Here is a 71,305-nt window from a genome sequence, read left to right on the forward strand (position 1 = left end):
TTTTGAAAAATAATTAAAATAAAAATGTCTTTAAAAAGAAAATTATTTAGTCAAGTTTAGTTGTCAATAATAGAGGAGAGAGAATAAGGAAGCTCATCGAGTCATCAGTCATCACCCCTCCAGAAAACTCAAGAAATCAGAGATGTTGGTGCATTTGATTACAAAATGAACAGTTATATGATCAACAACTAGTTTTATTATTACAATAAACCAGTCAATTAATTGAGGAAATATGAGAATTCCATAGATTAATGAGGTGTTGTTGAGAAATCGTTAAAGTCTTACAGATCCAACCATTGATCCAAAAGTTTTACGACTATTAGATACTAATTTGATTAAGTTTTTAACCCTCGGAACATAAAAGTCTTTTAATGATAGGTTGTTTACAATATGGTAATTTATAATATCATCAACCCTTTCAAATGATACTTCTAAGGAAATACCATTTCAAAGAGAATGCTTAGAGCAAATTTCATTTAATTATTGGGATAGAAAACTTTGACCAAAAAGGTTTTCAACCCGTTGTAACATTGTTAATGCAGCTGTTGGTTTAGATCAGAAAGCATGTACTATTCACATGAACCAGAACAACAAAAAAAAGAAAGAAAACATGTACAAACACAAGCACTGAATGTGCCACTCTATGTAGGCAAATCAAGGCAAACAGCATGCTCATTTACTGTGTCTTGCTTTGGTAATAGTCTTAATGAAACCCTTGGCGATCTTCCAAAACCAATACACGTTCATCACTGCCAACACAGGAGGCACCACAAGCAAGCTGTAGAAGCCCAAAGGAAAAACTTTCTTGACCTGAAACAAAGAAGAAAATAACAATTCAACAGAAACACTATTTATGGTGATTATGTCAGGCTTAGCTTGAAGTCAGATATCAGAAACAGACTTCTTATTATACAGCTCACTCTTTCGCTTTCGGAAGGATGATTGGTTATGAGCCAATGGAAACAAAACAAGTAATATATATAGTCGTCTTTTTTTTTTTTTTTGTTTCTGCATGTGAGTGGAGGGGAGCAGTGATATAGAGAGGAAGCCGATAGTCCACCACCCTTGAGCCTAATGACAAGACCAGTTTGCAGTTTCATTTTTGGTGACTACCAATCAGGAAAGAGAGAAATGCTTGAAATCACCTGGATATTGCTTGCTATGATCAAGAAATAGGGAGAAACCCTAGTTTAGGCTGTTTAGGTGTATTTTGATTCATACCAAAGAAAGTCTTAACTCTGCAGTATAGTTTTCAACACATTGAAAAGAATAAATGCACCGAGCAGCTAGATCTGTACAATTTCTGAAAAGGGGCAAGAAAGACCCTGCTGTTGCAGTAAAATTTTTAATGTTTCTCAAGCAAGTTCTTTAAAAATAAGAGCAAGCAAGATGAGTCTTTCAGCCATATTGCACGGTACCTCTCAAGCACCTTATCTTACAAATAATAAGAAAGGGAGACAAAAACTGCAAAGAAAGTTGAGCTACTCTAATTGAGCTGTGAAATTGGTGTGACGAGATATTTGCAAGCAAGCTACAAAGACCCCTAGTTCACAAATAAAAAAAAATATAATGTATATGAAAGGTTTTGTAATTAAGGCTCATTTATGGGGAAAACCAAAACCCGTCCACTAACCTGATCAAAATGGATGAACATGTGTGCAAAAAAGTAGATGAACAAAAGAATCCTTGCAACCTGAAGGAAGAAAGAATTACAATGAACATTAAAAGAATTACTAATTTTCAAATTACCATTGTAAATTATAAAATCCAATTTTCCCCTTCACCCTTCTCTCTCTTTCTCAACATACAGGTGTCTTGACCTGTGTGCACGCTCAGGCATATTCTAGCACTAAATATACCAAAGGTATAAAAGATCATTGCTCTTGCACTTAAGTAGCTTATAATGTTCTATCTGGATTACATAGTGTGTTCTATGGTGGCACTGTGAGAAACCACCCCCAGATCCTTAGGACATTTGTCAAAAGATGAGTACTTCTTAATAAGCCTATTCAAAGAAGAAAAGCGAATAGCTGAAGTACACGTAAAATTCGATCTTGTCCAACAAGATCAGCCATCTCCATTATCATGAAGCCTCCCACAGAAGCCTTAAAAACAGATAAAAGCTTCTGTACTAATTCATGTCAATGAAACTAAGAATGAAAAATGAGGTTTCCATAAAGTTTATATTCTGCATGTCCCTTTTTTATTTTTTTTTTTAATTTTACCAAATTATTTGACAAAGAACTCCCTTCAAGTATGCAGTTTTGCCTGCATTACACCCATCAAGAGCATTCATCATTGAAAATGAGCACTCTTTTTATCTACACAAATGCCAATAGGCCCATTCATAAACCTAGTATACACAAAACTTTGGTTAACAACTGAAAATAACCAAGATCATGACTATCCAAGACCATACCAACCACCCAAGGAACAATGCAACACCATTAAAGATGTAAAGATTGGAGTTCTTCAGACCAGCAACATCCAAGTACCTGAAAGTATGTATCAGCAGAGATAAGACAAAGTTGAAAACAGACATCCTGAAAATTAAGGAGATTCCAATTGCTAACTTTACCATCTTAGATTTACAAAAGGAGTTGTGCTCTCGGAGAAGAGTACCATTAGTATGTAAAATTGCGCTTGACCATTTATGAGGGAGAAAAAGATTGAAAACATGGATAGCCCATGGTGCAGAACCTGTTAGAAATAAATGAAATCAATGCAATTGGTGAACTAGTAGTACACATGAATATTTGAAATCAGAAGTCCGAGATTATATAATTCAACTTGACCTGAAAAAGAGTACCCAATTTAACCAACTTATTGAATTGACCATAACTAGATCCCGTTGATGCATGAATCACACTTTTCATTTTATCAATCTCGAATGGTCAAATAAAACTTGGATGCCAAGTAATCTTAGTCAAAGTTGAAAAGCCCATTCTGGAAATTGATAAACCCATACAATATGATACTATTATTTAAAAATATCAAGCAAGTGTTTTCAGCACTTACATACTCCAGACCACCTAGAGCTGGAAAGAGCCATAGAATCATTGCCAAGTCTGATATAAAATAACCAATGGAGAACTGTATAAAGTGCAAAACAAAAGGGACAAGAATAAGTGAACTGCATTAAAAGAAAATGCAAAAGAATATTACAATTATGTTGCAGTATCACACTGCCCAACAACAATGTCAAGTTAGCTAGGATCCTCTCATGCCTGTGCCCATATGTTGTGTGCTAATAAATATGCATGGGGGAGAGAGGTTATACTCAAACCAAGTGGGAACTCCTAATTTATATAGTATATAATGTAAAAGTACATCACATCTAAAACAAGATAGAATAACATTTACAGGTGACCATAATGATAGACATTAATAGGATATAAAGATTCAATTATGTTTGCGTGAGGTCATGTATTGGAGGTTTACTGCCCATGGCTGGGTCTGAGGGTAAGGTTCCACATATCCAAACAAAAAAAAAAAAAAATAGTCATTATTCCTTCACCAACTGGATACATCTGAGATCCTCAACAGATACCACTAGAGCCACACGGAATTTTTTAATTTAAGTCTCGAGCTCTGCAAATATGCACTCCCCAAGCAAAGAACAGTCTCTTCCACCTAAGGCCTAAGAAATAAAATTTAAAATGGCATTCCACTATCAATTCACCTTACAAAACAACAATTTAGAAGCAGCTAAAACACGCAAATCTAAAATGGCCTTCCCTAAAATTTCAAATCTTCCATTTTGTCAAGATTATGAAGCACAGACTCTTTCACATCTCTCTGAGTTATTATTCATCCTCCTGTTCTTCCTCCCCTTTTTTTCTAGCTAAAGAACTGAAAATCTATCCTAGGAATGGACACCTAAAACACACAAAATCTTTTATCCATTTCTTGATAATGTGCTCTCTTCATATAATTCGGTTTCAATGGTCAGAGAATATCACTGTCTACTGCAACTCTTTTAGCCCTTTTTTTCAGTGACAGTTTTGTGTTTTTGGCTTAGCATGCAGACAAAATTTGAACATAGGCCACCAGTTTCATATACTTTTCTTGAACATATACTATGAAACCACAGACTCTATTTTGCTATGATATTTCGAATTTTCTTATGTTAACAATGTAATAAAAATAGAAAAGTGAAGCTAAAATACAAAGTGTTTGGCATCCCATCCAATTTGAATGAGCTAGATGTATCTAGAATTAGCTAGATGTATCAGTAAAAATATATCGGCTTAGAGGGTCATGTTTATTTATATAGCACAAATAAGTTGAATTGATTACTTAGAGGGTGAAAAATCATGCCAAGAAAGTCAAATAATGCTTCTTTCAGAGTCAACTTACCCCCAATAACGTATCTGATAAAGCCGATGTCCTCCTAACTAGTAAGTCACCATCAGAGTTCTCATCAAAAGTATCTGATAATAATAAGAGGTAAAGAGAAGCAAATGCTACTATAAGAGCATGGAATGTCGAGAATCCCCTGCATGACAGAAACTGTAACCTTTATGCCCATGAAGAAACCAAAAATCTAATATGGACAAAAATTGTGAATGCAGAAACAGGAATTAACATGCAGAAGAGTTTCACCGGTTGTTCCATTCAACTTTTTGTGCAGTGCTAAGTTTGCCATATCCCTTGAAGCATAGGAGGCTAATACGACCTGTTAATCTGTAAACCTTCAACAAGAAAAAGGAACCAAAATTAAAAAATAAAATAAAAATAAAAAATAAAATTCATTAAAAATATAACATAAGAACAAGAAATGTATAAAAAAAACCTTGTCAAAATTTCAACCCATTTCTTTTTAAGTGATAAGATACTTGACCTATATATTTCAAGCTTTGAAGGTACCAAGACATAAAAGTTGAAGTCATATTATTCCTAAACTAACAACAGCAAATAGACTCATTTCTAAACCTGGATCCACAGGCTGCAAGCAAACATCGGTCACTTATTCTTTGGTGGGGGCAGGAGCCAGAATTATTTCGTCTACAACTGTAATCAGTTCTCGATTATGTATATTAGTTTTGTACAAAAATAATTCCTGGTGATGTTATAGAATGCCCTACGTTGCATTCTTTCTTCTTTTAGTAAATAAGAAAAATAATAAGGCACCAAGAAGCTCCAAGAATTTAAATTTCCCATGACTTATCTGAAAAGGAATTTCACCAAAACAAAAAGAAGGCACCAAGAAGCTCAACGGCATGTATTCTCGTATACTATATGCATCAAGATGTAATTTTGTAGTAGTAACGTTTACAAGCATGCTTACAATTATGCAGACTAGTATGCCAGAAAAGACGGACGCCAGCCAGTGATATACTTTGATCGGACTGACGTAGCCAATGTCGGAGAGAAGATCATGGGGAAGAGGAAAAGGAAATTCGACCATATTGCTTTGTTGGAACGGCTATCTTAGATGAAACTGCGCCAAACCCAAAGAGAACCATAAGTGTCCCATTGTAACACAATATTCTTGGGATTCAATGCCAATCCAACAAATTAATCCGAGAGGAACAAAAAAGGAAGAACACAAATAAGGGCGCGGGGTAGGGGCAGAGCAGACGTTCAGAAGAATCAGTACCTCAAGAAAACAGCCCAACTATTAGAAGGGTGAAAGCCGGTTTAATTTGACTCAAGCCGGCGTGAATATCGCTACACGGTACAGTAGGGGACGGAGCAGCCGGAAGGGTCTTCTTCTTCTTCTTTCTTTCGGTTCTCTTTCTCCTTGAAACTTGGGAGTCTTTAAGGAGGCAGGAAATCAAACAAAGAGCATAAACACGAAAGAAACTGAAATAAGACTAAGGAAGAATGATTAGCATAATCATAGCAGCAAGTTAAGCGAACCCAAGAAATAAACCGGATTCTTTACCTGTAATAGTCGCCGGGATAAGGGAGGAGAGAGATGGAGTAAAGTTATAGAATAATGTCTTGTGCACGCAAGATGTTTATATACATGTAATTTTTGTCAATTGTTTTTGTTTATTGTTTTTTTTTTTCTTTAATTATATTTTCTCTCTACTTTTTTTAGTTTATTATCTCCAATTATATCATTGCCTACTGACTTATTATTTTTATATTAAGATTTAAAAAAGTTGAATTATTTATCCTATCAATCCAAACAACTTCAAAAATAGGCATAGGAACAACTGCGCCGCACATGACAACATCATCAACATTCCAAGCATAACAAGCCAAGTAATAAGCAGCCTCATTGCCTAATCTATGAACATGTTGAATCTTGTAAACACTAAACATTTGAGTAGGAATTTGTTGTTGCTTCTTGAAGTTCTTTTATCTTCATCAAGCAATCACTCTTGAGAATGATGTGAGATATTCCCCTTGTATACAGAATTGGAGACTTATGAACATTGCTAAAAATTCAACTTCTTCCGATCACGTAACTTCATGCTCAGTTTTACTGAGAGCAAGATCATTTCTCAGTTTTACTCATTTGAAATGCTAAAATTGTTTATGTTATTTTTTTTTTTTTTTTTTTTGTCTATAAATAGATCTCATTCTCAACAAAGCATAAGTTATAATTTTTGTTTTAAACTAATTAAAGTTTAAAAGATAAAGTGCTGTTTTTAAGAAGAGAGAGAAAATTGGTGGAAAATGCTGTGAAAAAAAAAATTGCAAGAGGAAAAAAATAAACAATTTAGTAATCGTTACGATTAGAAGTGTATTAAGATCATAAAACTCTTGCGTCTCAACCCATCTCATATATTTTCCAAACAACACTCAAATATAAATATTTCTAAATTTTAAATTTTCAACTTTTTTACCTGATGAATACCTAATTATTACAACTTTTTTAAATTTTCAAACAAAATACAAAATATTACAATTTTATAAGATTTTTATTCAACATTTTTTTCTCTCCTTTCTCAAAACCCAATATAACATTTTATCTTAAACTATTTACAAACTATTTTACTATTATTCACAAATTACTCGTCTCATTCATTCCTCAAACGAGACGTTAGTCATTTATTTTGGCCTTTTTGAAGCCTTCCTATCAAAACAAAAAGAATAATAACTTTTTTACAATTTTTTTTTATAACTATGTTTTAAATTGAGAGTATTTTTTAAATAGAACGATGTTACATGAAAATGATTATTTGCGTATCATTTTCCAAACTAAAATGCTACAAAATTATGCATACATCATTCCACCGAAAAAAAAAAAAAAAAAGATGATGATGATGCTAGAAATATATAAAATAATTTTGTATTATTTTTGTTAAAAAAGATTTTAAATAACGCCAAAATCAAGTCTTAAATGCCTACAATTAGAAATCTACATCTTCTACTGCAGAATCGAATCCAAGATGGGTTAAAATTGATTACTCGTTGAAAGTAAAAATATGTAGAGATAAAAATATTATATATGTATATGCCTGTGTGTGTTTGTGTTTGTCTAAGTCAATCGATAGAAGGGTCTCATCATACTTATGGGGCCTTACTTCCTGTTTCAATTGAGAATAATGAGACAGGGAATTAAAGATGTGGTTTCTGAAATTTGATAAACATGTATAGTTTTCAACAAACATGGAGATGAATTTTCAGGCATAAAGTAAAACGATTGATAAAGTCAAAAGCATCTGCCGTGTCACTTGCAACACGCACTAAGCTATGAATTGAAAACAGAGTTTCAAGAAAAATTCCAGTGCTTATTATTAGCTTGTCGTCCACTCGACCTTATGCAGGTAGTTCGTACCATTCATACATCCACATCTGAAACACAGAGACCCATAAAACAGATATTTACAAGCAATTAACGCTTATTACTGCTCATGGAGCGGGCAATGCTTCCAAGTAAGTGCATCAACACCATAGTCATTTGTCATCTAGTATCCTCCTTGTATATAAGCATTCAAGCGGTCTAGCTCCTCCCGATGCTCACTCACCACAGCACGGACCACATCTCCAATGGACACCATGCCCATCATCCCATTTTTATCTATGACTGGAATGTGCCTGATTCGGTTATCTGCACACCCAAACATTAGATCCAAGCCTTAATTGTCTTGATTTGTGTATGTGTGGGTCCGTGCATGCATGAGAGAGAGAGAGAGAGAGAGAGAGTAACCGTCAATAACAATAAGCGGCGTATGGTACCTGTCATCAGTTGCATTGCGCGCAGAACTTTTGTATCAGGTGTTACTGTGATAAGCTTGTTCTGTGGACATCACGTTGCAGTATTATAACGCCACAGATTGTTCAATGCAAGTAAGAGGAAAATGTGAAAAGTTTTTGTTAGAAACTGGAGGAAAAAACCAAGAACCATGGCTTTCCTGCAAAAGGGGAGAAAACTTTATACCTCTTCAGTCATAATATCCCCAACCTTGGTTGATTTGGATGATCTTCCCTGCACTATAATTTTCCTTAAATAATCTGCAAATATATCATCAAATAGAAAACATGATCAACTAAGGCAAGTACAGACATACCTTCCAAGAACTGCGGGTAGGATATTATATTTTGACGAGTAAATATAATGGTGATAGTATATGAGCTTGCAAGCCCAGGAAGCCACTTCTTTTTTCTTTTTCTTTTTTTTAGTCTCAGTAAACCAGGAAGTCACTTCTTTCCCACTTTTGGCAGTTGAGTTTTTGGCAAGATTCCAGTGATATCACACGTCCCTCATGGCACCAGCCAATGGTCCATGGAATCAACTCTAAACTCAGGCGAGATATGAAAGTCATCTCAACTAAGCCATACAAATCATCTTCAATTGTCGCGGCCAGGGAAAATCTGCCATCTCATAATGAAGGGTTTTGGAACGAATAAGAGCTCATTCCCTCAAACTCTTTTAAATGTCAAAGTATTCCAACTTAGAATCCAATAGTTGCCAGCCATTTTTTTCAATCGGTAAAGTTAAATATGCAACCTAGTGTTATTGAATCCGGAACCTCACCATACACCCTATTCTTCTGAGGGGAGGAAATGGTCAGCATTCATTCAACATATCGTGAGATCATAGATATTTCTTGAAGCTTCTCGTGTTATATCCATTATTCTAAATTCTATGGAGTTCCAGTATATAATCAACGAAATAAAACAAAAAAAAATCACATTGATGCCATCCAACATAAAGAAGCAAGATAGAAGAAGCAAGATAGACCTTTCAGGTGGTAGAATGAATTAGAAACCACATTGGAGAATAATGTCAATGAATCTTGTGGAATATCAGGTTGCAGTTCAAAAAAAGTTTGGATCAGTTGATGCAATTAAACTATAATAGAAGTAAATAATCAAATTCTCATATACCAGTGAACGATATAATATGTCGTGGTATATTAAATAAGAGTGCAAGTTCCAAACACAACCATCATGAATTTCGGACAAATGCAATAGTTCTTTGTAGGGAAGTAAATGAGCTAAAAAATCTTTTAATAAGCACAAACCTCTCTCTGTAATGATTCCTGCAATTGATTTCTGCTCTCCAGGTTTCACTACCACCAAGGCTCCAACATTGTGCTGTGTCATCTGCAAAAGAATGGTTTATGTAGCCTATAGATTAATTTTCTCTACAGAAAATCCCGTCGAATCATTTAAATACTTGTCATACACAGAAAAGAAAAGGACATTATCAAGCTCAAAGATGCATACCGACTCAACAGCATTGTAAACAGTGTCATCCATAGTGCACCAAAGCCAAGAGCCATCAGCACTTTTACCTTTCGCTTTCAAGACATCTGCAATCGTAGTGCTCTCAAAACCATGCTCTTCCATTCGAGCAGGAGTTATCGACTGAAAGCGTGAGAACACAACAGGTTGCATCAGTGGATTCATGAGACGGAAGTGTTTCAGAACTGTATTTTTTACAATGTTTCCACAAGATGAAAATGATTGAAGAGCTCCTTGCATTTTCCCTGTGAACAAGCGAGGCGGTGCTGCATAAATTGATAAATGATGTTACACTTAAAGACGACGGTGGTTGTCCTTCACAAGGGAAAAAGTGACAAGTACAACAAAAAACCAATCACATGCAAAGTTTATTGCTTAACAGGAAGAGAAGTTCATAATGGGTATCAACTCCAGAAAAATCTGAAATGATATTCTCGAGTCCTATATCAATCCATAACCTCCAAAAAGAATTGATTTCGAGCTGACTGGTTTGTTAAAAGTAATATCACATTAGTAATGCTGCTACAATTCTGTCTGATCTATTCAACAATTACGACGCAAAACTCCGATCAAACTTGGCTAATACATTGGGAAACAAATTTCTCCGATCAGAAAAAGGCAATGCAGATACAATTTGGTCCGATCTACTCTCAATGACAAGTCAAACTCTGATCATACTTGGCTAGATACGTCGTATAACAAATTTCTCCGCTCAGAAAAAGCTCTACTATTAAACTTATGATAAGAAGAAAAATGGATAAGAGTCCTCAAACGTTTAAATGCGATCTAGCTTTCAAATCGAAAGGATGATATTTTGTGATCATCAGTATTTACCACTTCTCACAGATTCAATATGTCCCCTTATTTTAAAAGCGATAAAAATATGAACCCCCTAAAATAATTTATTAATATATTAAGGAATTCTGCCATAGCTTACGAGGAAATACTACAGGATTTTAATCCGAAGATAAATATGTCAGATAGAGAAATGGAAATTGATTCAGAAAACGAAAAGAGATGGATTTCCAAAAGGGGAGAGAAATCATGAACATATGCAGCATCGATCCGTCCACTACTCGTACTGATCCCAGTTTCTCCAGCGAATTTATATGGAATCTATCTAACAAGAAAAATGAGCACAAATCTGGCAGGAAAATTACACCGACGAATCCATTAGAGCACGCACCGGAGCGCAAAGAAGATCGGTGGGGGTGGGGTCTTAAACGCCCAGTGAAAACAGCGAACCAACTCTCACAAATCACAGATAATAGAAGGAAGGAGTATCATCTAGCAGACAAAGAAAACGAAACAAAGCATACCCGGATACAAGAAAGAGATTCTTGCAGTGGCCTGGGGGAGAACTCGGCTCCGGGATAATGAACGAAGTGAAGTGAAGGGAGTGGAGAGACGAAGGTCTGGTCCACCTTCGCTACGAATATGACTTCTTCAGCTGTGACGCCAAGCGCGGGGCTTCGAGATTTATTCCCTACTTTACATGTGCGTAGTTCTTCTAATGGTAATATCACATTAGTAATATCACAAACTCGGTGTGTAGAAGATATCACGTATTTTAAATGATATAATTTAAATTTTATTTTTTAAATAAAATTATATCACATAAATGAGGTGCAGAAATTTTTAGAGTAACAAAATTGTAAAAATATTTTATTCCTAATCTTAAATAAATAAATAAACTGTCTAATAATATTCATGCCAGTTTTTATTAAAAATACTAAAAAGGTTTATTTAAATGTTAGAAAAGAGCTTAAAAGTTATATACTAAGAGTGCGTTTAGATGTTAAATTGAGTTGAGTTGAGTTGAGTTGAGATGATAAAATATTGTTAGAATATTATTTATTATTATTATTATTATTTTAGAATTTGAAAAAATTGAATTATTTATTATATTTTGTATTGAGATTTGAAAAAATTATAGTGATGAATTGAAATGGATTTATTTTCTAAACGAATAAATGGACCAAAGTATTTATTAGGAATAAAACAAAAACACTACTATTGTTAGTCACTTTTTTAATTATTAAGAAAAAATAAAAATAAATAAAGTATCTGAGCGATAACTTTAGGAAGACAAACATGAAACTGACCGGTTTGGATGCAAGAATGTGAAGAAGTGTGTTTCATTTTATCATTATAATTTTTTTAAATTCTTACATAAAATATAATGTATAATTTAATTTTTTCAAATCCGATAATAATAATAATATTATAAAATAATATTCAAATAATATTTAATTTAATTTTTAAATTTCATCTTAACTTATCTTATCACATTATCCAAATGCACCTTTTAGTATCATTTTCCTTCGACAAATCTTAAAGATTTCTTTTATGAATTATTAATCCAATTCTATTCAATGACTCATTCATTATTGCCTTACCGAAAAATGTTAGTCGACATTTGGGTCTCGATAATTCTTTTTATTTATTTAGTGATTAAAGAATTATATTTTTAATAATATTGTGATTTTTTTAAAAGAAAAATTAAGAATATAAAAAAAAATGAATGAAAATAAAAATAAAAATAAAAAAAATACCGCCATTCTTCTCGAGCCGGTCTCGTGCTACATCGTCCTGCTACGTCTTGCCTTACCTTATCTGAAGTCTGACGCTTAGCCCATGAGTCGTGGGCGTGGGACTGTCGTTTTTTTGTCCATTTCTCCATCACTTTTGTTAAGATTATACTTTAGTTTTGGCAGAAGATTCATACTTAGCTTAAAAATACAATAGATGTGAGATAATAAATATTCAATATGTTGGATCCATGATTTTGCTCTTCAGTAATTCAATGTGAATGAATGAGGAACATTAAATTATTTTAAAGTTGGCAGTGGGCACATGTACGTGACAGAAATCATGACCATCCACTTACTTACCCAATCACTAAAAAGGTTTGGAAAAATGAGAAAACATTTTGTTTATTCGCATAGACTTCCTATGAAATTATTAACCCACAAATGCAAAGTTTGGAGCCATTTTTGTATACCATCTTGTGCACTTGGTCTATACCTATTCTATTCTATTGAATTATTAACCCAGGTCTAAATCTAAAAGTATGGTTAGTTCCTTCAAATGTTTGCAACTTTCAGGGGTACTCTTTCAAATACTCTTTCAAACTTTCCAACTTTGCAGATGTTCGCACTTGAACAGGGTGGATGGGATAGAACCTGTGAAAAAGTTACCATTTAGAAGTAAATATTGGGGTTTACTTGCTAGAGAGAGAGAGAGAGATTGTTTATCGAAATTATTTGTCCACAAATCTAGAATTTGTAGCTGTTAGCGCTTGAACAAAGATGATGAGGTTGTCCCTGCGAAAAAATTACCATTTAGAAAAGATTATTGGAGTTTGAAAACCAACTAAAGATTATAATCGAGTTATCAAGACAAGGTTTAAATATTTACAATAAGGTTGAGCAGGAATTATTTATAGTTTTATTAGTTGGCAGTCCAAATTTCCTTGAAAATCAAGGTCTTGTACCATAACTTAGGGACAACTCATGCTAAGATACAATGTCAATTAAGCATTGTTGAGGAGAAATTACAAAGCACCAGGTTATGTCCATGTTCTATGTTGGTTATCCTGGTCTGTTTGTGCACACAAAATGAACGTGTGCATTGTCTTTGTCGCGTTCTAGTTTATAAGCCCCAAAACACCAAAAGTGTGCGCACGGACTCTAGACCTTAGAGATGAGATAGTTACTCTGTGGTATCTATGTGGGAGAGCTTAGCCACCATAAGTAACTTCGTATCAATTTGTCTAATGAGATAACCAAACGAAAGCTTTCATGCTACAGTGACTGTTATGAGGTGGCTTGAATTCTGATTGAACAGTGCAAGTGTCGTACGTTCGCTCGAGCGGAGGTTCACTCAGCTCGAGCGAAGTCAAACAGAGAGCTTCGCTCAACATTCGCTCGACGTTCAGCTCGAGCGAATTCAGACAGAGAGCTTCGCTCAACATTCGCTCGACGTTCAGCTCGAGCGAATTCAGACAGAGAGCTTCGCTCAAGTATTGCTCGACATTCAGCTCGAGCAATATCCAAGTCAGAAAGCTTCGCTCGACCCTCGCTCGACACACAGCTCGAGCGAGTTCAGGCAGAGAGCTTCGCTCGACTCTCGCACAACTGTTTGCTTGAGCGAAGTACAGAATATCTACGTTCGCTCGACACTCGCTCGACGTTCGCTCGAGCCAATGTTCACAAAAGTGAATTCTCACTTTTTGCTATAAATATCAAACGGCGCCTCTCTCATTTGTGATTAAGGACTTCAGAATTCACATTTTGCTCTTGTTTAGTGTTTTCTTGAGAGAGAAGTCTAGAGAGAGTTTGAGAGATAACTTCCTTGTGAAGTTTTGTTGTATTGATTTGTACTCCATCTTTGTTGATAGTGAAATCTTCGATACCGACCCCACCAGTGGACGTAGGCTCGTTTTAAGTCGAACCACTTAATTCTTGGTGTTCTTTCTGTGTGATTGTCATCTATTTCTTTCGTTTAGTTCCGCTACTATACTTCGTGTTAGTCTTAGCTACACTTTTATTCCCAACAAACTGGTATCAGAGCTTTGCTCAGGATCTGGAGGGATGGCTATGGCTAAGTTCGAAGTGGAGAAATTTGACGGTCAGAACAGTTTCAGTCTATGGCGCATCAAGATGAAGGCTTTACTGCGACAACAGGGCTTGTCAAAAGTATTAGAAGCGTCAGTATCTGAAGATTCTCCGGCTCCTTCGAAAGAAGAAGAAGAAAAGGTACACAGTACTATTCTTTTGTCACTATCTGATGGAGTTTTAAGAGAGGTTGCTGATGAGGAAACAGCAATTGGTCTCTGGTCTGCACTTGAGAATCTGTACATGAAGAGATCTCTCACTAACCGGTTGTATTTGAAACAACGGTTATACACTCTCAAAATGAAGGAAGGTACTCTTATTTCTGAACACCTAGATGAGTTTAATAAACTCATTATGGATCTGAGGAACATAGATATTAAGCTTGAAGAAGAAGATCAAGCGTTAATTATTTTATGTTCATTACCCACATCCTTTGAGAACTTTGTGAATTCCATGTTGTATGGTAGAAATACAATTTCCTTGGTAGATGTAAAGTCTGCTTTGAATTCTAAGGAGTTGAGGAATAAATTGAGTGTGAAGAACACTAATGAACAAGCTAGTGGTTTGTTTGTTAAGGGGTCCTCAAGCAGGGGTAGATCGAATGACAGGGGTTCAGAGAAGAATAAGGGGAAATCCAGGGGCAGTTCACAAACAACGTTTAGTAAGAAAAACGTCAAATGTCATTACTGCCATAAGTTTGGTCACTACAAGAACGAGTGTCCAAAATTGAAAAACAAAGAGGACGGCACTAGTTCATCTAATGCCGTTAGTGTTGCTGATAATAGGTCTAACGACCTAGATCTTGTTCTAGCAATAAGCGACTCCAATAGTCGCTTTAGTGACAAGTGGGTCTTGGACTCAGCTTGCACTTTCCATATGTGTCCCAAGAGGGACTGGTTCACTAACTATGAATCGGTCAACGGAGGTTCTGTTTTGTTAGGGAATGATATGGGTTGTAAAATTGCTGGAATTGGTTCAGTCAGAATCAAGATGTTTGATGGAATTGTCCGGACTTTGTCTAATGTTCGACATATTCCAGATTTGAAAAAGAATCTTATTTCTTTGGGTACTCTTGATTCTCTGGACTATAAGTACATTGGTGAAGGTGGAGCTATCAGAGTCAGTAAGGGCTCTATGGTTGTGATGAAAGGAGATAAGACAAATGGTCTTTATTTCCTTCAGGGCTCTACCGTGACAGGTGCAGCTGCAGTGTCAGTTTCTGATGATCCAGATTCAGATGTCACTCGTTTGTGGCATATGCGGTTGGGTCATATGAGTGAAAAGGGAATGTCAATTCTGAGTAAGCAGGGTTTGTTATGTGATCAGAAGATAGGGAAACTGGATTTCTGTGAGCACTGCGTGTTTGGCAAACAGTGCAAAGTTCAGTTCTCTACAGGGGTTCACAGAACCAAAAGTTCTGTGGACTACATTCATTCTGATCTTTGGGGCCCATCTTCCGTCCCGTCAAAAGGTGGAGCTCAATATTTGCTTACGTTCATTGATGATTTCTCTCGGAAGGTTTGGGTCTACTTTTTGAAGCAGAAAAGTGATGTGTTTGTCAACTTCAAACAGTGGAAAGCTTTGATTGAAAATCAGACGGGCAAGAAAATCAAGCGACTTCGCACTGACAACGGTATGGAGTTCTGCGGAGGTGAGTTTGATGAATTTTGCAAAAATGAGGGTATTGCCAGACATCGTACAGTTAGACATACTCCACAGCAAAATGGGGTAGCTGAACGGATGAACAGGACCCTCTTGGAGAGAGCTCGCAGCATGCTTTCTAATGCAGGCTTGGCTAAGGATTTCTGGGCTGAAGCAATCAACACGGCCTGTTACTTGGTCAATCGCTCTCCAGCCACAGCGATTGGTTTGAAGACTCCGAATGAGGTATGGTCTGATACTCCTGCTGATTATTCAAATTTGAAAATTTTTGGTTGTCCTGCATATTTTCATGTTAATGATGGAAAACTTGAGCCAAGGGCAAAGAAGGGCATATTCATTGGGTATGCCAGTGGGGTGAAGGGATTCAGGTTGTGGTGTACTGATCCTAGATCACCCAAGTTTGTAATCAGTAGGGATGTCACTTTTGATGAAAAATCCATGCTTAGACCGAGGAAGGAGAATTCTGAGTCTACAGGACAAGAACAGGATGTTAGAAAGCAGGTGGAGTTTCAGGTGGAAGCATCACAAGGGCTGCCCAACGGTGCCCAAGATCATGCGATTGAAGATGAGCATGATTCTGATTCAAGTAGCGGCGCACAAGGTGAGCAAGACTACAGTATAGCGACTGGTAGACAGAGGAGGCAGATTAGACCACCTCAGAGATATGCTCATGCAGATATGGTTATGTATGCTCTTACTACGGCAGAGAATTTTGTTGGTCAGGAACCTTCCAGTTATTCAGAAGCTGTCAAGAGCGTAGAATCTGCACAGTGGTGCGCAGCTATGACTGAAGAGATTGAGTCTCTTCACAAAAACCAAACATGGGATTTGGTTCTGTTGCCAAAGAAGGTAAAGACTGTTGGCTGCAAATGGGTTTTCAAAAGAAAAGAGGGAATCCAGGGTGATACAGATGCAAGGTACAAGGCACGCTTAGTTGCTAAGGGCTTCAGTCAGAGAGAAGGCATTGACTTCACTGAAGTCTTCTCTCCAGTGGTGAAACACAGTTCGATCAGATTGCTACTAGCTTTAGTAGCATTGTATGACTTAGAGCTACAGCAACTTGATGTTAAAACAGCGTTCCTACATGGTGAACTTGAAGAGACCATTTACATGCATCAGCCAGAGGGATTCATTGTTGAAAACAAGGAAGATCATGTGTGCAGATTGAAGAAGTCTTTATATGGTTTGAAGCAGTCGCCAAGGCAATGGTATAAGCGGTTTGATTCCTTTATGATTGATCATGGTTATTTGAGAAGTAACTATGATAGTTGTGTTTATCATAAGGAATTATCTGATAAGTCTTTCATTTATTTGCTATTATATGTTGATGATATGCTTATTGCTGCTAGAAGCATATTTGACATAGGTTTGTTAAAGACCCAACTCAGAAATGAGTTTGAAATGAAAGACTTAGGTGCTGCAAAGAAGATTTTGGGAATGGAAATCTTCAGAGATAGGAAAGCTGGAAAGTTGTACTTGTCCCAGGGAAAGTATATTGAGAAAGTGCTTCAGAGATTTGGGATGTTTGATTCCAAACCAGTAAGTACACCACTTGCTACGCACTTTAAGCTTTCAGCTTGCCTATCTCCTCAGACAGATGAAGAGGAACAGTTCATGGCTAGTGTTCCTTATTCAAATGCAGTTGGCAGCATCATGTATGCAATGGTTTGCACCCGCCCAGACATTTCACAGGCAGTGAGCGTAGTTAGCAGGTATATGGCTAACCCAGGTAAGACTCATTGGCAGGCTGTGAAATGGATACTCAGGTATTTGAGGGGAACCCTGAACTTTGGGTTAATATTTGATAGAGATGTCGATCTCAGTCCCAAAGTTACTGGTTTTGTTGATTCAGATTATGCTGGAGACTTAGATAAAAGAAGATCATTGACAGGTTATGTTTTCACTCTGTGTGGGTCAGCTATCAGTTGGAAAGCAACACTGCAATCCACTGTTGCTTTATCAACTACCGAAGCAGAGTACATGGCAGCAGCAGAGGCTGTTAAGGAGGCCATTTGGTTGAAAGGCTTGGTCAATGACTTGGGTTTACAACAAGATAGGATCTCAGTATTCTGTGACAGTCAGAGTGCAATACATTTGACCAAAAATCAAATGTATCATGAAAGAACGAAGCACATTGATGTCAGGTACCATTTTCTCAGAGAGATTGTTATAGAGGGTGCTATACAGATTCTGAAGATTGCTACTACAGAGAATCCAGCAGATATGATGACTAAGCCAGTTGCAGTATACAAGTTCAAATTTTGTTTGGACTTGATTGGTGTTCGCATTTTGTTATTCCCGTAAGGGATTTGGTGGTGGTGGGATTGGTTTTGTGGTCGGAGGTTTTTTGGTGTTTTGGCAGAGTTCAAGCCAAGGTGGAGATTTGTTATGAGGTGGCTTGAATTCTGATTGAACAGTGCAAGTGTCGTACGTTCGCTCGAGCGGAGGTTCACTCAGCTCGAGCGAAGTCAAACAGAGAGCTTCGCTCAACATTCGCTCGACGTTCAGCTCGAGCGAATTCAGACAGAGAGCTTCGCTCGACATTCGCTCGACGTTCAGCTCGAGCGAATTCAGACAGAGAGCTTCGCTCAAGTATTGCTCGACATTCAGCTCGAGCAATATCCAAGTCAGAGAGCTTCGCTCGACCCTCGCTCGACACACAGCTCGAGCGAGTTCAGGCAGAGAGCTTCGCTCGACTCTCGCACAACTGTTTGCTTGAGCGAAGTACAGAATATCTACGTTCGCTCGACACTCGCTCGACGTTCGCTCGAGCCAATGTTCACAAAAGTGAATTCTCACTTTTTGCTATAAATATCAAACGGCGCCTCTCTCATTTGTGATTAAGGACTTCAGAATTCACATTTTGCTCTTGTTTAGTGTTTTCTTGAGAGAGAAGTCTAGAGAGAGTTTGAGAGATAACTTCCTTGTGAAGTTTTGTTGTATTGATTTGTACTCCATCTTTGTTGATAGTGAAATCTTCGATACCGACCCCACCAGTGGACGTAGGCTCGTTTTAAGTCGAACCACTTAATTCTTGGTGTTCTTTCTGTGTGATTGTCATCTATTTCTTTCGTTTAGTTCCGCTACTATACTTCGTGTTAGTCTTAGCTACACTTTTATTCCCAACAGTGACAAATACAAGTAGTGACACAAAGCAACCGAAAAGGCTCCTTAATACCTCCAACACTGATCTCCCAGAAATTTTCACAAGATTTAATAACATTATGACCCACCAACTAGCAAGTTATTATCCCCCTCAAGTCTTGCACCCCGAACATATGAACTTTTTTCTAGCACCACCCTTAAGATCTTCTCATGCTCCTCTTGGATTGAACTGGACTATAAAAGTTGGTCTGCAAATGCAGCCTAACGTGTACATGTTGGTTTGTTTTAATCGATAACTGTACCAAAGTGTGTAACAGGTTCTCTGTATGTGTGGCATGTGATTAAGTTTGAAAAAACATGAGGCCATAAAGGAAAAATTTATACTAAGGAAATACAATGATTTATTTTTTTATATAGAAAACTTAAATACTTAATTATATTTCAGGGTATATTGTTTTCCTAGCGTTACGACCTACGCTCGTGTCGCATAACTCACCGTCGACAAGTATGGCCGACATTCATTGTTTATAAATTATAGAGCGTTCATATTTCATATACATTAATCCATATTAGTTGCTACAATTAATCACTAGCCTTCTATATTTATCCTTCATCTGCATCCATCATCCTTTCACATGGCTATATTCTATATATTCTTGATCTGTGATTTTAGCTATTTCACATGGATGATTCGGAGAATATACACACTGATCGTGAGTAATGGGCATATGAGATAGATGATATTTTGATTGAGATAATGTATTGGACGCCGTTAGTAGTGAACTACGGGCAGGGAAGATCATAAGTAGGGACTACGCTTTTTACGCTCAACGCCTTACTGCTTTGGGTACAAAAACGTTTGATGCGAACCAATTGAATGGCAAAATACAAAGACTGAAGAAGAGGCAGCGGCAGTTCACCAATCTGATGGCCCAAAAGGGTATGAGATGAGACCCTGACACCAAAACGGTGATAGCCAGTTACTAACACTGGGCAAATATCATTAGGGTAAGCTAATTAAACTTACAAATAAAAAAAAAAAAAAAAAAAAGCGAAGTTACTGCATCAATACATGTTTCCTTCAACTTTTATGTCTAGGTAACCAATATATAAGAAGCTATTTGAACTATGTGAAATCAAACTGGAAGTATTTTCAGAATGTGGGGTGCTTAAAGTATGCAAACTTTGCACCATTTTTTATGTGTTAGTTGCCACTGGGACACTTCACCATGTGTCAACCAAACAAGTGCCAAGTAGTGACAAGGAGCATCGGCTTGATGCAGAGATGCAACGTTAGAGCCTCGCATTGGGCACACAATCAAGAGTGGAGGTTGATATTGATGAGATAGACGTTTCCATAGGAACACTTTCTATGAGATCATCGACACACTTGTTACGTCGCTGTAAAAATAAGGGGGCGAAGCAGCCAGGTTGATGAAATGAGGAAAACAACAGTAGCATGACGGAAGTGCTATGAGGAAAAAGCTTAGGCTTCCACAGCAAGGCATAGCAAGGGATCGACACTGACCATGGACAGCAATAATGGATGGGATCCGTTCACTCATTGTGTGGCATTGGTGCAAGCGACTCAACCGAAGTTACTAGAAAATAATTTTTTCATTGCATGCAACGAACTACGTGATCCCATCGTCCAGCGGGGCCTTTTAGCCATAGATGACGAGCATAGGTGATCGTGGGCCATGCATTGTTGATTTTTATTTTTACTGCTTTATGTCATTTGCTATTGGATCTATATTAGAGATTATTAATTATTTCATGTGAATGTACTTGATGAGATGTTATTTACTACTAGTACTGTATGGAATTGTTGATATGAAAATCTATATGGCTGATTGATTTGGGATGTTTCCTATAACGAGTAGTTTACATCAAATATAAATACATGAAAGTAAATACTTGTGAGGGTCTATGACAATAAACTTGTGATAATAAATACATGAAAATAAATATCTGCTAGTGGGAGGTGAGGATCTGAACAGTGTAGGTGAGACTTCTACAAATATTTGTTATTGGTAGCAGGTGAGACTTCTACAAGTATTTGTTAGTGAGGACTTCTACGGTGTAATTTACATCAAAGAGTAAACTATATTGTTGAGTACAAAGGCTTTTATTGCTGGATGCTTCTTGTGAAGGCCGTTTGTATCGCATGCATACATATGTTTCTGGCTTTATTGTTGACCTATTAATCTTATGACATTATGGCATTCTACATGTAAGGAAGTGTGTGTGTGTGTGTGTGTAGCTAGAAGTGTAATACTTTGAGTAACTTCTCGAAATGCATTATCTTCGGCCTGTGTAAGGGGTTTATCCATAGCAAATCATGTGATCTTGTAGTGTTTAGGATGTAATTAAATATATATATATATATATATATATATATATCTAAAAACAAGTTAGTACTTCAAGCTTTGGGCCTTATATATATATATATATATATATATATATATATATATATCTACACCTCATCCTAATCAATTACATGGGTAAATAGTATCAAGCTACATGGGTAAATATTATTAAAACAACCATAAACAAACAAGAATGAGGATGCGCTTCAACCCAAAACCATTCACCCACAACAAAAGATCAATTATTGGTAGTGAGACTTCTACCAATCATAGATCTGATCAATTAATTGCTAGTGAGACTTCTACCAATCGTAGTTATTGGTAGCAGGTGAGGATCTGAACAGTGTAGGTGGGAGGTCTACTATGTTGTCATTGTGAAGTTAATCCTACATATAAATATCGGTAGCTTGAAAGTATACGCACAATTGGGCTGATTTTATTGCTTCGGTTTGACTAGGGGTTAGTTGCCTGTTTGACTGGAAGATATCACACAAAGCATTGCATAAAATATTTGGGCAGCTGGTTTAATGCCCAGACGATAAGGAAATTGCACCAATTTCTGGGAATAAAGGCTTTAGGCACAACCATTTTCACGATTTTTGGCTTAACATCAAATAAGGTGCATTTGAAGGCTCTAACATCTCTTGCTTGGCATCCATTTCTGGTAGATGAAGGGGCAACTCTGGTGCCGGTGTTGGTGGAGGAGAGGGCAGCTCTAACATTTTGTGTGAAATCATTAGGTCTGAAATCTCTATGCTTATACTGTAACTAAAATAATAGTTAAGAACAATAAACTAAAATTATATTCTCTAAAAGTTGTGTTTCATTTTCAGTTCATACTAAGTTTTAAGTGTATAGGGCTTATGCCTACATACTATTTTTTTTTTTTTTTTTTTTATATATGCCTGCATGTATGCTTAAAATCAATGGTTGACATGTAGAGTGTATAGGGCTTATTAAACCTTGTGGTATTAAAATGAGTAACACCGATGGTGACCTTACTATTTAACAATTACCATCTAATTCTTACTTGGGTATATTAATTGATTCTTTACATGTTATTATTATCCATTTAGTTTCATTTCTTCCACTAATGGGGAGTGTTTTCTCAATCAAATTTAATTTGTGCAAGCTTTTTGTGTTGCTTTTTGTGTTGTTCTTATTGTAGGAGATGTCTACTTATTTCTAAATTATAGTCTACTTATTTCCTTCATAAATGAAGTTATGTCTACTTTATACTATTTATTTCATTTTTTAAACTACCTAAAAAATGACTTTAACCTCGCATTCAAACCATTCAAGCTTCATCCATATTCATACTCTTCCATATTCATACTCTTCCATATATTATTTTGTAAATTGTCAGCTCTAACATTCTAATGTAATTTTTACAACAGCTTTATTGAATGTGTAAGAGATAATGGATGATGAACCTGATTAGTCAGTCGAGGGTGGAGAAGATGCAAGTAGTGACAATGAATAGAGCTCTAGTGGTGATGAGTACGAAGCGCTTGAGCTAGTCACTATTATTAGGATTATATTATGTCAACTGGGATGGCATCGTCGAATGTCACAACACAACATAGGCATTTAGAGAGATGCGTATATTGTAAGAATTTTCAATAGACATCTGGATAATTATAAGGATATGTTTCGGATGAAGGTATCAACATTTTGCACATTATACTCGTTGTTACGTGGAAATCATTTTTTGCATGATTCTAGACGATCGGTGACCGAGGAAGAATATGTCGACATGTTTTGTATAATTGTGGGCCACACACAGGCCTAAAGAATTGTTGATGACCGATTTCAACATTTAACCCAAAAAAATTATGTGTGAGAAGGGTGATGAAGGCCTTATGTGAGCTTGGAAGACATATTATCAGACTAAATTTCACAGATGAGGTGCATCCATATATTGCAAGGAACAACCAAAATTTTTTCGTGGTTTAAGGTAAGGAATTCTCAGTTATTTACAACAAAGAATTATGTTTCAAACTACTGGATTTGAAACCATAATTAAATATATTTAATGTAATTTTTTACATGTGATTTTATTTCTGCGATGGATGACACTATGATACACACCGTAGTACCAGCCTTAGTACGTGAGACATTTAGAAATCACCATAGACGAGTTGCCCAACATGTATTGTGTATATGTGACTTCGATATGAAGTTCACATTTGCCTACACCGGATGGGAGGGAACAACGCATGACGCTCATGTCTTTTTCCACGCAGTGAGTCAAGGATCTGCCTAATTTCCATGGTCGCCTGAGGGTATATTTCTTTTTTATTTAATACAAAGATGTTTGATTTTTTGTCATGTTTTTTTCCCTTTCAAGTCATCTCAATGTGTGTTTTGGAATCTATGTTGTTAGGTAAATATTATTTAACTGATTTTGCTTTCCCATGCAATAGGGAGATTTTGCCCCCGTATCCCCGAGAACGGTACCACAGAAGTGAGCTTCATAATCAATGTCAATTTCGAGGGTACAAAGACTATTTTAATTACCGTAATTTCTCGCTTCGTAATATTATAGAACACACTTTTTGGGTACTTAAAAATGGTTTAAAATTTTAAACTTAATGCCTTATTATTCTGTTGGACGGTAAAGACTCTTCGTGACAACATGTTATGTGCTGCATAATTTCATTAGAACGATGACTCCAGACGACTGGTTATTTCGATATTGGAGCAGGGTTCATCTCCCTGTTATTGAGCAGTAGGTTCATGATGAGGAGGGGCCATCTGGTCGTTTTGAAATGATGATTGAAGCAGCAAAACCTATGATGGCAACAAGAGATGGAATTGCCATAGCTATGTGGGAAAATAGGGATGGCCGTTGAACGTCTAATTAAAAGTAGTGGTGTATGTATCATTTTGTTTAGTATTTTAGTGGTGTACTTGTTTGCTTAGATTTATTGTATATGTTTTAGAATATTTAATATTGATACTATTTAATGCGCTTTGAACATAATTATTATATGTGGTGCATTTTTTAAGAAGAATAGTAATATGTGTCATTTCTCATTTAACTTGCGTTATTATATAATTAATTAATAATCTCGAGAAGTAGTAGCTTTCATGTGTATACATTATTATAAACGAATATTTTAACTCACTCAATATATTATCCACTTATGAGTTAAATAATAAAGTTTAATGTTATATTACCCGACATATTACCCAATTATTTTAGAATATAAAGTTTATTTTATTAATTCATTGTTGTTTAATAACCTTATATAATTTTTTATTTTTTATTATTTCATATTTGATATGAATTAATGATAAATATTTAAATAATTATTAGAATTCGCACACCTAGCTGATTCACTTCTATCTCCATTGGAAAAAAAAAAAATATATATATATATAATAATAATAACACAAAGCATATATGTAATTTTTGTTGTGAAATCAGACTTGAAAGTAATGTTTTAAATTTCGTACTGTACCAGTCGGTATTTACTGTACTGGGATAGTGACCGGTATAACAATTATATGTGTTTTGTACCAGGTTAAATACCGGCCATACTGGTGCGTTTCGGTTAATACCGGCCAATCTTCAGTATGCCGGCCGAATTTTTGTTGTTGTAATTAATGTAAAAATTCTAATTTTTTTCATAATTTTTATTCCAATTCTCACATCTGAAGACTATTTGTTTAATTTTTTTAATCTCATTTTCTCGAGAACTGATAATCAAATCTCTACTTTCCTTTTTGTGATGAAGATAAATAATTTTTTTTTTAAAATAGTTGAATTGAAAACTTAAAAGTATTATTGAGTTTTATAAATATATGTTTTAACTTTTTGAGACTTGTATTGATATTATTTTAAAATATAATTTATATATATAAGTAATTTATTATATATAAACTATTTTAAAACGATATCCGAAATAATATTTACATTAAAATATTTTATTCTAATATTTTGACTAAAACAACAACAAAATGATATTCGAAACATTGCTTGAAAGTATTGACTTTTGTTTCATTCGGGAGGGGGCTTGACAGCCAATACGCCCAATACATGGGGTTCGTCCAAAGGACCGTTTCACGTGCATAAACTTAGGGTGCGTTTGGTTACTAAATTCAACTCAACTCATCATTATAATTTTTTTAAATTTCAATATAAAAATATAATAAATAATTCAATTTTTTCAAATTTCAAAATAATAATAATATTAAAAAATAATATTCTAACAATATTTTATCATCACAACTCAACTCAACTCAACTCATTTAAAAAAAAAAAAAACATCTCATCTCTATAAGCAAATAGACATTTTAAAAAATAATTTCATCTCATTTCAATTTACATATCTCAATACTATTCATACATAATTTAAAAAATTTCAATTTAACTCATCTCAACTGTATAGCTTAACTCAGAAAACAAATTAGGCCTAAATATAGGTACCCTGGTTGAAAACAAGCGGGACCAGATCATTGCAGTAAAAAAACTCCAACAAAACAGGACGCTACGAAAAATATCTCATGTCTCAAGTAAGAGATGAACACATGAAACGAACCCTACAACATTCATCACGCATTTAATGTTGTCTTTAAAATCCACACTAGCAGCAATAAAAGTTGTAGGACCCATTTCATTTCTTGTGTCTTTCTTTCGCTTGAGTCTATCAAGTGCGTGTAAGAACTTAAAAGAGATCTTGATCCGCCGATAGACTCCTCCAGAAAATGTTAGTCCCTGTGTAAGGCATCCTCCAGTTCCAGTTCCAGTCCCACCCGATTTTTAATAGAGGCAGTGGCATGAAGAGATGTTTTGCACTTATTTTCTAACTCCTTGTATCTTTGACAATTAAAATCACGCTTCTTAATTAGCTTTCTCTGCCTTGCGAGAAAGAGCCTCTTCATCAGGTCTTGGTACGTGGGGTCTCTTGAAGTGAACAGGAAGTAGGCATAACCTATGACTATACCAGTGGTTGTTGTAAAAAATGCAATTGGTTCCATTACATCCCATGAGTATTCCCAGAATGTAAGCCGGAAAAAGAGTCCGACTTGTACCACAGCAATCCCCAACCCAGTCCAGAGGATGCGCCTGACCTGCTTATGTGCCAGCACATCGATTTCTTCTTTCTTCTCCTGAAGCCTCTTTAACTCATCCCTCATGGGATCATCTTCGGAAGTCAGAGCAAGGGGCACTGCTCTTCTAACCAGATCCACCACCTAAACAAATAAGAATGAGGTGGAGCAATACCAGTTAATATGATTGGGGGTGATAATCCAAGGCATCTCAATATATGTAACGTCCTAATGGAAGATCCAAATCACATGACCTATACTCTAAAAGGACTAGTCAATGATATAATTAAAGTCCCATTAAAATTTTATAAAGAGCAAGAACTTCTCATTCTCAAGAAACGTGAGATCCCATATACAACATACCCTTATCCTTATCATATAGGATATCACAATATAAACGACCAAAATGTATTGTGGAAAGACCCTTGTCACTTGCTCATACTAACTACAGTTCTTTTTCAAAACCGATGTCCACAACTGGAATAAACTAATAAGAAAAGGGGCAAACATTTGGAAGTTAGCAATTCAAACTGCTCCCGGCCAATACAGGTTTGGTTAACAATTTAATATAGTATGCAGATTAGCAGAGAGCACTCAACACGGAATTCCGTTGTATACATTCCACCTTCAGATATAGCTTGAAAATGCCCAGAACCTTGGACGGGAAAAACTTTAAAGAAACAAGAGCATGGTCCATCCTAATAACAATTTGATGTAGGCTGCAGTCTGCATGAAAGGCCATATTTTGGTTTGGAACTTGGTCTAGCTGTTTTTTGTTCTTTTTCCAGAGTCATCTCAATTATTCATTTCAACAACATTCATTTGTTATCATGAAATTTCCTAAATGTCCAGCACCATAAAGCATGCTTTCTTTATGCCTCGTTTATACATAGATCATCGCATTAATGTCATGATGCCTTCAATCCAATCAAACATTGAATAATCATGCTAATACGACTCCAAAACAAATACTTCAATTTCTCTAAACTCTTAGAATAACAAAAACATATATTTAATCAAGCCTCAAGGTTTCCATTAGATTTTAGGGGATCAAGAGACAAGAGGCACATATAGGAACTCCATAAATATTTAAGGACACTCATTATATTCATAATGACGAGGGAAGACTAAGAAACTTCACATAATTAAACCCAACCAAGTGAATATAAACCATGGCGGAATGCAATTAAGGGGGGGGGGGGGGGGGGGGGGGGGTGGGGAAATGCAAGGGGCAAAGCCTCCTAAAGTTTTGAAAAATGCTTATCATCTCATGCATCCGTGCTGATAGATACAGCCTTTATACGTATTTTAGAAACCAAAGATTAGGATGCAAGTCAAGGAAGTGAGTCAAAAATCCAAGTACGTGAAATACACCAAGCTCAACTTTAATTGCAGATACTATATATTGAATTTTCTTTCTTTCTTTCTTTCTTTCTTCTTAAACCTTCCAGTTTTATGGACCTAGTAGAATTTGGGACGAAGCAAATTAAGAGAAAATTGGACGAACGTTCAGTCTGAGGTTGGACGAAGATAAAGACTAGAACGCTATAGCAGTAAATGGGGTATCTTCATCAATCGCTAAAGCAGAAATTCCAATTCACCCCTGAAAGCTATGTGGGGCAAACCGTATATGGGATAGAGAAGGGAACAATCAAATCAAAGTCGAACAAAAGGTGGATCGCAATCTTCACCCATTGCTTCCTAACCCGAACTTGTCCGCCACCACCCTTTTAAGAAGATCTTGATGTTCCCTTTTAAGGAAAGCAGAAAAGAAAAGAAGCGCATGGGTATGTTTGGGGTGAGTCAAGACACAAAATTATCTTCTCATTTTATTATTATTATATATTTTTTAAATTTTCAAATAAAATATAATAAATAATTTAATTTTTTTAAATTTTAAAATAATAATAATATTAAAATATAATATTTAAAACTTTTAAACGAAACACACCCTAAACCGGCATGGTACCCCCTACATGTTATAAAATCAGGAAAGAAAACTGAGAATATTATAGTAGGATAAAAGGTGGAAAAGAACTTACTTTATCGGGATGAAGGTAGACCTTGTGGCGGAAGAGAAGGATAACACCTGCCTCGTCGAGGACTCGGGCGAAAGCAGCGGCCTCCTCGAGGGATCTGGCGACACCCATGCTTTTGCAGGCGTCCAGAAGCTCCGAATAGCTGATAACCTCCTTCCCTTCCGTACCCAATTTCCTCTTCAGCTCCTCCACATTCACCAGTCTCATTACCTTCTTCGCCTCCTCGAACGATATGACACTACTACCCCCAGTGTTTGAATCAGCACACAACGGCGACGACGGCGGCGGCGACGTCGATGAGGTCCTCAACCATAAAGATGACGCAGGAACAATAGCCCTCAATCCCAGAATTTGAGAAGGATTTGGAGGCTCGATCTTCCTCCCATTGAATTGGCCGAAAATCACCGACACGCTCTGCTTCACTGCTCCGCCACTCCACCATCGCCTCCACATCTTTTCTTCTTCTTTCTCTTGTTTCTTCGATCCTTATCTAAAGCCCCCACCTCAATATAAGATTCTTCTTTTGCTGGGCAATCGCTCTCTCTCGTACACACGCACCCAGAAGTCACAACACCTCCTTTACGCGGGGACACGCACCCAAACACGGATACAGGGGAAACTGAACAGTAGATAACGCATTTACAAACAAATCCCACCAACCAAAGGCTTTCAGACAATCGCTAAAACATAACCCACGACTGTTTTCTCGAACAAAACGCAAAAATCCCCAAAATACCAAAACCAATCAGCTCGATATCCCTTCCCAAATCTCCCAGAAAAAAATAAAATAAAATAAAATTCGGTCGGCATGCATAATTTATGAGTCAGAAACCGTCGGCGTTATCTTAATTTAATTAACTGGTAAAGACACCAAAAGGATAGGTGGACCAGAGAGCGACCCGCCATCGGACAATGCGAAAGGCCAAGAGAAGCAGTAAATTATGGAAAGAACAAGGAAGGTGGGGAGGACGTGACGGAACCGCTAAGCTATGTCCTTTTTGTTTTTTGAGAAATAAAAAAAATAAATTTAAATTATGCTTTTAACCGTAATTAACTTGTTTTTAACCGCTATTGCTCTAATAATGTGTCTGATTTTCTTTTTCTTTTTTCTTTTTTTTATTAAACTTTGAGAAAAGATTAGAAATTATATTTATTTACAAGCATAGATTAGATTTTTATTCCCATTTTATTAAGGTGACATTATTTAAAATGAATAAAAATATATTTCAGCATTACTCTTAAAAACATACTCACTATTGTTTTTTCTTTTTTTAATTTCTTTGAAAAATTATATTTATACTGTACTATCAATTTCATAGTACTAATATTAGAAAGAAAATTAAATGGTGTGTTGTGTTTTTTACTGTCGATCGGATAGTTATTAAATTAATAGTTTAATTTTGATAATTTAGAGATTGAGTTAAAAGAAATTATTATTTTCAGATTTTATTTTATTTTATTTTGTAAGGGGTGAAAATTCCGATTTATTAGGTTTTAAAGGTTAAAAAATAACCTGCCTAAACTCTAGTAAATTAAATATTAGAAATGGATTGTGATAGGATTACTACTTTCTTACATCCCATTCATTATTTATAGTGTATTTAAAGTTTTTTATTTTTATATCATTTTCTTTTAAGTATTTTTTAACATCCTTAATTATTAAGAAAAAATTAAAAAATATATAATTTTAATCATAGTCAATTTCTTAATCATTAAGTAAAATTAAAAATTAAAAAATTGAATACAAAAAGAGTAATAAATGAGTATTAAGAAGATAGTAAGTTAGTAACTTTATCTTTATCCATTAGAAATTGTCTATGTCATTGTAACCATGTAATGGCCATGTCAATGCCTAAAATAAAGAAGAAATGATTGTTTTTAGATCCGGAATTTAAGCAAGAAAAATACTATTCTGCCCATTCAACATGCCCCTCATTTTGACACCTCATGTATTTTAATTTTTTTAATTTTTTCCTTAATAATTAAGAAAGTGATTAATATTTTTTTTTATATATTTTTTAAAAATGTTTAAAAATGATAAAAAAAATATGAATAAAAACAAAAAAACTAAATAAATAAAAGGATGATTTTGGCCTAACGGTAAGATGGAGCGAACTATTTTGAGCAGCAGAGTGGCACCGCTCTTTAACCAAATATAAACTACATTTACATATGCTTGCTAGTGCTTTGTTCAAACAAATATAAAAGAAATTATCTTTTTTTTTTTAATTATTCGAATTATGTTTTCTTCAGTCCATTTTCTTAAAGAAACTTGATCTTTCTAGATGGATCGATTGGACACATTTATTTTATGACGAGAGAATTCCTAGGGATTGGCTCAAATGGTAAGACCTTTAGGTCTAAGGTTTGAATTTTTGAATGTAAATAATTTTTAGAGACCATCGGACCAAGAGAACATCTTATTTAGTTACTTAAGATGCACTTGTGATAAGCTCCTTGCCAATAGTCTGAGCACCTTCGAGATTAGTTAGGACTTTGTTGACAGAGTTTTCCTCCGATCTCAGTTTCCAATTTCCACAAACAAATGTTCATCACAAATTTGAACTATTAACCATTTGACTATGAATTTAACACTAGTATGATTATAGAATTATCCTAGATGAGAACATCAAATCTCCACAAATGGAAACGATAAGAATATATCATCTTATAGCAAAGGAATATCAATCTCCACTGATCATTAGACATCAGGTAGACAAATATATTTTCCTTTCAGAAAAAAAAAGGAAAAAAAGTTTTCCTCTTACAATTCAAATAAGGTCAAGTTACCAAGATAATCACGCATAAATTTATTATTATTATTATTATTTAAGATGAACTTTATGCGGAAAAGATAACCTGCAGAAGTTTCTGGCTGATAAAAAGGAAAATTTACAAGATCTTTCTGTATTCATCTGCCTCTTGCGACATCTCCTCAAGGCTTCTGTCCCTTCTTTCCTGATCTAAGTCAAGATTTTTCTTTAATTCTTGCTCCTTTTCGTTTATCTAAACCATGTTAATAAGCAGAAAAATGTAAATATTCAAGTAAACGGTTAAAACAAACATAAAAACCAATAGTAGTAAGCAGTGAAGAAAGTTTCCATCTTACAGCATCATAGATCTCATCATTCCTCTCAAAGTCACCACCTTTCCTTGGCACGATGTGGATGTGAACATGGGGTACTGTCTGTCCTGACTGGGGTCCATCCTAAGGTTTAAACAAAGTCGATCATGCATTTAGTTTCAAATGACCTAAAAATACATCATTACTCAGGAGTAGTTACTTGGGGTGTGAAAATATGAACATGAAGTGCTAACTCTCTGTCATCAAACACCACAGTTTTAAACTTAACCATTGATGTTTGCTATAATATTGGTCAGTGACTTTAACACATAATCACATAATTCTAGAAAACTTGAAAAAGTTTGAACATGTAACGCACTATAAGAGTTTAACTTTAAGCAATAATTACATGAAGTTGTTTCCTAGACACACCTTTTAATTTTGGAATCTAACTTGTATTTGATTTTAGTTTTTCTCTAAGAAATCAACATGACCACCAAGATGCATGGATAGTAACTGATATTGTACAGTAGCAAGAGAGATATAAAAGAAGGATGGTAGCTGATATTCTAGTAAATAACAACCATCTTACTTGGATTGTAAATGTGAGAGATGATGCTTTGTGGTAGCACTCAAGCATACCACCAACCTTTTGTGCTGTGAGCCATAAATCACAAATCTCATCAGCAGTGAGATCAGCAACACGCTTAACCTCACGCCTTGAACATATGAGCACATGTACATAATGTCAAGTCAACCTTTGAACATTGAACCACATAAGATTACAGGTCCATAACAAATTAATACCTCAAAATCCAAGTATTTGACATGTGAAATTCTCAACTGGAATTCTGGGGTGCATAGCAGCATGTACAATTTTAAGTGGTGGTCATAATAAGTGGTGATGCAGGTCTAGCATTGTAGAGATGAAGATGCATGATTTATGCCTTTGATCAATCATAGCCAGTGAGTTGTAGGTGTGAAATTACCACTTTTTTCAAAAGCTTACATGATATCATAGCGAAGGTCTTGAGTTCAAATCTTGACTCTATAATCTAATCCATTTAATTAAATATTTTACGTGTTTGACTCACTCATTGAGAAGGAGCCTAGTCCATACATGAGGGGAGTGTTAAGAATAAAATCTGCCACTTCTATTGACTTAAATTTTTAGGATAAATAGTGATTTCACATATTTCAATAGTTGTACCCAAAGGATTTGGTCAATATCCTACAGCAATAAGCACATTGAACTATATTCTCCATTACTGCCACAAGTACCCCCCGGTGTGATGTAGGACAAAGCTATTTGAATTGTACCCATAGCAATAGCCGTGAACGGTTTACACCAAGAGTACTGGGAATAGTATTTTTACATTTGTGATCATAATGCAAGCCTTATTTGGGACAAGTGATTTAGGTTTCTAAGATTTGGCTTTTAGCATCAGAGTGAACGGCGTGTATGAAATCTGGCAAAGCAGCTTGGCAGTCATTGGATGTTCTAAAAGGTTGCTGAATCTCAAGACAGCAGCCCCTGTGAGTACATGAATGCGTGTCATATGCTCAGTCACAAAGATGTCCCTCTTAATCAAGATTCTGCAGGAGAAAATGCTTTGCACATAGCAATCCTTGAATGCATGCACTGTACAGTACCAGATGACAACATATTGCATCAAATCCAAGGTGATTGTACTTTATTTTTAGAAAATACTATTTATTCTATACTTGCAATTGTACTTATATAATGATAATTATATGTGCTGATGTATCAGTAATTAAAAATTGAAAAAATTTTAAAATTTGAAATTTAAAATTTAAATTAAAACAGAAAACAACAGTAAAATAGAACTGTTGAGGAGGAAAGGATATGACCTGCAAAGGAAAAGAGAATCACATCACAACAAGAGAAGAATAGTTGGTCATTCAAAATATAAGAACAGTACAAAAGAAATTCACCAAAAGCAAAACGGGCAAAGACCACTAGCGCCTTTTGATCTATAGAACTATATTATGCTTTTCCTCATAAAACTGCACCTTGTGATGCAGTTTCTGGGCTATCCTACCATTTCTCTAGCACCCCTCCACAGGGGCCACAACAAATTAACACACAAGTATGAAGAGAGGATCTGCTGAAATTAAAATTAAAGGCCAAAAGATTGCAGGAAGCAATGAATCTAGTGTGAAGCACACCAATACATGATGTAGAAAAGGAAATCAATAAATCCACAGGACATGATTGTAGAACAGTATGCAATTCATGGGCAATAGTATGATTTAGGCTTAGATTATAAGAAAGACACGCTTCTGAAGCCTTCTCCCTTTGTTAAAGTTAAGAGCATACAAGTTCTGATCGAACCCATCCCATTATTGTAGTCCTTGTGTACACAGATTCTAAGTTGGATTTTTACATAACACTAGATGAGTAATCATAATTATTAACTTGCATCATTACAAAGATCATCTTTTCCTTTTCCTGTTTTCTCAAAGACGTAAAGGTCGCCGCATTTTCTAGCTTTTCCTTTTCTATTTGGCAAACAAGAGGTGGGGAGACGCATACCAGGAGAGACAGGGCGGAGATTAACCATGGCAAAGGAAAGATGAGTGGTGAAGAATACTCCCGTGTGGGATATTTTGTGAGGCCCGAACGCGTAGCATTCCAAAGACATCTGTGTCCATTTTGCAGATTAAAGAACTTCATATTATATATATATATATATATATATATATTGAGAGAGAGAGAGAGAGAGAGATTGAAGAGGACGATGAGGAAACAGTGAAATAAGTACTAAAAAGAACGAAATGACCACTTGCCTTGATGACGGAGGAGACTGGTCGGAGCCCTCTTGATGAAGCAGCTTGGTCTGGAAGTGACTGAGGTCAACGCCTGCAGCAGCGCACACTTTTACCTGCTCTACGCCAACTGGGTTTATATTGACGAATCATGCAGAAGAGGGCTCTCTATCAGTATAAAATAAGAACGATTATAATGTTAAGTGCATCCTAACGGAAATGTTGTCTATATATTTTTATTTATTTAGTAATTAGGAAAGTATTTTTGAATAATATTGTAATTTTCTTTTTTTAAAATGCATAGGGATATAAAAAAATGAATAAAAAAAAAGCAAAGAAAAACCTAATGGCCTATCGAGACTCATCCTTGGGCTACACCCTCAGTGGATGTAGCATCTTAAATATACTATGAAGAAAAAATAAAAATTTGCGCATTTAGTATATTTAGCATCTTAATATACTAAATGTGCATCTTAAATATATACATTAGTGTAAATGATATTTTTTTAAAAACTCTTAATTATTAAAAAAATAAAAATATATATAAATTCACTAATAGTCAATTCTTTAACTATTAAAAAAATAAAAAAATATGTGTGACCGCATTTGAAAGTCATCCTAACATTTTACATAAAATAAAGTAATGCTAAATTGAGTTTTTAGAGAGATATGATATTCTAATATATGACATAATTTGATTTGTAAAATTTAAATTATATTTATAGTTTTAAAGAATGTAAATCATGCGTACTTCCTTTAAAAAATATGGGGTTTACTATAAAAAATAAATAAATTTTTATGTTAGTCTTAAATTTATTCATTTTTTTTAAAGAAAGTGTATGAGACTTGTGCATCTTATAATTGTAAATATAATTTCTCATAAAAAATGTTAATATTTTGTTTTTGTTTATAATTAAAATGAATTTTACTACAAGTATTTGTTTTTAAACTATTTTTTCTAGTTTTACAACTTCGCATAACTCTTTAATAATATATAAGTTTATGATTTATTTTTTTAAATCATTTTTGTATTGTTATTATAAAAAAATATTTGTGCTTAAATATTTATATTATAATTCTTAATAAAATTATTTATTTTCCAAACTTCTTAAATTTGATTATTTCATTTTCTTAACTTTTTATTAAAAGCAAGAATAGATAACTGCTGGATAAGATTCTATGATTTTTCTTCGCTAGTTGGTCATTTAGTCCCCCAAGGCAAAAGTGTTGGAAAGGCAAAGAAGGGTGGTATAAATTATAATAGAGAAAAGATATTTATAATTATAAATTATGAAGCATAATATCTTCTTTTAAAAAAAATATAAATTTATATAAAAAATTATTTTTTTAATAATCAACTAACGCACAACAACCATAACTGTTACCATTCTTTGGGAAAATATGTTAGGCGTGGCCACTTCGACCCAAATGATAAATCCACTGTGCTGTTGGCGTTGGTGGTGCCTCTGTAGCTATTGTCAAAGCCATTGGAGGCAGTCGCCCTGGCTATTATCATCATCGTGGCTCGCGACTGGGATTGGTGTCCACGTTTGGTAATCTCGATGTCCGTCGCAGCTTGTCCTCCTTCTCGTCCACATCATCTGTTAAGATTGTTGTTGCCACCGTTGATTCTGACCACATCAATTCCTCCAATGCCGCCGAAGAGGTTTCTTCTTTTACCCCACGTCAGTGTATGTATGTATGTAGTCGTGCTTGTTTGTTGGTGAATTGATACCTGTACTAGCTTTCACTCAGCTTGCTGTTTTTTTTTTTTTTTTTTTTTTTTTTTTTTTGGGTTTTTCATATATGTACATGTGCAGATCACCATGCTCCATCCAAACATAATTTTTCAGCCCCATCAACTCATTTCCTCTTTTGGGTATTTACTAGCTGGTCAATCCAATCGCTTTTCCTTGTATAAGGCACAACGTTTGTCATCTGTTGGTACCAGATACCCATAACCCATGTGGCATCCACGTGAGTGAGAAAGTTATTAATTAACTCTCCACCACTACTACTTAACTTTAGGGAAGTTAATTAATCCCCTTATATGAAAGCTCTTTAAATAAGAGTTTTACGTACATTAAATTAAGAAGTGTGAAAAAAATATACATACAAAAAGAAAAGCTCTTCTCTTTCTCTCTACAATTTCCTAGAGAAACGATCTAAATTTCTTAATCTTGAAGTGTGAAATTTATTGAGAGTGTAGTAGCTTTCTAAGTGACGTAGATGTGCAATCACAACAAAATGATGTGGGTTGTAAGAAGAGCAAAGGTCTGGCATTGTAAAAAATTTGCCCATTGAGGTAATTAGATTAACCTTAATTAAAATTGGTATCAGAGCCTATACTAGTTGTTTTCACCTTTATGAACACGATTATATGTTGTTTAATGCTTTGGAATGAGTTTATAACCATGTAATTTATGACATGCCATGATTGTTTATGTTTCAGATTTTTTATTAGAGGCTATGGTATAACATGTTTAAGATTGAATTATCTACATAAGAACATTCCTTATAATGTCATAAACATGTTTCTTAAATTTGGTAAAGTTTCGTTGCATATAGAAGAAGAAATCTGAAACCCTAATTTTAAAGTTAAAGTTTGGATTGTGACTTTGAGCCAATTTTTAACCACCCAAATCTGGACATAAATTTTATACGGTTAGAAATCTGCGTTCTTGAGCTTTAATTTGAAATATCATTCGCTTAACTCTGATTTAATATGAGAAAGTTATGACCGATTGAAAAATAAGTGGTCAAAATCAAGAAAAATTATAAATTTGGGTTGAGGGAGAAGACAATGAACAATGTTTTTTTACCAGTCCCACTCTCGACTACGAAGAGTGTGATCCACCCTTGCACTTGGGATGCGTGTTTGCTCATTTTATCGACACACATACACATTAAGATGACTGAAATCTATGTTTGGATGTCAGAAAAAACCTTGAGTTGTGGAGGCGATGTACACTCTCCACCGTGGCAAGTGAAGCAGAGGCAAGACAATATCTAGAACCAAAACGAAGCCCACACATGTAGAAGGAGAGTGGTGGCACATGCAGTAGCTTTTAGTGTCCAATTCTTGTCATGTGTTGCATGTGTACTCTTGTATCGGTGTCTAAAATTGGTTCATAATTTTTTTTTAGGCCGAGAGTAGAAAAAATATTTTTTTAATTATTTTTAATAATGTGCTTAAAAAAAATTTGGATAATAGTCATACAGCTTCCTCAAGTCCACTATAGTGTTATATGAATATTTATATAGATTAGTTAATGATGCATCTATTGAATTATTGTTAAATGCATGTTCATATTGAATATGTGTCCCTAGATTTTATGACTTATTAAATCCTTCTCATTAGTTGAAAATGTGGGTTCTCTATCCATTAAACCACTATGCATACCACTATGATTGGATGTCTGAGCTCATTTTTTTTTTTTTTTTTTATTAAGATGGATAGAGTTGACATTGATAATTTGTTAGGCTCATGTGTAATGTATGTATTTATTTTGATGCGAATAGATACGATGTAGCTTATAAGTATATCGATGACGTGTCATCTCTCTTTATTTATTATTTTCCTAGAAGTTTTGTAGTAGGATTTTCTTTGAAAATGTAATATTGGGAATGTAATTTTATTATTAAGGCCATGTAACGGGATGTATTTCACGTCTATCAATATATTTTAATGTCACCTTCACATGATGCACCAAATTACCAATAAGGTTTCGGGTGGAGCCTATGCGCAATTTGTTTATCGAAATGATTATGGATTTTTCATATTTTATAAATGGATTATATGTGTATGGGTTTTAAGTATATATTTTTTTTAAAAAAACTCCTATATAAATTTTATTCAAAATTAGTTAGATATGATATTTGAACTTATATAGTGGGAGATGATTACTAACATTTTGTGAAATTTTTGATCTTACTATGTAGGAAGGAATTCCATGGTCTAGTTAGATTTTGGAATAAAATTAAATGTGTGCTAATGTCAATCTCACGCAATGAATATATGGATAATGACCACTAAGAATGTAGTTGCTGACGTTACTAAAGAAGAGAAACTATATGAGATCAACTATGACATGTGGCATAGGAAAATCCAATATCTGCTAATGAACAAGAGGTCATTGAAAATTTGTCTCACCTTATGATACAACCTGAGGAATGGAATACTTCCCAACATCGTCATGATATGGAAGCCTATTAGGCTTGGGCAAAGAAAAATCGGTATGCGCACTTTACCATGCTTAGCAGCATGCACAATGATCTTATTGGAGAGTTTGAGAATTGTCCAAGTACCCAAAATATGTGAAACCACCTAAAATTGCCTATAATGGGACATCGGCTACTAGGCTTCATACTCTCAGTTTAATATTTGAGTAGTATGTTATGGACCCTAAACATACCATGACTGAGCATTTGAGGGCAGTATTTGCCTTGATTCGTGATCTAAAGGATGCTGACAATAATCTCATTGATGAACAACAAGTTACTGTTGTGATACTATCTTTGCTCGAGTCAACATGGGAGCAAATAAAGCTCGTTTTGACACACATTGAGAATATTAAGACTTTTGTTGATTTATCTTGCCATTTGTAGCTAGAGAAAAAGCGCATAGATGCGTACTGAAATATTCTTCTTGTTGCCCAAGCTGGAAAGTGCAAGCAGCAGAGGAGATTTTCTGGAGCGGCAAATAGTCTTATGCCAAGGGATGAGAAAGTAGCAAAGCATGATAGAGCAAGCATGTTGGCAAAGACAAGTCCAAATTGAAGTGTTATAACTGTAGAAAAGTGAGACACTTTGCTCATGAGTGCACTGAGATAAAAAAGATATCCATTAAAGACAACTCTCTCATTACTTATGTTTGTTCACATATTTTTGTTACTCACTCAATTATTGAATGGATTGTAGATACAGGAGCAACCAAACATGTAGCTCGAGATCGAGTTGGATTCAAAGATCATAGAAGAATACCAACCGGTAGATAATATGTTATATTGGGTAACGAAACTCGGGAAGAAGTACTTGGAGTTGACACCTACCAACTCAAAATGCGTCTAAGGCGCTTGTTACTTCTTCATGATGTGGCAGATGTGCTATATGCACTTGGTGTTTAATGTAATATATTTTTAGTTATTTTTTCATTAGAACTTGGTTTTACTTTTCACTTTGATGGTCCTTAGCTAGACTTTTATTTGGATAGGATTTTGTCCAGACGTGATTTTCTTTCTAATGGTTTCTTTATGTTAGATTTAGATAATTCTTTATTTTCTAATTCATTGAATTGACATCCTAAATTAGGCCACATAGGAAAAGATTAAATGACTAGACTAACAAGAGAAAGCCTATTGGGATCTCTCGCTAATATAAGCCTACCTATGTGTCAGCTTAGTTTAACTGATAAGGCTTGTAGGAAACCTTTTGGAAATGCTCCTAGGGCATCTTATCCTTTAGAGCTAGTCCATTATGATATTTGTGAACATATGAATGTGAAGGCACGCCATGACGCCTCTTATTTTCTCACATTTACAGACTACTACTCACATTTCAGTTATGTTTATCTGATCTCCTATTGTTTTGAAGCATTAGACTGCTTTAAGCATTTTGTGACTGAGATTGAGAATCAGAAAGAAATGAATTTAAAAATTTTACGAACTAATCGGGGTCGAAAGTACTTGTCTAATGAGTTTCAGGGATTATGTGAGCAAAAAAGGATACACAAGCAATTAATGATTTCTAGCACTCCACAACAAAATAGTATTGCAGAAAGTAGGAATCTTACTTTATTGGAAATTGATCGATTAATGATGGTGCAAACTAACCTGCCAATATCATTTTAGAGGGATTCTTTTCTAGCTGCTGCCTACATTTTGAACCGTGTGTCTTCTAAATCTATTCCTTTAACTCCTTATGAATTATAGAACAGCACGAAACCAAATTTAGAACATTTGTGGCCTTGGAGCTGCGAGTTATGTTCACAACACTTCTTATAAATATGAGAAACTTGGCTTTAGAGTAAATAAGCATATCTTCATAAGATATTCAGAGAGTTCAAAGAGTTATATAATGTTTGGTGAACATCCTAACAGAGGAATGACTGAAATAGAGTCGCGTGATGTCACATCTATCGAGAATGATTGTTTTAATATTGTGAAGTAAATAATAATCTTGAACTTTTTGAGTAGCAAGAATTTGAGGGAGTTACACTATCTTTTGGAGAGGGTGGGGAATTATCACATTTTAGAATCGTAAAAGATAGTGAGAGTGACTTGCCTCCTAGTGGGAGTGCACCACTATTAAGTGACTCACAAGAGTCTCAGTTACGCAGAAGCAAACATGGAACCATTCCTCGTTGTCATTTTGTGATTGAAGGGAAATCTTTCATGTGTGCTCCGTGTGACTTTAATGAACCTTCTTCTTATGAGGAAGCATTAAATTCATCTGCTTCAAATAATTAGTTAGCTACTATGAGAGATGTGATGAGTTCTATTGTAAAAAATCAAATTTGGGAGTTAGTTGATCTTCCACCTGGACGAAAATCTATTGAAAAAAAATGGGTTTTAAAAATTAAGCGCTAGGTAAATGGATGAATTGACAAGTATGAGGCCCAACTCATGGTGAAAGGTTATACCCAGAGAGAGGGTATAGATTATGTAGAAACATTCTCCCCTGTCTTGAGATTTGCTTTCATTTGCCTCATTCTAGTTATAGTTGTACCTCTAGATTTTGAAGTTTTCTAAATAGATGTGAAAACTGCATTTATTAATGAAAAACTAGACGAAGAGATCTATATGAAACAATCTGTTGGTTTTGAGGTTGAGGGACAAGAGCATAAAGTATGACAGTTGAAACATTCCATTTATGGCCTTAAGCAATCGTTTAGACAATGATACTTCATATTTCATGAGGCCATTACATCAATTGACTTTGAGATGGTAGAAGAGGACCATTGTATGTATATCAAATGTACAAGGAAGAGTTTTCTAGTTTTGCTTCTGTATGTTGATGACATCTTGTTAATTGAAAATGATATAGACATATTTGTTGCTACAAAAGAGTGGTTGTCCTCTACTTTTGAGATTAAATACATGGGTGAAGCAAATTATGTATAAGAGTTATAATTTCAAGAGGTTGATCTAGGAAGTTTTTTGGTTTGTCTCAAGAGACTTACATAAGAAAATTCTAGAACGATTTTGTATGTACAACTTCAAACCCATAGACACAAAAATTGAGAAGAGTTATACTTTAAGCCTAGAACATTACCTTAAGAATAATGTGGAAAAGAAAGAAATGACCAGAATTCCTTATGCAAGTGCAATTGGAAGTCTGATGTACGCTATATTGTGTACAAAACCTAATATTTGTTTTGCAGTTAAGAGAATTTTTCGATACCTTCGTGAGACATTAGACCACGTTCTTTGCTATCAGGGTGGAGACATGAGACTAAAGGGTTATAGTGATGTCGATTGGCCTAGTGACAAAGATGAGTGAAAATCCATGATAAGTTATGCTTTTATGTTTAATGGGGGAGCTATTCCTTGGTGTAGCAAGAAATAATCATGCATTGCTTTGTTCATGATGGAGTTAGAGTACGTTGATTGTTCAGCAGCTGTACAAGAGACTGTTTGGTTGAAGAGATTTTTTCAGCGCCTAGAGGTTACAACTATTGCAAATGAAATTGTTAAGATATACAATGATAGTATGACAATTTTAACATATGCCAAGGATCTCAAATACCATGACAGAACTAAACACATATATATTCGATTTTACTACATTCGAGATGTTGTTGCGCGACGTGAGGTGATCCTACAATATATCTCTACTAGCAAGATGGTAGCTGATCCTCTTACTAAGGCTACTAGTAGAAATGTTTTCAAACTCATGTTCAGAGTTTGGGATTTCATCTGATTTGATATATGTTGTATTGAAGATACCTTAAACTTTATTGTACAATAGACACTGTTAGTATCTATTGTAGTGAGATTATTGTGTTTATCTGATATTATTAATTAATTGATATTAAATGAAAACAACACATTATAAAGATTTCAACAGGTAAAGATCAGTCCAATCATATGGATGATCACGTTGGCACTTGAATGGTGAGTAAGATGAGACAAATTGATTATTTTGAAGCTTGAAAAACGAGCTAGTAAATATCTTAATACTTTTGGAGCATTTAAAATAAATTTAAAAAATGTTGCCTTAACTTGGCTAAGATAAGACTTACAAGAGTCGTATATGAAGTATTTACAGAACTTCATGAATCTTGATTAAAGCGGAATGTGAAATCTCGTTGGAGCTTGGAAAATGAGCTCGTAAATATCTTAATACTTTTGGAGCATTTAAGATAAATTTAAAAAATGTTGGCTTAGCTTGGCTAAGATGAGACTTACAAGAGTTGTATATGAAGTATTTGCAGAACTTAATGAAGCCAGATTAAAACGGAATGTGAAATATTAGACAGGTGCTAGATGAGTAACTGTGTTAATAAACCCAAGTTAGAGCACCTTTGCGGTGACTAAATTAAGATTCCTACGATGTTTGAACGTGAGAAACCCAATTAAGTGGGAGTTCTGTCGTAACATAAATTTCATACTGTATGTGCTATAAATGACTATATGAGGAAGTGATTGGATAGGTCCCTGCTCCATTACTATGTGAGCCCTAATGGATAAATAAATGATCTATTCATATGCCCTTAATTCTAGAATTATGTTATGAGATGAAAAATTGATGTTACTATTTTAATATGTTTTCTTAGGACCACGAATGATACGATCTCGTGGAGCATGTCTAGGAAGCAGTTAAGTCTAATTAAATTGTTATTTTATGTCTCATAGCTCAGGCGATTATGTCACTTTGAGTCAATATAATCATGAGTGTATTATATAGTGTGAGCGTATTATCATGACCCATGACCTAGTGAGATCAAATAGCATGGGGTATAGACGAGATATTTTGAGTGATGTACTATATTAGTATGATGGTGACTTAATATAGTACTCCTACAATTTGCCTTCTCGTCAGGTGGCACGCTTAATTTTCTATATGAAGGATAATTGATTGAATGATTAGAAAGAGATTGTTAATGGACATTGTAACACCCTGATCTCGAAGGTTTGGGGAGTTAGCTCTTAATACTTAATATTAACTTCAATAACACAACTATAAAATTCAAAAAACTCTGTAAAAAGTTAATCCATTTAATCAACCCAAATATCTATGTTCTTGCATTGGGACAACAAAAAAAATTCTCAATAACATAAATTAAAAACTCTCTAAAAACTCAAAAATATCCTTAACTCATCAAGTCAAAATAACTGAAAAATAAATTAGTTTACTAACTACGACTCTCAAATAAGCACTTGTACCATCAGACACTTATTCCACTATGATCATCACACCTTACTAAAACGTCCTACTCTTGTTCTCCAGCTAAACCATCAAAATTATTTGAAAAATATTTGGAGATAATGAGTGAGTTATGAACAACTCAGTAAGCAGAGGACATATACTAGTGTGTAAACATGAGCATTTACAGAGTTCAGAATGCAGAATAAAATATTTTCTTTCAGAATGCAGAATCAGAGTATTTGTTTTCAAAATGCAGCGTAAGAACATGTTATCAAAAATATCAGAGCGAAAGTTTGAAAATATTCATGATCAAAATCCCTTTGGCATAGCATAAACTGAAACATCACATCTTATCTTATCATATTAGAACAGATACCATGTTTAACCCCCGTGGTAGGGTCGTGCAAACCCCCGGTAGCTAACCGAGCAGAAACAGAATGTGAATATTCTCCTTGTTCATTCTCGAGGCCCCGGGTGTGCACATAGGAAAGACCACAATAAAACCACTTTGTTTTCAAAGTTGCACCAGAAATAGAAAAGTTAGTACCAACCCGAACAGAGGCTACAGTTTTATACCAGTGGTGAGGTCAGAGCGGAACAGAAACAGAAACAGAATGTTATGCCAGAGGTTTTCAGAAATCACATCATATCATATCAGAGTACTGAGAATATTCAGAACTGAATATAATCAAATCACAAAAACATAATTTATGCATAAAATTTTATATTCGCTCTCTTTTGTACAGTTCAAAAACAAAATGCCAAAATAACTTATGTCTACACCAGTCATAACAGAAAATACTTTCTTAAATAGAATCTCATGAGTAATCCAGAACAAATAACTGAGGTAGTTAAAATTTTTTTCATAACCAAATATGTAGATTTTCTAAAAAAATAACCTAAACTCATTTTATTTTAATGCAAATTCTAGCATAGGAATCCCGCTTGTTTGGACTTCTTATGTAAGGCCCAGCGATGTGAGGCCCGGACCCGTGCACAAAGGCCCAGCCTTTTCTTGGAAGAGTTTGAAATGACGGCATTTTGGGGTAAGTTCTCCTTCTTCTTCTTTTTTTTTTTTTTTAAAAGAGCAGGAAGTCACATGTCCAATAGTGACCCCTCCCAAAGTTTATTAATAATGCCCTCACTTATGGCGGATGAATACTGTGGTTACAAGAAAGGACCATGGAAAAACAGGCCCATAATCAAGAAAAAATCTAGAATAAAAATAATAGACCACTATTTAAACAAAACCCACCACAACCCAAAACCAAGGCTTACAAATAAAATTTTGTAAATACTATCCCACAAAAGCCATATTTTCCCCCTTCCACCTCATTAGAAATAACCATATCAAAATTTAGACTTCTAGCCAATTTACGAGCACCCTCTAAATTTTGAAACGGTTCTAAAAGTGCAACAATTTTCGGTTTATATCTTCCCACCAATGTCTTTAGTCTGGTTCTAGATGTTCCCACCCCTCTAATATTCCATACCAAGATGGAATCAATCATTAAGCAATGTTAGAATTTCGGGCAAGAACCCGAGAAGAACTATGCATTTTAATAAACTTTTTTTTTATTATACCTCTTTTTACCATCATTCAACTCAGATTCAGTAAAGTAGTCTTTAGTTTGTGAAAAAACCTCTGGATGCTGTTCCGGTTCTGGTTCTGAAGAACAGTTCTCTTCCATCATGATTTCTTCATCAACTTCTTCATCAAAGTCCTCATCTATTTTCGCACGCAAACTCTGATTTACGTCCATATTAGACGCCACATAACACGCACCCGTGACAATCCCTGCACCATCTGCGTCCCCAACGTGTAACATTAAATCTGTTTCATCCTTTGTTTCATCAAGAGGCGTCAACTGCACCACCTTATTAATCACAGGAGGAATTACTTCTCCCATCTGCTCCGGTTGTTCATCATTCTTAGAACCCAACTGCACCATTTGGTTTGCCACCTGCACTGGCAATTCTTCCTTCTCAGCATCCAACTGCACATGAACTGCAACTGCTACTTCCGTTGCCTTCTCCACCCCAGCCTCCTCTATTTCTTTGTCCATCCGCATAGAATGTTCGCCCACAGCATTATTTTCCACAAGAACCAAGGGAGGAGTTTCAACCTTATCATCATTCTGCTCTACCCCTTGATCATCCGAGAGGCCTTTCCTACTCCATTTTCTTCCCCCTTTCTTACCAGCTTTTCCAGGATTACAAGTCCGTGCATTATGACCCTGCATCTTACATGATGAACAGAAAGCCAGGAGCGTTTCATAAAATATTTCTTGCTTTCGGCTAGAAGACAGTCCAGGCGCTCCAATCCAGAAATGAGACAATGGCGGTTTTGCAGCATCCACTTCCACACAGAGCCTTGCACCATCCGTTCTTGTTGCGCACCGTGTCGGATTATCACGGCGAATGAAAGCTCCAATCGGTGCTATCAAAATCTTCAAGAAAGATTCTTGATAAAAGTTTAGAGGAAGACCCGGCAAAGAAACCCATATCAGGACCCTTGATGACTCGGCTTCCTCATTGAATTCTGGTGACCATCTGAATGCACGGTAGAAGATCCCATTTATTTCACAAACCTCCCGTGATAATACTTTGGTGAAATCAACTTCATTAGCCATGCGAACGAAGACGTTACGCAGTCTCCTCATGGCAGAAACTACTGGATTGGCCGTAAGGCCCCATCGACTGTGAATGAAAGCCCTCACAGCATCCAACGACGGAAGGTTCTTCAAGAACTTGAGGACTACAGAGTAGCGGAAAGGTTCCGCTGATCTTGCTATTTCTTCTTTAGTAAACTGAAAATATACCTCACCTTCCAACATCTTTGGAAGCCTGGGTGCAAGAAGCATCTCCGGTATAGGTTGAGAGACGGCACCCCCAGATCGGCAAAGGAAGGCCGACCGGTGCCACCCTCTACGACTACCATGCAGCCTCACGTAAAGCCCAGACCCGTGCGGCAGCAAGAACCCTAATCTTTAGAGAGAAAAAGGGTATAAAACCCACCCCCAAAATAACTAAAGGCAAACTAGGTAAGTTCTCCTTCTTCCTTAGCTTCCCCAATTCTTTCTCCCTCTCTTTCTCTTTCAGTTTTTCTGGTTTCCCCACTTCCAGACGTCTTTCTCTCACCCGTTACCCATCTTCCCTTCCCGATTCCATTCTTCTTTTCGTTTGGTCTGTTCGTGAGTCCGAATTTAATGCCCTAGCATTTTCTCCATTTTCTTTTCCCTCACATTCGAGTTTTTCTTCAAAATCGGTTTCTCTATCTCTCGCGTCCCCTATTTCTACAGTTGGTGTTCTCTCTTCAGACTCAGATCTTCTCTCCCTCTTGCGCAGTGTCTTCATCTTCAGGTATCTCTCACTCTCTCTCTCAAGTCGACGCCTATCTTTTTTATGAGTTTTACTTCATTTTATTCTTCGGTTCAATGAGTTGCCTCCGTTGGGTTTTTTCAAGTGGTGTTGCTACGTTCCTCCTTTGCTGGTTGTTTGGCTTTAAGACGCTCACCCACTCTCGCTTCTCTTTTGTTCTCTTCCGTCTGGGAAGTGGTTAATCTCCTTGCCGTGGTGTTGATGCTGAGCTCTGTAGAACAGGTAAGGAAACCGAGTGCCGTTTTACATTTTTTTTTTCACGGTGTAAATTAGTGGCTTTTAATATTTTGATCGTTGGAAGATTTCTACTGTTTATAATCGAATTTGAGGGCTTTGTAATCTGATGGTTTTTTTTTGTTGATAAAGGATTTTAAAGGGTGGCTGTTGGGTTTGACGTGGTTGTGTGGGAGGAGTTTTGTAATTGTTCGGGGTTGTGTTGGCTGTTTTGAGTGTTTATATAGACAATTGGATTGACGTGATTTTCTTGTGGGTTATAAGTTGCGATCTGAGTTGATATTGACAGTCAAGACTGTTCTTATGACTGGTTGCGTGTGACGAGGTGTGTTTGATTATGGTTTTGTGGATGTATTGGTCATTTTTGAAATTGAAATACGGTATTTTGGACAGAAGTGTGAGCTCTTCAGTTTAGTATTTGGTTGTTTAAGTGGGGTTATTTTGCTGAAATGAGGGTTGAAATCATGAATTTTAATTATTTTGGATTGAGGTTACGTCAATGGCTGTTTAACACTTAGTGTATATTTTGTTTCTATCAAAAGGTGACGAGATTATTAGAGGTCGAATTCAAGGCATAGATAATACGCTGCAGGAGTCAGATAAGCGGGGTTCCTATGCTAGGTTTTATATGAGTTAATAAGGTTGAGGCTGACTATCTGAAAACTTGCATATTTTGTGATGTAATGGGAACTTGGGAAAACAAAGATCAACCTCAGTCGCTTATTTGCATTATTCATAAAATCTGAGTGAAAAAGGAAAAATATTTTCTGACATGCATTGTGTAGACATGAGCTAAATTCTGTCATGTGGTATCTGAAATCTGAAAAAAGAGCGATATTGAAAATTTGAAAAATTGTGCATTTATTTAAAAAGACGTTCTAGCTTTTGTTTTCAGTGTGTGCAAACGATCTAATTCTGTTTTGGTAGTCTGTTTTATTTTGATATAACATCTGAAAACCTTTGGTATGGTGTACTGATTTTTGTATCTGACTCTGTTTCTACTTTGCTCTGCTCTGCTCTGTTATGCTCTGCTCTGTTTGGGTTGGTACCAACTTCTCTGTCTCTAAGTGCACCTACTTTGGAAATAAAGTGGTTTCATTGTAGTCTTTCCTGTGTGCACACTTGGGGCTCCGAAAAGAATAAGGGAAAGATTTCACCTCTGTCTCTACCTGGTTTGGCCACCAGGGTTAGCACAACCCTACCACGGGGTGAAACATGGTCTTTGCTATGTGTGATACTCTGTTTTGATGTGATGATGATACTCAATTTATGTTATGCCAAAGTACTACGGATTTTACTTGTCTTAAAACCATCACTCTGTTGCTTTTGAAAACATGTTTTGTTCTGCATGATAACTTTGTAAAATATTTTGTTCTACATACTGTACTTTGTAAATGCTCATGTTTTCACGCTAGCATATGTCCTTTGTTTACTGAGTTGTTTATAACTCACCCTCCTATCTTCATAATATTTTTAGATGATGTGGAGAGTCTAACTGAGGACCTGGATTAGATTGGTGAGCATGATTAAACTGAGGAGATGATGTTAAAAGAAGGAATTCTTATGTCCTTTAGATTTATGTCTCTTAGATTTAATTATATCTTGGGTTTAGTAAGACTTATGAAATTATCAGTTTGGTTTATTATGACTACTGAGAGATCGTGATATTTTTGTTGCGATAATGACTTTGTAGAGTTTTCAAGGTGTTTATTGAGAAGACATGAGATTGAGTTTTGCTAATAAAGTTTTTTGGAGATTTATTTTAGTTGTGTTGAGAAATATGTTTATAAGTGACAGGTAGTAATTCTCCAAGCCACCTGAGTTTGGGCGTTACATCTTAGCTTTTCAGAAATTTTCTTAAAATGTAGAACAATTATTAATCGTCACCTATAACACAATAACGTAATTCTCATAAATTTCCAATTGAACACATATTTCAATTTTTAAGCCTAAGATGCTAAAATAGCTTATTTTAATTCTTCAAAAACCTAACTTCACGTAATCCTAAAATATTGTCACATTTTCTAAATTTATCAATGTCCCAATAATCAGTCCGAACAAAATGCAAAATCTAACTTATTTACTAATGAGATCAAATTATAAAATTTAATTCTAGCTAATATATTTATACCAAAATATTTTAAAAATTAACAGCTAAAACTATAATAAGCAAGATCATAATAATAAACACAACATTATTGTTTACTCTTTGAAAGAAAACCTTGCTTAATACTAATTTAATTTACTTAAAAGGTTTTGTCAAACATAAATAAATTAGAGAATATTAATACATAAAAAAAGTTTAAAAGCACATTAATACAACAATTAGTAAAGGGTACTAATGTAATTTCATATAATTCTTTGAAAACAAAAACATAACCTGTGTGAAAAAGAACTTTGCATGGTAGGGGCTTACGCAAGGAGAAATCACGTGGCAGAGTGCGACAACTGGACTGGGTACGCAGTGGCGACGTGGTTGGAGAGCAGGCGTGTGGCGGAGATGTTGTCAAGCTGAGCTAAGTACGAGAGAAAGAGAAAATGGAGAGTGAGAGAGTGAAGGCCACGACATGTGGAAGGAAACGGAAACTTATCGTGAGACGGGAAAGAGGTGCGTGACGAAGGCCCACCGTGAGGGATGGTGTGCTACGCTGGGTGCGATGGGAAGTGGTGAACTCAGCGGTTGTGCAGTGGACGAGAGAGAGAGTGGTGAGAGAGAGAGAAGCCTCCCGTAGAAAAAGAGAGAGAGACGGAAAGAGACGGAGAGGAGAGTGGGTGAGTTCGGTGGAAGCTTACCGAGAGGAGAGCGACAGACCTGGATGGAGTGCAGCACCCGGCAAAGCTCCCTGGGTGGCAGCAATGTCAAGGAGGAGGTTGGCTGCGTAGGGTGGCAGGTTGGTTGCACACGATGGGGAAAACTACTTCCTCTGTTTCGGGGGTCAAAAACAGAATATGTCGTGGGTGTTTTTCCTTCAACGGCTGGCGATAGTGGTTGGTTTTCCGTGGTGGTGAGTACTGGCTAGAAGGTGGTGCGCTGTTTGCAAGGAGAAGTTGATGGCTACGACTTCGAGTGGCAAGGCAGTGGCGTAAGGTTTCTTCGTGTAGGGGTGACTCGTGATGGGCTTCCGTGGTGGAAGGATGCGGCCTGGAGCTAAGCAGCAGCTTGGTGGTCATGGCCAGGCAGCTCAAGGCTGGCGGTTGGAAGTGAACGTGCTGACGGCAGTGAACAAGAGGGAGTTATGCGTGGGTTACTGTGACTACTTCTTTTTCAGGAGATAAATACATGCATATAAAGAGTTGATTGGAAAAACCCTAGATGAAAACCAAAAAGGATGGGGGATGTGCATGAGAGATGTGCATGGCACGGTGGCAGGGGTGAAGACGTGCAAAGTATGGAGTCTGAAATTGATTCAGATGGGAATGGGGTTTGGTGCATGGTTTGGGCCTTTGGGTGATCGGCTAGGTCACAATTTGTTTTTTAAAGAAAAATTGGGCCCACGGTTTGAATAGTGAAGGAAATCTATAAAATACTCATTCCTGAATTTTGGACCCCGACTCAAATAAAAAAAAAAAATCCAACTTGTTTAAAAAGAAATTATCTCCGCCCATAAAATAATATTCGAAAAATTCCCACTGGTCTTTTCATATACTTAACCCGAAAAAGAAAAGAAAAAAAAAGGCTTGGTGATAGGCTCGGGTGTTACAGGCATAATATGTATTGTGGACAAATTAGAGATGGTGGTAGGGAAGTTATTAATTAACACTCCACCATTACATCTTAACTTTAGAGAAGTTAATTAACCTTTCATATAAAAACTCTTAATAAGAATTTTATGTATATTAAATTAAGAAGTGTAGAAAAAGTGTATGTATAAAATAAAAAGCTCTCATCTCTCTCTACAATTTCTTAGAGAAACCATTTGGATCTTTTGATCTTGAAGCGTTGAATTTATTGGAAGACTCTAGTAGCCTTCTAAGTGACGTAGAGGTGCGATTACAACAAAGTGATGTAGGTTGTAAAATGAGCAAAGATCCGTTTTGTAGAAATTCTGCTCCTTGAGGTAATTCAGTTAACCTTATTTAACATCATCTAACCAATAGGGATAATGGAAAACTTAGCAATGCTTGATGGAAAACTATCATTTACTTACCCTCCAATCTCTAACCCCCTTTCTTTCGATAATGGATTGTTGTTCTTTCCCTACCCCAGGATCCAATTCAATCTGCTTATTTGTAGGGCACCTTCCATCTGACTTCAATTGGGTATTGTATTGTAAGGACTTTAATCTCATTTTCTTACATTTCCATACATCAACAAGCCAATAAATATTATTTTGTTGTTAGAAATGCAAAATTTATGCTGGATGAAGAGGAACATTTCTAGAAGCTCTTGGCCGAGCGGCTTCGTCACTATGGAGATCGTGATAAAGAGCAGGACTTCCGGCTGGTGATTGAACCCAAGTTCTTGGATAGATTCTCTAACATAACTAAGAGATTGTGGAGACCTGCTCTTGCCCTTGTTTCAACCAATGGCCCTTGGATCACGTAAGAACACCTTTGCTCAAGTTTCTGCTAATTATGAGTTCTGATTTTTGTTCTTTCTCCCTACCTTGCGTGTGCTTTTGTAAAACTCTGATATAGATCATTGAAAATGCTGAAATTCCTTAATTGCATTACTTTATATGTTGTTGTTGTCAGTTGAAACCAAACATAGCAAACATGGAGGTGCTTGCAAGAGATATTACACACTACAAACTTTATCCAGTCTCTTGATTTGCTTTTCCTGAAGTAGACACTGGACTCCAAGATAATTTTGATGTTCTATATACTATTGCAATATAAATTCTTAGTTTTAGTTTCCATGCATCTCCATTAATGTTTTCTTCTTCTTTTTCCTTCTTATTATAGGTAAGCAATTGGCAGTTACAACCTAATTGCCTAGGTGTCTGACATTTATTTTCTTCAACTTTTCTGTTATTTTGATGATAAAAATTGGAGACTCTGTCAAGCCAAATTAGATTATGTAATGATGATTGCATAACATTTTTATATTTGATTATATAAAAATTTAGTGCATTGGGAATATCACACCCTTAAATAAAAAAAACAGCAATCCACGTGTGGTTTGGTAGGTTCATGAAGTTACGATTGGACCGGGTTTTATCAGACAACTTTGAATCAGATAGTCTTGAAGAAGCATTAGCTTCTAATCCTACCAATCTACAATTTGTGAAACCAGAAAAATGGGTGGCACCTTACCCAAAGTATGAATTTGGAAGGTGGGGACCCTTCTTGCCCCTGTATTAAAAGATGAGGTTTAACTGTAAAACATTTTTCCTTTTCCTCTAAGCCTTGAGCATTTTCCTCCTCAATGTGGATTTTATCCCATCTATTGCTAATTAGGAGTTGAAGTTAGTGAAGTTTGCATACAACTCTTGTAAGATAGTATACAGATGGGATGATGTTGAGAACTTATACATATATACAATATTGGTTCCTACATTTTGAGCTTCTCAAAGAATATGGGGTAGAGAAGAGCAGCCCAACTGGGGGAGATGGGTTTCGGTTTCCCCAGTGGGAGACTCAACTGTGGTAGAATACACCTTTTTCATCTCCCTAATATTTCCTAATAAAGTCGGCATTGGTCTGTTGTTGCCTTGCTTTCCTCGGCGTAGATCAAAGCCTCTCCGACTTCACCACCAGTGCAATAGAGATGCATGCAGCTAGCAATATGATGAAACAAAGCAATGGGGGGAAATGATCAACAGCTTTGCATCAAATTGAAGCTCTATTGTCGAAGCTTTTTCTTTTTATTGCCACCACTCTTATCTTCCTCTTTACTGTACACTTACTGCAAATTTTATGCAAACTAGAAATAAAATAGTGGTGAAGAATGAAGGAGCTTGATATTATCAAATAATATCAAATGCATACCATCGTGGACAAAAAAAATGAGATATTGTCATCTTGACAATGCAATATGATTATTTTTTACACTCTCCACTCCCTTACATGTGAAGCTCTGGCTCCCACGTACAGAAACGCGAGAATCGTGACGTCGGGATAATGACAACACGGGTTACACATCTCAATGATAAGTACTCAAGTATGTGCAACAAGCAATAAGAGCACCACAAAAGTCGCAGCGGATAAATTAAAAGTAGTCAACTAAGTACCAGAATTGTTTAATACAAATATTCAAAATAAATTGCCTTTAAAAAATTATACAGTTATTCGTAAAATAAAGTAAAAAGTCGAATATATAGACAAAAGGGAAACAAATCCCATAATCCAAAAGCAACCACATGTCATTCCCTTCACGGAGCCAATCCCTCAAGCTCTTCGTCCTCATCTACATCAAAATCTACAGTACTATAAAACGGTATCGCAGGTAAGTAATAATCCAAACAACCCACGAGATAAAAGTTGAATTAATGCAACCAATATGCATGCATATGATGAAATATGCATCAGACCTAAAATATTATTTCTCCGAAAATGAATGTTTTCCAACACACGTTAAAATTCTATTTTGGCTCAAAAATATAATCCGTCATTTTTCAAAAAATGATTCACACAAAATCTAACCATTTATCTGACACTGTAGGCGGGAATCGCAGGCGGGACTATACCACTATCCCTGCTTACCACCATCCCTACCGCGTGCACTGTAAGCGGGAATCACAGGCGGGATTATACCACCATCCCTACCGCATGCACCGTAGGCTAGAATTACAGGCAGGACTCTACTACCATCTCTACAGTTTTTTTTCCTTTCTCTCACATGAAAATCTAATTTTCAAATATACACATGAACATGAATGTAATTACATGAAAATCTAGTTTTCATTTACAAACATGAACATGCGTGCAAATGCATTGTATATGACATAACACAAATATTCAACAACTAACAAAACCTAGCATAATTCAATCACACAACTCCATCCTCCAATCCAACCGACCCTCTTACTCCTCGGACTTAGTCCGGCACAACTAACTAAATCACAGTAAATATTTTTTAGAGAAAAAATATATTTAAATCTCAAAAGTTATTTGAAAAAATACTTACAGCGCTATAACTTATTTCTCGGAAGATCACGGAGGTGCAAGAGGTGGCGACACAGCAACGGAATAGTGCAAAATGCACTAGGTCGTGGGTCTAAAAAACTCACTTTTGAACATGGACAAACTAAGACTCGAGATTAAAGGGAAGAGTTTAGGGATGTCAGTGAAGCTAATGGTAGTGGTGGTTGGCTGTGGGCGGTGGCGTGGGAGGTGTTTGGACGGCGCACAGACGGGGAGAAAGGGAGGGGCTCGCGCGCGAGAGAGAAGAGAGAGAGAGAGAGGAGAAAAGAAAATGAGGGGAAAAGAAAAGAAAAAGAGAAAAAGAAAAAAGGAAAAAGAAAAGTGAGGGAAAGAAATGAGGTTCAATCCTCACATCTTGGGTCACACAAAATAATCCAACGAAAATTATTTCAAAACAATAAATTTAAATAAAATAATTTAAACACAAAGACTAAGTAAAACAAAATAATTAAATCCAACAACACAATAATTTTAAAACCCACAAACAGTTAATTTAAATTAAAGAACAATTTAAATGCAAAACAATATTTAATATTAAGAAAGCACACCAAAATAGATTTCACAACTTAAAAATCTTGAAATAAACCAACAAGAAATCTAATAAATTTTAAAACATGAGAACCAATATTTAAATTAATTAAAATAATTCTTTAGTTAAAATATACTAAAATAAGGAGAATCACATCAAACCTCCCCTCTCAACAGCTTGCAATTCCTCTCTCCTATTTGGATAATGGTTCTTTACAATATTATGCTCTATACATTTCTTAAATTTGGAAAGAAATAAACACAACTCGTTAACAGTAATATTAAATACTATGCGCAATATGAACTCTGCATATATATAACATTGTCAGGTCATTTGCTGTGTTTATCTCTAGTAAAATTGTAGAAAATGTTAGTGAAGAAAATTATAAGGCTGAATCCTTGTCCCTCCATTTCTCAAAACCAACCACCCTATTGCACAACTATTCATGCTTAATTTCTTCCTCCTCTCACTCATCCCTATTTGTTAAGAACTTCAAGATTCTCCTACTTACAACCTATGAATAGAATTCAACGACAATTACTTTGGTTTTTTATAGAGCTGATCATGTTGTCCCAACACTATTTTGGACTACCTTAAAAGTTACCCTAGCAATGATCGACGTTTTCTTGGTTTCAAACCACAAAATTATATAAGGGACTAGCTCGACGGTCCATATCTTAATTCATCATGTATATATAATTAACTATAGTCTATATTGGAGAATTTGTTGGGCGTCCTGTCTGTTGCGTTGGTACTTAATTATTATTTTCTCTGTTTGTCCATGACAAAAGAAAAAATTGCAAATTTGAATTGCTCCAAGTAAGCAGCTAAAGATTACTAAGGTGCCGTTTGGATAATGAGTTGAAATGAGATAAATTAATATGAAAGTTGAATAAAATATTATAAAATATTAATTTTAATACTATTATTGTTTTAAGACTTGAAAAAGTTGAATTGTTTATTATATTTTGTTTAAAAACTTAGAAAAATTATAATGATTAGATGAGATGAGTTAAAATTGATTTTCTATCTTGCCAATTGGAAAGGATAAAGCCCAAGAATTGAGAACTGGCTACGATCAACCAAAAAAAAAAAAAGAAATCATAAGCAATAAAAAAAAAATTGAAAAATTGGATCTATATTGTCCATTAATGGATCTCACCTATTAAGAAAAAGTATTTTGTTTTCACTCGACCTATAATCATATGAGAAATAGTAAATTTTGTAACATTTTTCTCCCAAGATTTGTAATTATATGAATAGAATAATCTAGAACTTAGAGTTATTAATTATATCATCTATGAAAATGACAAACTCATTGGGAAAGTTTATGGCACAAAGTATTAAATTAGTTGAAACTTCATATTTATCATTATTAATGTAATGGGACCAAGACTAGTCTCTATGAATATTCTATTTCCTTGGTCAAAGATATCACAATGTCTGCTAAATTTTCTTAAGGGGAAGGACCCTCCTCTTTTGCTGATCTATTAATATAATCAACGTGCAGCTTGAAAACATAAAACAAACCATTATTATTAATGTGTTTTTAATATTTTCTCCGTCACGGGTGCATAATCTCGTAACTACTGGTATAGTAGTTGGGACTACTTAATTATTACATACATTAATGTCGTTTTAATAAGGCAATGTCACAACAAACATATTGTTGTACGTTTCAGCAATTGCATGGAACTTGCAGACGTTCGAGAATTTCGTTTACAGAAACCTTATCTTCTACTGATTATAAGCTCCAAAACTGAATTCAAACTGCCATCGCAATCCAATTTGAAGGAAAGAAGAGATTATTTTCAGAGAGAAAAGATGATTTGGTTGAACATGCAGAAGCAAAGCTCATTAAACAATCGCGCGTTCATGCATGCTTCCGTAATTAATTCATGTTGTGTATCCTAGATATTTGCATGTAGACTGTTCACCTTGGAGCTTAAAAGATCAGACGTATTTGGTAAGCTCAGAAAACTATAAAGAATTTTATCTTTTTTAGAAGTGCTACGTACAGCAACAAAGAAATCTCATATGCAAAGTAAACACATAAATATGATTTCATATAATATGTTAGATCTACTTTATAATAAAAATAATTTTATAATCTAACATATCATGACTTCAAATTATGACAATTTGTGAGTTTACTTTTATGAGATTTCTTTGTGACTAAAACATTTTTCAATCTTTAAGAGTACTGGTATTGGCCTAGCCAAATGTCAGTGAAATCTAAATTTTAGCTTTTTTTGAGTTAAAACTCCTGCATTGGATTAACTAAAGGTATATTTGTATAACTTTGAGTTACAGTAATTTAAGGCTTCTAGTCATATTCAGAGAGTCATTGCAGAAGGACCAAATCAATATTTTATGATTTTTCCATCCAACTATCTCTGTCTTTCCCTCGCTCTTCTCTCATCTCTCTCTCTGCTTCCATCCAGTTTTTCTCATCAGGTACGTTTCATCTCAACTCAAGCATTGTGTCCTCCAGGCTTTGGAGTAATTTGGTGTTTGCAAAACCGGTATTGCGTACGATGTGGATTAAATATTAAAATTTAATATTAATACAAAGGATTAAATATTAAAAACAAGTATATTTACAAAATATTAATTTTTTTAGTATTATTAAAATATATAATATTATATTACTTTTTTGATTTTAGGATGGTTAATCTAATTTTAATCTATCTAAAATTTTTTGCTATATCCAAAACCTCAAATTCTAACGAGAATTTGGTCTTGGCCTACCTATTACCAATGCTCTTACAAAGGTCAAAGCTTTAGGGGACCGAAGTAATTAAATAACCCACCGAAAACATGTTCAAATAGTACTTCCCTCTCGCACACACCTCAACAATTTTTCACAAGTTTGTTATAAATTTGACTGCACATCTGGAATTGAGCTAGATAGACAAACTTAATTTGGCATCTTTCGAGAGCTTAATTGACCAGTTCTTAACAAAAAAAGAAAAAAGAGGAAGAAGAAAGAAAAGGAAAAGCTATTTTAAAGGAAGCTAGGAAAGCAATTGGTGGGTGGCTGCCATACAAATGGTCTCAGTATCCATGCGTGATATATACTTCCAACATCAATGTGGAAAAGGTTATTAATCCTCGAAATAGATTGAAGAGTTACTAAGCTATTTCGTCAAGACCAAGACTTTTCCTTTCCACTGATCTTTTAAAAAATGACTAGCGGTGGCCGGGGGAGTAGAAATTGCAGCAACTATATATATATAGCTATTCCAGATTGATAAAAATCAATATTCAATGCCGTGATTCATGACCAAAATTATCAGAATTAACATTCCCGTGATGCATGCAAAGAAGACCCTCTTTTTGTAATTATGCGGTTATCATGATCAAGATGATCAATGAGTCCAATATTCATTATTCTATATATAGGAGTTCATGAGGAATATATATATATATATATATATATATATATATATATATATATGAATATACATGATAGGAACTAGTAATGGAAAAACAGAAAGATCTAACTGCATGCGGTCACAACAGCTAAATCAATGATTTTCAACGAGAGAAGTTGACATCACACGGTAAAAAGAAAAAGAAAAAAGTAAAAAAAAAAAAAAAAAAAAAAAAAAAAAACTGGTACGCGAATCTTATTTTCTCCTTCCTTGTGTATTGAACCAACCCAATCACGAGGCATAGCTCACAACTTCTGCACCAAGAGGTCTACTCCATGTTCAGGCTCTATCACCAACCCAAGAGCAGGTGCATGGCTATACTTTGGGGACAGGAAGAAAGAGAAGTTTGACACAAGTAATGCTATCAGTATCTTGAGTTCGACCATGGCCAAGTTCTGTCCAAGACACACGCGGGGTCCAACTCCAAATGGCATGTACAAGTGTGGAAGACTGCAAGCACCTGTAATTCCATTTGCAAATCTTTCTGGGTTGAACTTGTAGGCGTCCGGTCCCCATATTTCTGGATCTGTATGCGATGTCAGCACCAGGGTCCAAAGGTTGACTCCCTTTGGGATATCAATTTCTCCGAATTTCATGTCCTTCAAGGCCTCCCTAGACACCACAGGAACAGGTGGATACAGACGCAACGATTCATGAATCACCATCGTTAGCTGCAGAAGGATGCAGATTCAATTGTGTTTAGAAATTAAAGCATGATCTTTACTCTCTATGCTTATAGATTTAGATAGGGTCCGGACACACATTAATAATAAAATGGTTTAGGATACCTGTTTCATCTTACGAAGCATATCAGCATCAGGGTTACCACCTCGGCAGATGTCGAGAACCTCAGCACGGACACGGTCTTGCCATTCTTGATTTGAACCTAAAAGCATGAGGCACCATGTGGCTGAAACAGCAGTGGTCTCGTACCCAGCCAAGTATATGTTCTTGCAGTTGTCAACAATGAATCTGTCACTAGACTCTTTGCTCAAGTTCTTAGCTCCCTCCAGGATCATCTGCAGTAAATCCTTCTCATGCGAGGCTTTCTCCCTCTCTTTTACTACCTGCAGTATCAAACTGCGGACTTCCTTTTCTAACTCCCATGCTTCCCTATTGCTTTTCGTGGGAAGGTACCTGATAACATTTACATACGTACAGTGAAATCATGAGGCAATTTTTCAGGATAAACCAGAGGAAGGAGGAAGGCCTTTTATATCGTTTAGTTATGTAATTGAAAGAAATATTGTAGTTAAGGACATTGATCTTGGTTGCTAATTTGAAAGAAGAATGCGCACAGTACCTCATCCCAGGTATCCCAGTATATAAGACTTTCTTGGAAAGTACCTCCTGCAGAACTCGTAGTTTTAGGAAAAACTTTTCCCCTTGGACAAAGTTGCTGCCAAAACAGGCTCTTGAGATCACATCACCAGAGAAACTTCTCAGGTACTCGTCGATGTGTATGTCTGCGGTTCCACCCTCAGTCTCAACCCTACTCTTCCAGGAGTTTAGCAGAGTGATGGTAGACTCGGTAATTAAGTTCATCATTCCCTACACGGGTTTTAATATCATCAAATATTGTACGTGTATCAACCTAGCTAGGATTTGTTGGCTAAAATAATCTGTACCTTAACTTTCTCCATGTACAATTCGGGAGCAAGAACTTTCCTCTGATGGGCCCAGACAGCCCCATTTGAAGTGAGAATTCCCTGACCAAGCAAAACACCACGGTCTTTTTGCTGATACGATGGCTTCCCCAAGTCCAAGGATGTGCATGTGGTTATCTCTCTCACGATGTCTGGTTTGTTTATGAATAATATTTGTGTGTTGCCGAGAGAAAACACAAATAAATTTCCTGTTTAGATTAAACAGACAGAAAATAATTAAAAGAGCTTAATTTAGAGCTTATAACAAAGTCGATGATCTTTCTGTCCCAAGCATGAATATTTTAGTTTTGAGTTTGAACGTACCGTATGTTTTCCTCCATTGCTCGAAGAAGGGAAAGAGGAGAGAAGCACAGTTGTGGGAAACGGGGCTTTCACCGGCGGGAGCGACATTAACTGAGGTGGATCTGGCCTTCTTTATCTCCCTGATATTTCCGAGTAGCAAAGTTGGCGGTGGTCCGGTGATGCCTTGCTTCCTCAGCGCAGATCGAAGCCTCTCTGGCTTCACCACCAGCGCATTATACAGGCGTACCAACAGTCCGGTGAAACCAAGCAATGCAAGGCAAACGAATATCTTTACTGGATCAAACTGGAGCGCCTCCATGGCCGGAGTCTTCTTTTGTCTTCCACCGTTCTTTCTCTTATGACTTGGCTTTTTCAACTTAGCTCAAAGCGGGCATATATATAGTGTGCTTGGCAGGACAATTCGGTCATAACATGAACAATATATCAATCCATTTGTCGAGTAATTATTAGTACTTCCTTCCCAATATATTATAAGACAGAATATTTCTATTCCAAAATCCTTATGGCACATTTTATTTTTTGGTATAATTTAACTGAAAAGATAAATTTTAAAATTTAAATATTACAAATCAAATTATATTATATTATATGGATGATAGGTAGTGTAAAAGCCTTTCATAAGACAACATGTCATTAAAAAATAGCATTTATATAAGTAATTTTAATAGCATGCATGTCATCTTTTGATATATTGAATGGAAAAACTGCCTAGCAAAAAAAAAAAAAAAAAAAAAAAAAAAAAAAAAAACCATTAAACATGAACAAATATGATATGGTCTCCACGATTTATGTGTCTTTACCTTAAAATTAGATAATTTAATTTGGAATAGATTATGTATAAGTAAACTCATAAATTAACATGGCTTTATAATAAGATACGTTAGGTCTATTTTAAAATATATAAAAGTAACTATATAATCTAACATAGATGATATCATATCAAGCCATATCAATTTGTGAATTTATTTTATAAAATCTTTTATGTTTGAAGTATTTCTCTTAGGCATATATCTCCCAAATTACCAATAAAGTAGTTTGGGATCCCAAATACTTATTTGCACTGCTTACTCGAGTGTGGTTAAATTAATTTGAATCTCCCCTCACTTTTAACAAAATATTGTGTTCTTGGTAACAAAATACCGTGGAAATGGAAACAAAATTCTGACTAATTCTAAGAATGTAAAGATCTTAGTTTAAAAAAATTTTCCCATTAAATACGAAGACATGATAAAAATACTATTCAAACAATTTTTTCATTATACTCAGCGACATTCTGAAAAAAAAAAAAAAAAAACACTTATCTGAACAAATTCTGTTTCTATCCATCACTTTTACAAAAACCTATATAAAACAGCACAATTTGTTTGCAAGATTTTAAAAAATATAAAACCCAAAGAAAACTTCAGTACTAATAATACCTAAAAAACACTTCCATACAAAAATTCTCTACAAACATCATCTACATATATCTTGCCACATTTCCAAACTCAATAAAGCATATCTTAAAGCATTAATCAATCAAAACATATTTTTAATAGATCCCATAAGTTTTACATGAGAACCCTAGCAAAAAATATATATTTCTATAATTTTTCTTAATAGTTTTAAGAATTTGCTTAGAAGTAGTTTACAGTCCAAAAATTTAAATACATTATACAACATTCACTCGACAGTGATGGATTTGTAATGTTTAAGGTGAAATGGTAATTATAGATTCACAACTAAATACAAATAATCAGTATATAAACTATGTGACCTTATTAAAATTTATAATCTTGACTTTATATAATTACTTTTTATTTACAATAAAATCATAAATAGTTGTTAGTTTTAGATTTGAGTAATGCACCTCTTGTTGTGGGATCCCAATTGGTTATAAAAAAAGAGGTAACTGTGAAATCACCACTTGTTTCCAAACTCTCATTTAATGGGTGATTCAACACGTGAAATATTTAATTAAATATGATAGAGTGTAGAGTCAAAATTTAAACTTAGGACTTTTACTTCGATACCATATAAAATCACCACTAGTATAAAAAAAAACTTAGTTGTCTCGTATCTCAACATTCTATCCATTAGCTGATATCTCTTATATATCTCTATATCTTCTATATATATCACTGAAATATTTTGACGTGTCAAAATATAGATTTATAAATATATATTTATATATAATTTTTCTCTTTAAATAATCATTTTTTAAGTACCAAAAGGTCGGCCAACCCCCTAACTAGAAAGTTATTAATTAAAAGTGGTCCACCTTGGACTACGTACGTTTTCTGTTGGTCATCTAGCTCCACAATACGGTCACAGATCACCACCCTATCAGTAATATCGATCAGCCTCAGCTGATTGGTATTGTTCTAGATGTTTGATTATTAAACCTAGACGACTCATGGTCTCGTTGGTTTGAAAAAATATTAGGAATCCAAGTTTTCGATCCCATAATATAAATATAATTTAAATATTCCGATCATTTCATTCCGTTTAAAGGACATTTAAAAAAGTAGGATAATGACATGGAAAACTGACCAATATTGTGATGGTGTTATTTTATTAAAATAATATTTAATTATTTTGACATAGACCAATGCATGCAATTGTACATGCTATTGCATTACAAATACTAAAACCTTTTATTTAGAAATATTGTAAGCATGTCATTAAAATGGATAGAAACTAATTGTCACAATACGAACTTGTCACAAGTTTCCGTCTAAACTTTAGGGCCTATTATAGATAGATATAGAAAGTGGGTTTCACAATATTTATTAAATATTTAATAGTATTTGAGAAATTTATTCTAACAGTTATAAATGTTGTAAAACTTAATTTATATGTCTGTCTTTCTCTCACTTTAAATTCTGATTTTCTATCCTCGATCTCAGTTTAAATTTTGAGTTTGAATAGAAACTAATAACTTGTTTGGATACCTTGAATATTTTAGAATACTTGTAAATAGTAAGAAAATAGTTTGAATTAAGATGTTTTGACAATGTTCACAAGCTTTACAAAAACTAAAAGCATCCTTAAACATAGTTGGCCAATAAAATCCACTTTGAAGAATTTTAGCCACTGTTTTGTGGGTTGAAAAATGCCCACCACAAGCTTCCGTATAGCAAAAAGTTAAAACACTAGAAATTTCATTATTAGGCACACACTTCCTAATGATTTGATTTGAACAGTACTTAAAGAAGTATAGATTATCATAGAAAAAAATACCTAGCTTTAGATTTCAGCCTCTTGATGTCCTGAGCAGTCCACTGAGGGTAAGTTTTTCCTGCAACCAGAAAATTTACAAGGTCAGCATACCATGGTAAAGTTTCAACTAAAAATAATTGTTCATTAGGAAAATAATAAGAAATTAAAGGAAACTGCTCATAAAATTCAGGGGTGAGGCGAGAAAAATGATCCGCGACGACATTTTTTACTCTTTTTTGTCTTTTATTGTGAGATCAAATTCTTGCAATAGGAGTATCCATCTTACCAGCCTCGGCTTGGTGTCTTTTTTTGACAATAAAAATTTCAAAGCTGCATAATCAGTTAATATTATGATAGATAAATCAAGAAAATATGATCTAAACTTATCCAATGCAAAGACTATAGATAGTAATTCTTTTTCTGTGGTGAAATAATTCTTTTGGATAGCATTCAAAATCTTACTAGGATAGTATATGACATATGGTAGCTTATTTTTTCGCTATCCAAGTGCAGCCTCCACAGCAAAGTCACTTGCATCACACATTAATTCAAAAGGAAGTGACCAATCTGGAGACTGAATGATAGGTGCAACGGTGAGAAATTTTTTGAACTGATCAAAGCAATTTTGACACTCTTTGGTCCATTCAAACTTGACATCATGTATTAAAAGTTGACAAAGAGGCTTAGAGATAAAGCTAAAATTCATTATGAATCTTCTATAAAAACCAGCATGCCTTAGAAAAGATCTAACACCTTTCACATTTTTAGGTGCATGCAAATTTAAAATTAAATCTATTTTAACTTTATCTACCTCTATGCCTTGATGAGGTACAATATTCCCTAAAACTATCCCTTGTCTTACCATTAAATGACAGTTTTTCCAATTTAATATCAATTATTTTTCCTCACACCTTTTCAAAACAGTTTGTAAATTAGACAAACACGCATCAAATATTTTTCCAAAAACTGAAAAATCATCCATGAAATCCTCAACAATGTCCTCAATCAAATTGCTAAAAATGCTTAACATGCATCTTTGAAAAGTGGTCGGGGCATTGCATAACCTAAATGACATTCTCTTTAAGGCAAAAGTCTCAAAAGAACAAGTAAATGTGGTCTTCTCTTGATCCTCAGGGGCTATTTCTATTTGATAATAGCCAGAAAAGCCATATAAGAAACAATAATATTCATGTCCCGCCACTTTTTCTAAAATCTGGTCAAGGAAAGGTAAGGAAAAATGGTCATTTCTAGAGACGGTATTCAATTTCCTATAGTCTACACACATTCTCCAACCTGTGGTTTCTCTAGTAGGCACCAATTCTCACTTGTTATTTTCCACCACAATTACACCAAATATTTTTGGAACAACTTAGATTGGACTAACCCATTTGCTATCAGCAATGGGATAAATGATACATATGTCTAACAATTTCAAGACTTCCTTTTTTACCACTTCTTTTATTGTGGGGTTTAGTCTTATTTGCATCTCTCTAGAAAGTTTTGAATCCTTTTCTAAATATATCCTATTTGTGCAAATAAACGTACTTGTACTTTTGATGTCAGCAATGGACCAGCCAATGGCTGATTTGTGTTGTGCCAAAATTTCCAGCAACTTACTCTCTTGGTCAGGAGGTTAAGAGTACAGAAATCACCACTGGAAATGAATTTTCTGGCCCAAGGTAGGCATATTTCAGTTCCGAGGCAGTGACTTTAATTCCAGCACAAGGGTCTTTTCATTGGAAGGCTGTGCCGATGCTTGTAATGCTGGTAGTGGCTTAAATTTAAGCTTCCACTGCATCTCGTTTGAATTTTCTGCTGCACAAAGGGAGGAAAATTGATTAGTAGATTCTATTAAATTAAGGGAGTCTTCTAAATCCTCCCAATGTTCATCACAATTATAATTAAATAAAGAATTTTCTGAAAGTAAGGATTCTAATGCATTGACTTCTTCAACGTCTTCAAGTTCTTGAGATTGCCTGCACAAGTTAAAAATATTCAGTTCTAAAGTCATATTCCCAAAACTCAATTTTAAAACACAACTCCTACAATTAATTATTGCATTAGAAGTTGCAAGGAATGGTCTTCCTAAAATCACAAGTGGTGAAGAGTTTGAGTGAGATGACAACTTCATATCCAATACCACAAAATGCACAAGGTAGTAGAATTTATCTACTTAGACAAAGACGTCCTCAACAATACCCTTAGGAATGTTTATGGATTTATCGGCAAGCTGCAAAATGATGGAAGTGGCTTTTAATTCCTCTAACCCCAATTGTTTATACACACTATAAGGTAGCAAATTAACCATCGCACCTAAGTCTAGCAAGGTCTAACCAATCTTAGAATTTCCAATGATATATGAAATAGTAGGTGATCCAGGGTCCTTGTACTTAGGTAGTGTGTGATTTTGAATAATGACACTAACTTGCTCAGAGAGAAAAGCATTTTTTTGCACATTTAGTTTGCGTTTCACAGTGCATAAATCCTTTAAAAACTTGGTATAAGCTGGAATTTGTTTAATAGTATCAAGAAGTAGAATGTTAATCTTAACTTGCTTAAAAATTTCTAGGATTTCAGTATACTATTTTTCTTTATGCAAAGAAAGCAAACGATGTGGACAAGGTGCATGTATGAGACATGCATCATTATTTAGATCTAAAGTGTTTGACTCACCACTAACTAAGAGATGGTTAGCTTTTTACCTTAATTGTCTGCACTATGGGCAGGGATATCCACAACCTTACCATTTCTCAAAGTTGTAATGGCCTTCACTGATCTCACATTGGCCCCTTCACCATTATTCTGAGATGGTTGACCTTGCCCTTGTGGATTGGGTTGGGGTTAAGCTGAGAATTTGCCCTTCTCTTGGTTACTTAGAGTAGTGGTTACTCTAGTGAGGGTCCCTTTGATCCTGTAGATGGCTTAGGCATTTTGGTTGTTTATCGTGGTCTGACTTTGCATAAAGTGTTGTAAGCTAACAGTTAGTTGTTGAATGGAGTCTTCCACTCCCTTTTTCTATATTGGAAGGGGCTGATTTGCAAAATAAGAGGGTCCCGAGCCTTGGCTAGCTACTATATAAGGGGTGTACTGATTTTGTCCTTGTGTAGATGGCCTAGGTTGTTCATTTTTGCAGTTGAAATTTGGATAATTTCTCTAACCTGCATTGTAAGTATTAGAATACGATCTAGAAAAATTCTTAGAAATCATATGCACAGGGTTGGATTGATCAAGCAAACTTCCTTAAAAGCAGGAATTGTTGGGCATGCATTAGTCATATGCCCTGGATCTTCACATATGTTGCATTTTTCAAAAATTGATGGTAAAACATACATTTAATTGACTTTATTAAGCTCTAAAGATTCTAACTTTCTAGACATTAATGCAAGCTCAGCATGTAAATCATCAGATTCTTTCAAGTGGTATTTACCACCCCCACTAACACATTTTTTTTTCCAGATCTCTCATACAAGTCAGAAACATCCCAAGATTGGGTATTTTCAACCAAATAGTCAAAATATTCAAAGGCTTCCTCAAGCCCTTTGTTGAAGAATTCACCATTGTACATGATTTCTACAAATTGTCTCATTTTTTGTTGTAAACCCTCGTAGAAAAAGCTTATGATCCTCAAATTCTCATATTCATGATAAGGGCATGCATTTAAAAGGTCTTTGAATCGTTCCCAACAATGATAAAATGTTTTCACATCCTTTTGGCAAAAATTCATGATTTTTCTTTTCAATGCATTAGTTTTATGCATGGGAAATTTTTTTTTTTTAAATTCAATTTACATTTCTTGCCAAATTTCAATGGATCTTGGTCTTCAGGAATTCAACCATATCTTAGCATTGTCTTTTAAGGAAAATGGAAACAATTTTAATCTTATGACCTCTTCAGTGCATGATTTATCCATAAATGTGGAACAAACTTTTTCAAACTCTTTAATATGCGAGTAGGGATTTTCAGATTCCATGCCATGAAAATGTGGTAGCAATGGAATCATCCCGGGTTTAAAATTAAAACCATTTGCATTAAAAGGCAAAATGACGCAAGAAGGGGTGCTAGTCCTAACAGGCTGTGGATACTCTCTAAGTGTCCTGTTTGATTTATCATTTCCCTATTATGATGTTCATCTTTAGCCATGATACTATCAATGTCAGATAATGTTCAAGAGACAGTGATGCGGAGTTAAAAGATACTAATGATTCTGTCCTAACTAGTCGAGATGTTTGGTCTCTAGTCCAATCAGTCATATACACAATTGCAGAAAATCAAAGATAATGAAAAATAAACAGAGAAAGGGAAAAAAAATCAGATATCACCCAAGTTGTGAAGAGGTTCACAACTCCACAAATGCCCTTTCAGTAGCAGAGGAATGCTATGATAACACCAGTTGTCAACGACAAAGGCGCCAAAAACTTGACTCGGTCTAAAATGTGCTTCCAAGTGTAAAAGTGCCAAGTTGTATCAAGGATAAGTCCAGGATCGTATTCTACAGGGACAAAGGATTATCAAAGTATTTGTGAAATTTTGTTATGTAAAAAAAAAAAAATGTATTGACTATGAGAGATGAAGAATAAAATGAAATGCAATGTGAGGAATCTTGAAGATGAATTAAGAAAAGAAAAAGTATGAGTTTAATTTCCATAAAAATTAAGTCAAAACTGGAATTAAAGTTTCTAATCGAAAAGGCAAATTAACAAACACTTGGGATGGGTATGAGACTTTTTATTTCGGTTCCTAGATAATTTTTTCGATTAACAACCCAATCAAGGCATTGATAAACAAAAGATAAAAATGAGTTATGCTCAGGTTTTGTAATATGTTTCTAAGGAATTCACTACTTTACTAGCCAAACACACATTAACAAACAACTAAGAGAAGCCTTGATAATTTTCAAGCTTTCGTTGTGCTTTACGTCAACAACAAATCAAGAGCAAGAGCTACAATCTATTTTCCATTCGAATCCGACTAGCAACAAGTGAAATAAACATTTATCAACAAAATATTGCATTAAACTGGAACCCTAAATAAATCAAGTCTCATTCCACAACCCAAGTTTCAGAAATTAGCTACACATGGTATTTCTAACAGCAAAATCTAATCTAAATAAAGCCATCACAAAATCTGAGAGCAAAAGAAACTCAAATAGTTTAAACCCTAGAATGCAAAAGTTAGCTTCTCAAGAAAACACTCTGTCCAAAATTGAACAAGAAATGCTAAAAATGAAACTGAGAACTCACACTGTCTGAAAGAAGAATCAAAATAAATCCCAGAAAAATAAAAAATGAATCTCGTCGACGAAAGTAAAGAAAACTAAAAAGGGAAAGTCTAAGGAAAATAAAACTGTAAAAACTAGCTAACCCCTTCATCCAAAAATTTCTCTTCCTTTTATACTCGGATTCTTTGCTCATTCTTTCTCTCTTGGAGTAACGGATTCTCGTGGTCCCTAGGTTTTCTGCGTTTCGGGCATCCATCTCCTCGCTGCAGCACGTAGGCGTGCTCCCCATTTTATTTGTACGTTCCACTACTGCCGCACATAGGCATCAGGCGCACCCACCAATTCCCAACTCTTGAGGCGTAAGTCATGATTCATGAGACTTGTGGCCCCATTTCATTCTGCATGTGGCCTTTCTAAATTAAATTTGGTTGCAACTCTAGGAATCCTCATGGACTTCAACCCTTGTACATGGGTCTTTTTATGATGACTTCTTTCCAAACTAACTCCTTGAGCCCATCTGAATTTAATTAGAGACAAAAAAAAAAAAATCATTTCACATGCCAAACAAGATTAATTCATATTATCTAATTAATACTCTTATTTTAACACATAAAGCTCTTTTAACCCAAAATATTTAAGAGTATTAATATCACATAATTGACCATTAATCACCTTACTTGCAATGCAGTATAGATCGCTCCCAGCTTGGGGTCAGCTTGGTATTTCATTTTGATGGCGTCAAACCCAGTCATGGTCACCGTGAGGGTGGCAAGTAGAGTAGCCTTACGGCTCAAGGCATCGGCAACTTTATTTTCAGACCCAGCCTTATGTTTGAGTACAAAGGAGAACTGCTGGAGGAAGTCTACCCAATGAGCATGTTTGGCACTCAAGTGTTTCTGAGTTTGGAGATGTCGTAGGGAATCATGATCTGTGTAGAGTATGAATTCCCTGTGGATGAGGTAATGTCTCCAGTGTCACAACGCTTGCACTTGTGCATAAAATTCTAGATCATAGGTTGAGTAGTGGCGTCGGGTTTCATTGAGCTTCTCGCTGAAGAAGGCAATGGGATGGCCATGTTGGCTAAGTACGCCACCAATACCTATGTGAGATGCATCGCAAGCAACTTTGAATGGTTGCTCAAAATTTGGTAGCAGTAGAACAGAGGCCATGGTGAGATTCTGTTTGATGGTCTGGAATGCCTGTTCCGCAATCGTGGTCTATAAAATGACCCCTTCTTTGTGCACTTAGTAATGGGAGCCATGATACTGCTGAAGTTTCGAATGAAACGCCTGTTGAATGAAGGAAGCCCATGGAAGCTACGTGCTTCGTGTACGTTCGTTGGAGTGGGCCAATCTCGAATAGCTTGTACCTTCGATGGATCAGTAGAGACCCCTTGGTCAAAGATGATAAATATGAGAAATGCTGCGTAATTCTTTGGGTCGATGGAAAAATTCTCGAATTGTAGAACTTGTAGTACTTGGCGAAGGTGGTCTAAGTGGGTAGAATAATCGTAGCTGTACACAAGAACGCCGTAAAAGCTGTGTCATTACCCACATGAATGTACTGGGGGTGTTTGTCAGTCCGAATGGCATCACTAGCCACTTGAAAGGCCCATCCTTTGTCTTAAAAGTTGTTTTCCACTCATCGTTGGGGTGTAGTCAAATTTGATAGTAGTCACTTCGCAAGTCAATCTTAGAAAAAATTTGCACACCATGCAACACATCTAGCATATTGTCCAAGCGAGGGATAGGGAATCGGTACTTTACTGTAATTTTATTGATGGCCTGATTGTCTATGCATATGTGCCAGCTACAGTCCTTTTCAAGCGTGAGTAGGGCGAGCACTGCGCAAGGGCAAAGGCTCTCGCGAATAAACCCTTTGTCAAGTAAACTCTGGAATTCTTGTTGTAGTTCTAATAAGGAATATCTTTTCCTTTAAAATATGAAATATTACTCATAGATTCATTGGGTATGACCTTTTTTGTAAGACCATGCACGTGGTTCACGTTTCCAGAATCGCTCGCACGGGTTCACGCCATTCGTTGCACAGGTTCTCGTCCAGTTTCTTTTCCATTTTCATGCATGTCCGTTCATCATTTTTCCCTCTAGGTTTTATCTCTTTACTACTTTTATCTTATATATATGTTAAACATCTTCAACCCTAGACTAAGCACCGCTCGTTCTCCTCTTCGCAGAAGGCCATCGTTGCTCTGCTAAACACCAAACCGAAGGCTCGGGTTGCACCTGGTAAACTGCCACCCCAAGCCATCCGGTCTTCACCCATCACCGTGAAGCTTAGGCCGGTCCTCACCATCGTACTCAGCCGTACAAAGCCACCGCAAGTTGTCGTCGCACCACCCTCGGTCCACCGTGCCCAGCCACACAGTGCTGCCACCCAACGCCATAGCCTTGGTTGCAGCCCCGACATACTCTGTTTTAGTTGTCAAAAACAGAACAGTTCCAAGACGATGCAATCACCCTCCATCGTGAGCTCCTCCATGTTGTGCCTCCACAGAAACTCGAG

General features: G+C 35.5%; 5 protein-coding genes and 1 long non-coding RNA gene across 13 annotated transcripts; all 6 read right to left on the minus strand.

The window, feature by feature from the left end:
* Positions 1-497: 497 nt before the first annotated feature.
* On the minus strand, positions 498-5,981 carry LOC121240439 (TLC domain-containing protein 4-B-like). Of its 5 annotated transcripts, none has more exons than XM_041137892.1 (10): positions 5,891-5,981; positions 5,603-5,761; positions 5,291-5,443; positions 4,606-4,694; positions 4,360-4,498; positions 3,019-3,093; positions 2,579-2,700; positions 2,420-2,495; positions 1,634-1,693; positions 498-810 (listed from the first exon to the last, which is right to left on the minus strand). In XM_041137892.1, the coding sequence occupies exons 3-10, from the start codon at positions 5,408-5,410 to the stop codon at positions 673-675; spliced, it is 819 nt and encodes a 272-aa protein (XP_040993826.1). In that variant the 5' UTR covers positions 5,411-5,443; positions 5,603-5,761; positions 5,891-5,981; the 3' UTR covers positions 498-672. The 5 variants fall into 5 exon arrangements, with proteins under 5 accessions (XP_040993826.1, XP_040993825.1, XP_040993827.1 ...); XM_041137891.1 differs by having other exon boundaries at positions 5,553-5,761; XM_041137893.1 differs by having other exon boundaries at positions 5,553-5,808; positions 5,891-5,960.
* A 1,689-nt stretch (positions 5,982-7,670) lies between these two features.
* Positions 7,671-11,152, minus strand: LOC121240450 (CBS domain-containing protein CBSX3, mitochondrial-like). 3 transcript variants are annotated; one of them, XM_041137912.1, is made up of 6 exons: positions 10,971-11,152; positions 9,634-9,917; positions 9,429-9,510; positions 8,342-8,415; positions 8,140-8,200; positions 7,671-8,011 (listed from the first exon to the last, which is right to left on the minus strand). In XM_041137912.1, exons 2-6 carry the CDS (start codon positions 9,889-9,891, stop codon positions 7,869-7,871), a joined length of 618 nt encoding a protein of 205 aa, XP_040993846.1. In that variant the 5' UTR covers positions 9,892-9,917; positions 10,971-11,152; the 3' UTR covers positions 7,671-7,868. The 3 variants fall into 3 exon arrangements, with proteins under 3 accessions (XP_040993846.1, XP_040993847.1, XP_040993848.1); XM_041137913.1 differs by having other exon boundaries at positions 9,634-9,896; positions 10,971-11,143; XM_041137914.1 differs by having other exon boundaries at positions 10,838-11,138.
* Positions 11,153-25,763: 14,611 nt separating this feature from the next.
* LOC121240437 (calcium uniporter protein 6, mitochondrial-like) lies at positions 25,764-29,468 on the minus strand. The gene is made up of 2 exons (XM_041137887.1): positions 28,507-29,468; positions 25,764-26,608 (listed from the first exon to the last, which is right to left on the minus strand). The coding sequence occupies exons 1-2, from the start codon at positions 28,954-28,956 to the stop codon at positions 26,123-26,125; spliced, it is 936 nt and encodes a 311-aa protein (XP_040993821.1). The 5' UTR covers positions 28,957-29,468; the 3' UTR covers positions 25,764-26,122.
* Positions 26,915-28,237, minus strand: LOC121240471. Its single transcript, XR_005935540.1, has 2 exons — positions 27,281-28,237; positions 26,915-27,134 (listed from the first exon to the last, which is right to left on the minus strand). It is a non-coding gene; the product is annotated as an uncharacterized LOC121240471 (long non-coding RNA).
* A 1,683-nt stretch (positions 29,469-31,151) lies between the features above and the next one.
* On the minus strand, positions 31,152-34,532 carry LOC121240461 (bifunctional bis(5'-adenosyl)-triphosphatase/adenylylsulfatase FHIT-like). 2 transcript variants are annotated; one of them, XM_041137927.1, is made up of 5 exons: positions 34,379-34,532; positions 34,125-34,233; positions 32,160-32,224; positions 31,613-31,711; positions 31,152-31,509 (listed from the first exon to the last, which is right to left on the minus strand). In XM_041137927.1, the coding sequence occupies exons 2-5, from the start codon at positions 34,231-34,233 to the stop codon at positions 31,396-31,398; spliced, it is 387 nt and encodes a 128-aa protein (XP_040993861.1). In that variant the 5' UTR covers positions 34,379-34,532; the 3' UTR covers positions 31,152-31,395. The 2 variants fall into 2 exon arrangements, with proteins under 2 accessions (XP_040993861.1, XP_040993860.1); XM_041137926.1 differs by having other exon boundaries at positions 32,160-32,306; positions 34,123-34,233.
* A 23,901-nt stretch (positions 34,533-58,433) lies between these two features.
* LOC121240407 (cytochrome P450 714C2-like) lies at positions 58,434-60,694 on the minus strand. Its single transcript, XM_041137858.1, has 5 exons — positions 60,364-60,694; positions 60,022-60,248; positions 59,697-59,944; positions 59,182-59,530; positions 58,434-59,064 (listed from the first exon to the last, which is right to left on the minus strand). Exons 1-5 carry the CDS (start codon positions 60,659-60,661, stop codon positions 58,639-58,641), a joined length of 1,548 nt encoding a protein of 515 aa, XP_040993792.1. The 5' UTR covers positions 60,662-60,694; the 3' UTR covers positions 58,434-58,638.
* Positions 60,695-71,305: the final 10,611 nt, after the last annotated feature.

The sequence above is a fragment of the Juglans microcarpa x Juglans regia genome, chromosome 7S (assembly GCF_004785595.1).
Source record: "Juglans microcarpa x Juglans regia isolate MS1-56 chromosome 7S, Jm3101_v1.0, whole genome shotgun sequence".
Classification (NCBI taxonomy): Eukaryota; Viridiplantae; Streptophyta; class Magnoliopsida; order Fagales; family Juglandaceae; genus Juglans; species Juglans microcarpa x Juglans regia.

What these genes read in the sequence shown, in the direction of transcription:
- LOC121240439 (XM_041137892.1), bottom strand. Translation starts at nt 5,410, where the DNA reads ATGGTCGAATTTCCTTTTCCTCTTCCCCATGATCTTCTCTCCGACATT. An exon ending in AAAGTTGAATGGAACAACCG is followed by an intron (nt 4,499 to 4,605) that starts GTGAAACTCTTC and finishes TCTGTCATGCAG; the next exon opens with GGGATTCTCGACATTCCATG. An exon ending in CATTGTTCCTTGGGTGGTTG is followed by an intron (nt 1,694 to 2,419) that starts GTATGGTCTTGG and finishes TTCTTCCTTCAG; the next exon opens with GTTGCAAGGATTCTTTTGTT.
- LOC121240450 (XM_041137912.1), bottom strand. Translation starts at nt 9,891, where the DNA reads ATGCAAGGAGCTCTTCAATCATTTTCATCTTGTGGAAACATTGTAAAA. An exon ending in TTTACAATGCTGTTGAGTCG is followed by an intron (nt 9,511 to 9,633) that starts GTATGCATCTTT and finishes ATTCTTTTGCAG; the next exon opens with ATGACACAGCACAATGTTGG. An exon ending in AGGAATCATTACAGAGAGAG is followed by an intron (nt 8,416 to 9,428) that starts GTTTGTGCTTAT and finishes ATATATTTGCAG; the next exon opens with ATTATTTAAGGAAAATTATA.
- LOC121240437 (XM_041137887.1), bottom strand. Translation starts at nt 28,956, where the DNA reads ATGTGGAGGCGATGGTGGAGTGGCGGAGCAGTGAAGCAGAGCGTGTCG. An exon ending in TCTACCTTCATCCCGATAAA is followed by an intron (nt 26,609 to 28,506) that starts GTAAGTTCTTTT and finishes TTATTTGTTTAG; the next exon opens with GTGGTGGATCTGGTTAGAAG.
- LOC121240461 (XM_041137926.1), bottom strand. Translation starts at nt 34,233, where the DNA reads ATGTCTTTGGAATGCTACGCGTTCGGGCCTCACAAAATATCCCACACG. An exon ending in CTCTCACATTTACAATCCAA is followed by an intron (nt 31,712 to 32,159) that starts GTAAGATGGTTG and finishes TTTAAACCTTAG; the next exon opens with GATGGACCCCAGTCAGGACA. An exon ending in ATGATGAGATCTATGATGCT is followed by an intron (nt 31,510 to 31,612) that starts GTAAGATGGAAA and finishes AACATGGTTTAG; the next exon opens with ATAAACGAAAAGGAGCAAGA.
- LOC121240407 (XM_041137858.1), bottom strand. Translation starts at nt 60,661, where the DNA reads ATGGAGGCGCTCCAGTTTGATCCAGTAAAGATATTCGTTTGCCTTGCA. An exon ending in GCAATGGAGGAAAACATACG is followed by an intron (nt 60,249 to 60,363) that starts GTACGTTCAAAC and finishes TAATCTAAACAG; the next exon opens with GAAATTTATTTGTGTTTTCT. An exon ending in TGCTTCGTAAGATGAAACAG is followed by an intron (nt 59,065 to 59,181) that starts GTATCCTAAACC and finishes ATCCTTCTGCAG; the next exon opens with CTAACGATGGTGATTCATGA.